The 72,089-nt window shown below is 33.1% G+C and overlaps 3 protein-coding genes across 4 annotated transcripts in view; all 3 read right to left on the reverse strand.

Annotated features, from left to right (window-relative positions):
• The window catches only part of LOC124363641, an 11,881-nt gene extending 4,988 nt beyond the window's left edge, over positions 1 to 6,893 (reverse strand). Inside the window, exons 1-3 of the mRNA XM_046818901.1 lie at positions 6,823 to 6,893; positions 3,248 to 3,389; positions 1,772 to 1,874 (exon numbers count right to left, since the gene is read on the reverse strand). Coding sequence (XP_046674857.1) covers positions 1,772 to 1,874; positions 3,248 to 3,389; positions 6,823 to 6,893 — 316 coding nt within the window. The remainder of the gene's footprint in view (positions 1 to 1,771; positions 1,875 to 3,247; positions 3,390 to 6,822) is intronic.
• Positions 6,894 to 8,999: 2,106 nt separating this feature from the next.
• On the reverse strand, positions 9,000 to 38,356 carry LOC124362937 (telomere-associated protein RIF1). Its single transcript, XM_046817835.1, has 15 exons — positions 38,125 to 38,356; positions 35,610 to 35,653; positions 31,915 to 32,190; positions 29,864 to 30,011; positions 27,720 to 27,890; positions 26,367 to 26,646; positions 25,650 to 25,884; positions 23,841 to 23,954; positions 18,789 to 18,954; positions 16,565 to 16,760; positions 15,233 to 15,462; positions 14,772 to 14,896; positions 13,183 to 13,318; positions 11,386 to 11,525; positions 9,000 to 11,224 (listed from the first exon to the last, which is right to left on the reverse strand). Exons 2-15 carry the CDS (start codon positions 35,612 to 35,614, stop codon positions 9,211 to 9,213), a joined length of 4,236 nt encoding a protein of 1,411 aa, XP_046673791.1. The 5' UTR covers positions 35,615 to 35,653; positions 38,125 to 38,356; the 3' UTR covers positions 9,000 to 9,210.
• An 11,542-nt stretch (positions 38,357 to 49,898) lies between these two features.
• LOC124362938 (receptor-binding cancer antigen expressed on SiSo cells) lies at positions 49,899 to 59,156 on the reverse strand. 2 transcript variants are annotated; one of them, XM_046817836.1, is made up of 6 exons: positions 58,799 to 59,156; positions 58,176 to 58,255; positions 56,836 to 57,009; positions 53,870 to 54,010; positions 51,679 to 51,789; positions 49,899 to 50,270 (listed from the first exon to the last, which is right to left on the reverse strand). In XM_046817836.1, the coding sequence occupies exons 2-6, from the start codon at positions 58,215 to 58,217 to the stop codon at positions 50,100 to 50,102; spliced, it is 639 nt and encodes a 212-aa protein (XP_046673792.1). In that variant the 5' UTR covers positions 58,218 to 58,255; positions 58,799 to 59,156; the 3' UTR covers positions 49,899 to 50,099. The 2 variants fall into 2 exon arrangements, with proteins under 2 accessions (XP_046673792.1, XP_046673793.1); XM_046817837.1 differs by lacking the exon at positions 58,176 to 58,255 and having other exon boundaries at positions 58,799 to 59,155.
• Positions 59,157 to 72,089: the final 12,933 nt, after the last annotated feature.

Below are 72,089 nucleotides of genomic sequence, written 5' to 3' on the forward strand. Positions count from 1 at the left end.
ACTACAAAAATATGACTATCAAGAAAATTCTCAGTTAGGAATATTACACATTTATATACATTTTCTGCAAAATCCTAAATACCACATTTTCCAACAATGGATGGATAAAATTGGACTCATGTGAACTAAGCCAAATATTTTTCAGATAGGCCTACTCTAGTTCAGTGCACTGATAAAAAGCTAATTATTTACAAAATAAATACAATGAATTTGCGTTAACTTTAGTACACATTATATGGATAACATAAATTCCATGCAATCTTCTTTCACACTTCTTGCAAGCTGTTCTAGATTTTTTCATCTTCCACCACTTTGTAGGCTCTTTATGCTGCTAACAGCACATCTTTCCTTATGTTGAAAACCAAAGCCACGTGGAGTATTGTAAATAAAACCATAAAACCAAATAGCAAATCTATAGAGAATGAACTGAACCAAGATTTGAATGCAAAACAGTTCAACGAATATTTTATTATTTAATTTTTTATTTATCATTTTATTCGTGTTGATGAATTGATTTGCAATATTCCTGCAGGAAACAATAATAGTAACTTTTATTTAACAAAACATGTCTCTTGTAGAACTGACATGTTAAATAATTGTAATTTTAAGGAATTCTCTGTTTATGGTGTTTACAAATCTATCGCCAGTTTAAAAAATAGTACATGCTTAGATCTGTATGGACTGAATGCTCCTATAATTAAGTTAGCCTCTAATGATATTGCTGCAGTACTTGCATATTTGTTTAACTTATGCATCTTCAATAACTACTTCCCAAAAATCTTGAAAGTTAACAAAGTAGTACCTGTACATAATAAAGGTGCTTTGAATCTTAAAGTAAATTATAGGCCTATATCTAATGCCTGTGATAACAAAATTTTTTTGAAATTCTCATACATAAACAAGTTGTTACTTTTTTGGAGGACAATAATGTATTCTCAGAAGGCAGTTTGGCTTTAGAAAAAACTTTTGTTCTATCAATGCTGTGCAAGAGTTTGTAAATAATTAATTAAATAATATTAAAATTAAAAATAGTGTTATGTTTCGATCCTTTGATTTATCAAAAGCTTTTGACCACAACATACTAGTCTCTAAGCTATCTCAGTATGGTTAAGATAATGTTCTACCTTTTTTTTATATCCTGTATTGCTGATCACCACCAGTCTGTCTTCCTAAACGGATGTTTTTCAGAAACTCTTCCAATGTCACATGGTGTACCTCAAGGCTCTATCCTGGGGCCTACTCTTTTCATACTGTACTTTAATAACCTACCAGTGAACCTCATTGGCCAGGAGGTTAGCAGTTATGTTTGCCGACGATCTAGGTCTAAATGTTTGTAGTGACGGAAACTGATAATCAGAGATTACTGAATGAAAAAACTGGTGAGATTGTTGATTGGTGTGCTACCAACAAACTTTGTCTAAATCAAGATACAGTTATTAATCTTAAACTTAATATTTGTAATAACGTACATAATTTTAAATCCACCAAGTTTCTGGGCATCAATATTCAAGATAATTTAAGATGGGTTACTCATACTGATCAAGTTGCAACTTGAGTGGCCAAGGGTTTGTTTTTGTTGAGAGTGTTGAACAATAACATATATGTTGATGTTTTGTTAAGTGTGTACTATGCTCATATTTTTAGTCATTTAAGTTGGGAAATTTCTTTATGGGGAAATTTTCCATCTGCCAAAAGACTCATTATTTTACAAAAGCTCTCAATTTTCTTAGCTAAGATTAAGTACGGAAGATAAGTATTGCAGATTAAATACCTTGCTTTGGTTCAGGCCTTTGAATTTGTCCTTTGCCAGGAGTTCTTTTACAAAACAGAAGACTCTCAGAGACAGGTGGATCCAGAAAACTCACTCGTTTCTTCTATAAACAGCAGAAAACTTTAAACTTAAGAACAACTTTTTTAAACTAGTTCAAGAGTAGTATATATATATATATATATATATATATATATATATATATATATATATATATATATATATATATTTTTATTAATGATTTTATATAGATATATATATATATATATATATATATATATATATCAATGTTATATATAATTTTTTTTATTAATGATTTCAAACGAAAACTTATTTTATTGTGATAAGTTTTTAAGAAGCTGTGTACACCCATACAAATCAGAGTACACAAAACTGATTGGAACAATTGGACAAAACTAAAATGTCTAAAAAACCATATGAACACAGTTTAATTGCAAAATAAATAGTAGTAAATTTAAAAAAATGTTTCTTCAGTTCCTTGGTAAGCACAACTCCTGTCAACTAAAACACCTGTCTCCACATGATAACATTTGGCTTATTAGCATGAATGTTTATAATAGTGATCTACATTTTTCTACTGTCTCATCATTATCAATTTATTATTTTTATAAATAAATTGATACAACAGGATAACATAGGATAACATGAGATAACATGGGATAACATAGGACACGGCAGAACATTATGAAAGTCTTAACAACCAATCCAACAAATTAACTTCATAAAATATGTTTCTATGTCTCATGATAAACATCAAATAATTGTACTTAATTTTGTTTAAAAATTTGTTTATTTTGTCATTTTCTCATTGCCATCATGGTTACCCAAAAACCTTTTCTAACATGAAAATGTTACGAGTTTTATTTTTACCTTAATTTTAATTTTTTTCACATAATTTTAACCAAAATTAATTGAGTTGTTCTTTCGACCAAGAGGAACCTACATGCAAAGATGCAAATTTCTGTGACCTTTCTATTTCGAGTTATCACACAGACAACCCAATTCTAAGAAAGCCCTCTAGGTCCTCAAGAGCCGGCTTTAGTGGTGGTCATTTTGATTTTAGCCCCATTAGGACAATATTAAACCGTGTGCACTATTACACCTTACTTTTTATGGAAGATGTCTCATTTAAAGATACAATTATATAAACCCAAACATATTTTTAATTTTATTCATATGTTTATTGGTCATTCAGAAAAAATCTTAACTTTTTGTACTACATCATTCAAATAATGAGAGTATAAGCTTTACTCGAAAAACTAAAAAAAACACTTGGATTTCCCATAACACTATGATAAGAAATACGGGTTTTAAGAGTTCATTAAGTTTAACTCTCTTCTTATGGGGAAAAACTTAAGATTGCATCTATGCAGGCCGGCTCGTAATAATAAAAAAACAGTTTTTCTAACATCTATTCAATGCAACAGGAACTGTAATTTGGTTCTGTGCCTTATATACCTTGTTCGAGGGAGGTGAGCAGTCTGGGCTGAGGGGTTGAGGGTCAGCCCGCCTCTTGAGAATACTGCTGTTGGGGCTGGCAGTGGGAGAGTAGGTTCGTCGCACCCAGTCTTCACTTGGTCCATTGAGAGCGCGTGTTACACTGCACATATCACAGCATTCATTGTCAGTTAATACACACTCTAAATAAAGCTTCAATTTTACTTACTTTTGATCAGATACAACTTTTAAAGATAAAACATACATTTTGATCAAACTGTTGATCATATTAAATAATTAGAAAGCAATTATTCAACATATTTAATTCTTATAGTTGACTTTATATTTGTTTGAATGATAATAATATTGATTAATCAATAATGATTTACGTATATATAGACACATCACTCTTTTGTTTTACATACTAGCATTTTCGGTTATTTTTTTTAAATGTCTTGCAAATAATATCTTTCTTCAACATTTTTATTTTTAAAATGTTATCATCTGCATCTGAGGTCCATCGACAATGGTTATTAACTGCTGATTCTTGATTACCAAACATAACATAGCCTACACAGTAAAATTTATACTCAATTAAAGATCAAAACTTTTTTATAGAATATACTTCCTTTCATTCTGTATATAAACATAATTTTAACCACGGATACTGAGTTCTGAACCAAGTCATTCCAGAAATGTAAAAACGATAAAATACAGGACGCGGAAACACAATTTCCTGTTTTCAAAACACAATAATACCATATTATGACTCAACAATTTGTAATTTGTTTTTACAATGCAGGTACGTACATGCCTAAGTTTTGTTTCACACAATTTCGAAAACTGTATCAGAGAGTTATATTTTCCATTGCCCATACATTGAATAAACTGATTTCTAAACTGTTGTTCTCTTGTTGGAACCAAATGTCCCCCCAACTCCAATTCATCAAATCATTGGAAAAATTCCTCCAATACATTGAAATCACAGACTAAATTCACTGTCATTGTGACCTTATAATTTTAAATGATATCAGGAACCAAGAATTGCAGCAGATGAGACTGTACATCAGCACTACGTGGGACTTGAGTCCAAAGACATAATAAAACAAACTCTCAGGATTGATAGTCAGCACAAAAGCACACGTTCTATTTGTTAATGCTTTCAATTATTGAAAATGAGCTACAACACTGAGGAAAACAGCTGTCCTCAGAAACATTTTCAAGAGTGCCTTAGGCATATGTCTTTCCAAGACCTGAAGTCACATCACGTACAAAAAGTCCCTTCAAAATCGAAAACTTGTATTGTGTAATGAATGCCATGGTAATGATTGCAACTATTAAAAAATCTAAGGGCAGATGAATGTTTACATGCAGAAGCTGAGGGAATTTCAAAATTGGAGATATTACTGCTCCAATGTTCTCAAGATAAGATTTATGAAAGGACTCCTGTCCTTCATCCTACCACACTCACAGTTTGTCTGAAGGTATTGGCCCATATAACAATTTATTTCCAGTCTAGTATAGGGTCTAAGCAATCACAAAACATTCATTCCTAAAATAGAAAACTTTGACGCTAAATACATGCTTCTCACTGTTAACTCAAGTTGTCAACAGACCGGTAGAGGTAACAAAACCTAAGAGCCACGCATTGAATGAAACCATTCATCACCCACTAAGACCTTTTGCAGCCTGAATTGTGCACATTTCAGAATTTTCTCCACCCTGTACAGAAATATCTAATACATAAAAGTAAGAAATGCTACATTTTAACTTTAATTGTTTCAAATTTATTAGGACAGTTAATTAAAATTGAAACAATTCTAACATGAGGATTTTATAGATACTAAATACATAACTTATTTTAAATTGTTTCTTTAAAGTTTGTTTTTGACGACGGATGATTTGAAAGGGTAATCAAATTTTAGACATTTGCCATCATTATATGTTACAAAAATATAACATGATCATTATATTTCGAGGATTGAAATCCACTCTTTTCAGTTAACGAAAAACTGTCAGGTGTATTGCAGTACAATAAAAATGTAAGTATTACTATTATCACAATATTATTTCTTAGCAGTTGTTAATTCAATGACAGTATTTAAAAGTTTTTATTGCTTGGATACAAAATCGTAGACAAACAAAGACTAATTTTTTTCTCCATATTTACAAATGGCATTGTGCTGAATTTCAATGGTTTTGTTAAAATGTTAAAACCAATAAATGGTACCGCACTGTATAGACATTGACCGTTTTGGTGAAAATGTCAATACAGTAGAGTCCCGATAGTTCGAGTCTCGATAGTCCGAGGTTCCGTTAAATCCGAGCCAACACATGTAAAAAAATAAAATGTGATATTGATATATTTGTACAACACACTCGAGCGCATGTCTGTAAACTGAGTGCTAGGCTACTTGGAGAAGCCGGAAGGCCTGACTCATCAGTGCCACTTCATTTGCACCGCCCCACCCCCACCCTATTGTCAAGGCCACGGGAACATCGCGCCCCCGTATTGTCTAAAAAATAATTCAGTCCGTTGCTCATCACGTTCGACTGCGGTACGGTTGTTCTAGATTACGATCGCAGTGCGCTTACCCGTCTGTTATTTACAACGTACAGTACTTGTCTAAATATTAAGTTTTAGTAAAAAAGTATTTTCTGAAGTGTTTATGTGTTCATTGTACAGTGAACTATGAGTTTCAAAAAGTAAAAGAAAGTTTGTACCGATAAAAACAAAACTAGAAACTCTTAAAAGACTCGATAAAGGTGAAACGTTAAAAAAATTAGCTGCCGAGTACGGATTTGGTGAAGTGACCAGTTGGTGACTGGCGAAGGAGAATCGCGATAAAATTGAAAAGTTTGCATTAGAAAAGTGCTCGGAAAAGTGTACTAATGAGCGGAAGTCTATGAAGAAAGCAGAGTATAAAAAAACTAGCGAGGCCCTATTTTTATGGTTTTGTCAACAAAGAAACAAAGGTTGTCCTATTTCCGGACCTATTTTACAGGAAAAGGCATTGTACTTTCGCCATGAAATCAATGAAAGGTGAGGAAGATTTTACGGCAAGTGTAGGATGGCTTGAACCGTTGGAAAAAACGTTATGGCGTGAGGCAGTTAGAAATTTGTGGGGAGAAATTCTCGGCGGATTCCGAGGCAGTTGTTCAGTTTCTGTGAAAAGTTAAAAAAATCTTATAAAAAGTGAAAATTTAACACCTGATCAGATTTACAACTGTGATGAAACTGGTTTGAATTTTAAAACTTTGCCATCAAAATCTCTAGCTTCACGGGACGAAAAAGCTGCTCCGGGTCACAAAAAATAGTAAAGAGAGACTGACTGTGCTAGCCGCTTCAAACGCGTCGGGGAAGCCATAAATTAAAACTAACTGTCATTGGCAAGTCTGCTAAGCCTCGTGCGTTTTAAAAAACATGTCTATTTCAACGCTTCCAGCAACTTATAAAAACCAAAAAAACGCATGGATGGACAAACAAATTTTTAAAAACTGGTTTTTTAGTGAATTTGTTCCTGAAACAAAAAAAGTTTTTGACGAAAAGCAACCTACACCCTCTAAAGCCCATCTTAACACTTGCAGGATCACACCCAGATGAAGGGGAACTGCAATGCGATGGCATACGCACGATGTTTTTGCCACCAAACGTGACCAGCCTCATTCAGCCTATGGACCAAGGCGTACTTGAAACTTTGAAAAAAAAGTACAGACGCCGTTTGTTGCAATCAATGTTTCAAACAATTGAAGGAGAGGCAACCATAAAAGATTTCCTGAAAAGAGTCACAATCAAGGATGTAATTTATTGGATCGCTGAAGCTTGGAGCAAAATTAAACCAGAAACAATCCAGAAATCATGGAAGAAAATCGGAGTGTGTAAAAATTGAAAATGATGATGAGATGACGATCTACCGTTAATAAATTTAATAAACAGACTTCCTGGTTGCAATGGGACAAATCAAACTGATATTGAAGAGTGAATGAGTAGGGACGAACAGTTTAAAGACAACAGACGACACCATAGTTGAGATGGTCACATACATGACAGCTGACGGGAGTGAGGAAGAAGAAAGTGTGCAGGAGACAGACCCGGCAATGACTCCTCAGCGACGGGCTACGCGGCACTGGATGCGGCCCCTGCGCTACGTAGAGCAGCAAGCAGAGACGACAGCGGCAGACACGTTATTGCTTCGGCGGTGGAGAGAGACATGGCTGCCCGCAAACGCTGCAGTGTGGTGAAACAAAAAAAAACTCTAGACAGTTTTTTACAGTAAACATTGCACCTTTAGACCTCTGTAAGTAATTTCTTAATGCTGGTATTTGTAATAAAAGCATATTTCTTTTGTTTGCGTTCAGTTCTAATTATAACCCAATTTTTCTCAAAGTGTTCCGTGTAATTCGAGTTCTTCACAATTCGAGGTACATTCGGTCCCATTCACCTCGGATTACCGGGACTCTACTGTATTCATATTTGTCAGATAAGACATAGAAAGGTTAAGTATTATTAACTACAGCGTACCTCTGGTTTAGTGGTGTCTTCAAAACAGGTCCTAGTCTTAGAGGATTTATTTTTCGTTTTTTTCAGTGAACTGACAGGTGAAGATATGGTCTTTTCTTTGTCCTGCATTGCCAGTTCCATCATTTGATTAGTTCTTGAACTGGGTGACTTGGGGCTGCCAGTGACGTTGTTCTCAAGTCTCAGAGATCCTAGCGTAGTTCTTGACGATTCTACAGTACTCGATGTGGGTTCCAGAAGGAAACGTTTCAAAGTTTTGTGTGAGCTTGGAGAAGTAATTGTAGAGATACCGTTTGGTTGATACTTCTCAAACAGTTTTAGTTTGTCTATATCATCATTTTTGTCACTTCCACTGTCATAAATCTCATCAGGCTTTTTACGATCACCATTCAAAAGTTTTATATCGTTTAAGAACTCTTCAGAATAATCAGCACGACTGAGTGTAACTTGAGGTTGATTTATTGTTTGATCCTCAGTATGAGAGCTTGATATTTTCAACTTGGCTATTCCTCCATTTGCTGCTTCAGTACTTTCAACTTCTGACTGGTTTTCACTTATTTCTACATCAAGCCTTCGACATACTGATTTTTTAATTGGAGTGCCAGAAAATCTAGAATTTTCTACCTTTAATGGAGAAGATCTCAGAACCCTTTCAGAACTCAAATGAATCTGACTAAAAGAAGCATTTTCATGTTTCTTTGGGCTTTTGCTCGGTAGTTTTAAAGGGCTGCTAGAAGTAATAGGTCCGTTCAAAACTGAAAAAGAACGAGTATTAAATTCATCCTCTTGGGAGCTAGCAATGACATCTTCCGAGTCTTTACATTCAACTAAGGAGTCATCTGTTGTCTTTAAATTCTCTAAACCACTTGATTCTTCCACTGGCTTATTTTTTTCAGGAGTTCTTGGTGCTTCTTGATTAATCCTAGTGCCTTCAACTTCACAGCCCAACTGAGTTTCTTCTTTTTTCGCCTTAAATGTTTCTCTGTCTTTATCAGTTTCCACTCCGCATGTAATGCTGTCTAAATTATTTTCTTCTTTGGTTTCAGATGCACTTGTCATTTGAGATGTCACATTTTTTAAATTAGTTGTATCACAGATGGTGTTGCCATTTTCATTTAAATTGATCGGTTTATCCACGTTAGCCTCCAATGATGGTCTGACTGGTACGAATGGAAGTTGAGTTTGTTTCAAACCTTTCTGCCCAGATTTAATAGGAGTGTTAGAAGATGAAATATGCTTACACACAACTGACATACTACTAGAATTCTCATCTTTTTCAATTTCAATTGTCTGTTGTTCATCAACAATGATTTTACTCTTTGATAGGTTGTTTTTATTCTGCAGGGATGTTGGCAATTTATTAATCTCCTTTACTGGGGTCACTTCTTCAATTATTTCCTCTGATTCAACAATTCCAGTGTTAATCTTATTCGTGTTATCTTTTGCATCGTAGATCACTTCAATATCACTGTCGGAGTAATCTGCACTTTGTTTTTTTCACTGATGATCTTGTGTTTTGAGATGGAGAGCTTTCTACAACACACAATGACTCAGACTCTTTACTAGAATTCTTCATGTCATTGTTGCCACCTGCAGTTGAATTCGTTTTCAGTTCTACTACACTTTTTTGTGGAGTTGATATGCTTTCTTTATCCAATAAACTCTTACCATCTTTATTCGCAGAATCATATAATTTATTACAATCATTTGAATTCTCAGCTTCAGATTTTACAGTTGTTACAGCTGCACTACATTCCACAGGAACTTTTATACTTGTATCACCACTACTTACATTTTTAGTAGTAGTGTAATTTTTACCAGAAGTGTGACTTGTGTCTATTGATTTATTGTTAGTCTCCATTGATCTTGTAATAATTAGAGGTGAGTACCTTCTTTTCACTGGAGGAGTTTGTTCTATTTCTGCACTTTGTTTTGATTCTGAATTTGTACAAATATCTTCATGGGTTTTTTGTTCTGATGTATTACTTTTTGTTGCAACAGTACACTTGACAGATATTTCCTCATCCCCCTTCCGTACCTCTTTTAAATTGGTAGTTACTTCTTTGACACTGCCTTCTGTTTCTGTATTATTTCCTATAACAGAATGAGAATTTTTCTTTGAATGATCAACACCTGTATCAGCATTTATAAGTCCTTCGGTACTGTCGTCCACTTGATTCTTACGATCTGATAACTTTATAGGATCCTTAATACGTCCGCTTACAGGCTCACCGCATGATTTATTCGGCTTTTCACTGCTTGGACCACATAACCTATTATTGATGTTACTGCAACTACTTGAATCATTCAAAGGTATCCGTGCAAGCACAACTTTAACAGGAGAAAATTTTATATCTACATTTATATTATCTTTCTTCATAATCAATTTTTCTGAAATTTTGTCAGTTTTTTCACATTCTTCACCCACTACCGATTTTGTTCCAGTAGAACTTTCTTCTGAAGTAACCATGCATGGTTTTTCTGAATTTATTCCATTCGTTGAACCTATACACTTATTTCTATTACAATTGTTTACATCTTCACTATCTTCATTAAAAGCCTTTTTAATCTCAGTACACTCTGCAATCTTCACAACGGGAGTAGTTTTGCTACTTAAAGGACTTTGAACAGATTTTTTCTTCTTAGAAAGTTCTCCGGCACTCAGTATAGGAGTAACACCTGATTTCCGTTTTCTGAGCCGTCTAGGAGAAACTTTTGGTGTATTATTGCTATTTCTAGGGGACTTTCTTTCTTTATTGTCAGGTGTTAAAGAAATTTCTTCCTCAGAAATTTTTGGACTTTTAGTATTATCTTTTTTTTGACTTTTCTTAACAGATAAAATTATTTTACTCCTTTTAAAGTTCCTTTTTGGTGTTTTGTGGTCAATTACACTATTTACAGTGGTTTCAGTGGCCAAACTTTCACTGACTGTTTTATTTGCCTTACTACAAGGTTCAATTTCACTTGTTTTTTTACACTCACTCTTCTCCTCAACACTAGTCTTCAAATCTTCATTTTCCTTTTTATCCCTTTTAGAAACTTCTTTTAATGTGCTTTCACAAGTTTTAATGTTGGAAGATTTCTTGTTATCACTTAATTTGCTTTCCACGTTCTTCATCTCTTGCAGTGGTTTGTTACCATCCACTACAACTGCAAGAGAATTGTCTTCACATTTCTTGCTGTCATCATTTGGCAAAACTGTATTAAAAGAACTCATATCTTTACTGACCAGTTTGTCTTGTTTGCCTACAGAGGAAAATGGAGAATTAGTGTTGTTATTAAAACAATCATTCTCTTTATTGCTTAACAATTTGCTTTCTTCAGGCTCTCTAACTTCAATACCTGATGTCGAATTTTTTACTTCTTTAGGCGTCAAAACTTTAAGTCCTAGTTCAATTGATCCATTTTGTTTCTTGGGTGTATGTACAAAGTGTAGTTTGTCTACATCTTCTTCCACAACTTGTACTGAAGTTACAATGCTGAAACAAAAATATGCGTTAATATGTTTACATCAAACTTAATAGTAACTTAATTATTTTGAACAGAACAGAATAATAATTATATTTACTAATATAGTTACAGAAATGTGCACTTCTAGAGATAAACTACAAAAGTCAAGTATTTTGTGACTATTGTATACCTTTCAAAAGCTGACTGAGAGTTATCTTGAGACAAATCTTGATACAGTGCTGGTATATCGTGCTTTCTTGAGTTTAAACTTTCCTTCTGATGGTCAGTTAAAATTGTCTTCCGGTTCTTGGGTGGTACAAATACAAAATCCTACAAAAATAATAAATAAATATATTAGAATATCAAATAAATTATTAGTACACACTGCAGTAATTCTGTCAGAAGAGTGGTCTCCAAGCTACAACCTGCGAGCCAAATGTGATCTGCACGAAGGTTTCAATAGATCCCTTAATAGCAAAACAACAATGGACGTTAACAGAGTCACAGATTTACATCAGCTAAGTTGACAACTATTAGTTACAGCTTATCTTGTAAATAATATTATTTGTAATTATAATAATACTTCTTATATACATTATATCATTAGACTAGTCAAGTACAGTTTACTTAAATATTTGCTATGGCTAAATGCTCAAATTTAGCAAATGTATACCTTCTTATAACTTAGTTTCTCACGCTATTTTTACCAAGTAATTGGTTCATCGAAATATGTAAGAAATTAGGTTTACAACCGTAGAAAAGGAATGAAAGTAGTGCATTGATTGTGTACTATTGTCTATCAGAGCACTAATTTAGGCAACATTCCTACTCCCACACAAATCCAATGTTCCTTGTGCGAATCAAGCAGTGTGAAACCTGGAGAGGGAAGGTTAACTGTCTGGAACAAAGTTTCTCACCTCCTACGAATAGCCTACCCCTTTCACGGCCTGAGTAGAGACTGCTCCATAGTGTAAACATCTCTGAACAATATAATGCACTTCATTTGAAGAAGACTAACTCAAAATATGGTGTGGACTATACTGTGTGCTCTTAAGTGGAGTGGAGCACTAGGCACGGCCAAGTAAATTATTAGTACCGAACAAACTCTTCCTCAACTTTTGTTAAATTATGGCTCAACAGTGTTAAAAATGGCCAAAGTCGGATTCGAAGTAATCCATACTCGGCCTTCATCAACATGAAAACATTAAACGTATGACGTTAGCGATCAAAGCATACAATCGCTTGAACAAGTTGAAGGGAGATTTGGACATCCTAAAAACCATTGCTGCTGAAATTCTGTACGAGGATTTGGATTTGAAACAAGTGGTTGATAATTTCATCCCAAAATTGCTTACCAGAGATAAAAAAGAGTGGCATATTGAAGTCGCACTAGACATATACAAAACCATAACCACTGACCCTGAATTCTGGTTGTTCCTAAAATTTAAATCCCCGCTCAAAGGAATAAAATTTCCAATCCCTCGGGTGGACTTTACATCTTGTTTCTTGATGTGCGAGGATTGTTTGAACAAGTGCATCATGTCCAATGGAGAGTACTCTGAAGGAGACTAAAGTTTGGTTGCGAATGTTACACTAGTTTTTCAGTAATATGAAAATATTGTAAACTTTCTGAATTATTTCAAATGTTCCTGTCAGATATCTTTTAATTAAAGATTTATGTCTATTAATTTATTTTATTTCTTTAAATGTCTTCTCATGGTTTCATAGTTTATTCTGCAAGGATTATGATTAGTAATTAAAAAAGAAATAATATAAATGATTCGAACCTGTAAACCAGTTTTATTTTAAAATCTCTTAAAGAGTGCTTTGTTTAATTTTACCATTTGCTGTACTGTAGACCTGTACAGGAAGATTCAAACCTAACAGCCCATTCAGATAAATTTGCCAGAACTAGAACTCCAGATTTTTATTTAAATTTACTCAGTTACAATTACAGACAAAAGACAATATTTTCTTGTTATCTTACCTCAGATTTTAAATCAGCAAAGGGCGAGTTAGTCTTTTTAGATGTAGGAGTAACAGCTGGTGAAGGAGACTTCTCCAATGACTGTGAAGGAGATGTGGAACTCAACTTGGCTTTTGATTCTTTTGACTTTGCTAACCTAGAATATGAACACAATCGGTCACAGTTTGGTAACATGTGAACACTTTAATGAAACCCAAAACTCCAATATCCAAGGTTAACTCTTTGCAAATCCAATTTTACTATTTCTGCTAAATATCAAATTATTTTACTGCAATGGAACATAGTTAAAATCTTGAGACATTTCAGTTGCACTGTAGGCAACTGTAGGTGTTTTGTTTTAACATTTGTTCACTGCAGATGGCTTTCTATAGTGAGAGACTTAAACATCTCAAGATTTCAACTGTGTTCCGATGCAGTATGAATCAGCAAGTTTATTGATCAGCAACACATACCATGGGCTTCCAAATACATTTGGTTTGACTGTGTAGAAGGTATAAGTGAGCCAGGAGCAGTGTGACAAGAAGCAAAGGCTCCACATCCCACCCAACTACAAAATAAAGATAAGCTAAAAATGCTTCCTAGCCATTAGCAATTATTAAGGAAGATGCCTCTGCACTCTGAAATTTTATGAACTACAAAATTCAAAACAGAGTTTGATGTTCTGAATGGAGGATATTAATTTTTTGCATTTTGAACAAAGTTTACAATACCAATAAATCCATTTACAATGTATCCGCTCAGTGATAATGGAGCATTATCTGAACACGCAAAGTCTAAACGATGTTTCCAAACAATGTGACTACCAGTTAACAACTTCACTACGACACAAGACATGTACCAGCTTGAGGAAACATGCATTAACTTGTGGTTTCCACCACAGTCAATGTGTTGAACATTATACTTCTGTAGCTGTTAGAATATGTTGCTAAAGGGTTAAAGTGTTCACTGCAGCATAAGACATACATGTACTGGCCTTAAAACAGTGGAAATAATAGATAAATAACAGATAGTTGTGTCTACCGCAGTCAATGTGGTAATCATGAACATTTTTTGACACAAAATTACTATTGAAATATTCTATACTTATAGTGACTGTAGTAATTACAATCTCACTTAAGAAAACAGTCATAAATTGAACACATTGGATGCGTAAACACACATTTTGACACAAAACAGTTAAGTTTAAATGAAATTAATAATAACAATAATTCGCAATATTTTATAACAGCTGATGAGTCTTAATGAATTGAGGTCTGAGAGAAGCCTCAAAAGAAGTGAAGACGGGGATAGAGTTTAAGAGAAGAATACAAAAATACTTAAGGTAATTTTCTTATAGTAAATTAATGAAGAAATATGAAAGAAATACAAAGCTAGTAATGAAAGCTGGATTGATCAGTTTGAACAGCCTTTAGAATTCAAAAAGAATAATTATATTTAGACAATGATAAAAAATGTAAAAAGAGAAAAATAAGCTAATACAAGATTAGCTATTTCTAACAAACACACTTACAGTTCTTCCCTTCAGACAATAAGAATTAGAATAATATTAAATCATTATTTAATTTTTTAATCTGCAGTTTAGGGAATACCTGCGCAAGAAACTGGTCATAGTAGGCGATGAAGAGGTTGGCGTTGTGGAGGTATTTGGTGAATCAGATTTCTCTTGAATTCTGGTTGATTTCAATCCATGCAGTTGATGTTGTGCTTTGAAAACCTGCACAAACATAGAAATAGATTAATATACTGAAAAATAAAACATAATTTTCATCTAAAATCAGAATTGTATAAAAATATTTCCAGTTACTTTGTTTAATCTAAGTATTTCATCATAGCTCCAGGATCTACATAAATACAAATAATCTACAAAGAAAACCATCTCACAGGGCATGTGGGCATAAGCCAGTCTAAACTTAGCCAAATAGGTCACCCCCATCCGCTTATTTGGTCACTCCCTCCGGCCAAACCCTTAGTTGCACTCCAACCAAAGTAGGAAGAGCTCCAAGTAACAGTATTAATTAGATTTTTGAGAGTTGAAGTTTGACATAATTACCATGTTGCGTATTTTATCGTGTGATCCTCCAGACAGTGTTTCCTTAGAGTTAGTAGACATCTTATCAATGACAGCTGAGACATCGTTGACAAGGGCTGATTCACTCCTTGCAGCAGACACAATAATCTTGATGTAAGTACCAAGTAATATTGAGGAGCTGGGATCAATTTGTAGCAAGTTCATTCCCTTCTCTGCCAACTCCATCATCAAGGGACGAATACTGGATGCATCTGGAAACGACATTTTTACCTTTAAACTCCTTACAACTTCTAAATATTAACACTGTTAATAAATACATAATGTACTGCCCACAGATAGTAAAAATTATAGCAATGTTTTGAAAGTGTATTATTTTACCTACTAACCCTTTTTTGCCTTTAGCCTAGGATGATATATCGCTATTAAAGAACTACAAGAAAATACCTTACTTGATAATAATCAGGAGTAGGTCGATTCCAATACTCAATACCTGACTATCTCAAGACATAGCACTTTGTTTATTCATGGACAGTGACTGTTGGGCATTACACTAATTGCTGATCAGTAAAACATGTTTATAGTGAACTTTGTATATGAAAAGACATAGCTAGATAACCAAATTAACAAATTATTGTTGTTTTATAAATAATACTTTGATTTCAGTTAATATTTTATATTCTCATGTTTGCACATTGCCATGGATCTGTTGCAGCTATTTACGGATGACATCCGATCGATAGTACACAAATTTAACGATTGATAAAAAACGTGTTTTTATCATATTTTCGTATGACAAAACGTAGATAGATATGTGATTAGTTTTGTAGAAATTTATTAGCTCGCAGTAACTTTTTCCTGTGTCTATATTTGTGCTACTACTGTGCACCAACATTCATTGTTCAGCAGAAAACTGATGATCTCCAGTTTGTATACATCACAATTTGTTTAGTTGTATAAATATGTCCTCTAATAGAATATATGTATGGTCATATCTTAAAATGTTGTATATGGCTAAGAGTGGTTTGAAGGATTGACCAATACTACTGGTTAGATTTAGTTTTTTAATAGGATTAAACAAAACCATTTACCATGTACATAGTTCAGAATGTAGAATCAAAACCCAAATGTTTGTACATATAGATACTCCAATCAGCAATTAGAGCTGCTGGATCGCAACATTCACCAGTCCAGTTTGTATATCTATTCCAAAACACCTGACACATATCTATTCCAAACTATTAGTAACCACAACTTCCCTACAACACTAAGATCAGTTTTATTTTTACAATTGTACTAGGGCCAGTTCAATTTTTAAAAACATATGAAGAAATGAATTTATGGTATTAAAATTACCTTTTGACAGGTGAAATTCCAGTAAAATGGAAACTACATCAACTGCAACATGAAAGGGGAGTTTTCCATTCCGTACACCATCGACCAGCAGCTGTACAAGCCCACTGACAAACTTATCAGCTTCTGGCAGGAGCGAAAAATGTTTCACACCTTCGCTATATAATGATTTCCAAGACTTTATCTGGAACTTATTCCACTGAAACAGTAATGAGTATGTATTAGACAACCAGTAAAAATAGATAGGTTCAATAAAGTTGATCCCCAAACATCTCTTTCATCATTTCTGCTAAACAGTGTTTAAATTATTTACTTTAAAACTTTGTTAGATTACCAGACCAGATTTGTTAGATAACTGTACAATTATACAGTATCATTGATCATATCATATCATATTTATAATATTGTTTCTTTCTTTGCATCAAAATCATCTGTACCACTGAAAGTAGTACATAAATAAATACTGATGTAGACTAGGTAAACAGAAAAAGGAGTGAAAAGAGATATTAATGTTTTCCTGAATATTTTATGCTTGTATTAATTGTTTTAATTTTATGCTTGTTTGCTTATAAATAATCTAAACTTTATAAATTTACTACATATACATACATTATAATATATACGCCCTCTACTACAATTATTATATGAAATCTGTTTTCCCTGACAGAATCAAGAATCAAGAATCATTTATTGTCGTCCCACATATGTTGTATGCATTGACAAAGTCAGATAAGGTTTACAATAATGTACTATTAAATCAACAGTCAAGAACACCATCTCTATAGAGAAATGCAAATAAATATACAATTAAAATATTGTCAAAATATAGTATTAATTAAAACTTAATGCTAAAATAAATAATAATAAATTAATAATAGAATTAACAAACAACAGATAACAATAAAAACAATAAATAATGATTGTTAAAAATTAAAACATAGCATTATTAAAATTTAAGGTCACTTAAATCATGTAAAAGTATTTCTTCTACTGAATAGAAAGCCTTCTGCTTCAGCCATTTCACAAGACAACTTCTGAAATTCCTTAAAGTAGTGGTAACTGCATCTGGTGGTAGGAGGTTAAAAAGTTTTACACTAATGTACATGTAGCTGTTCTGAGTTTTACTTAATCTAAAGTATTTGAGGTCTATCAAATTCTGAGATCTAGTACTATAGTTATGGACATAACTTCTAAATTTATATAAATTAAGATTAAGAGGTTCTTTTAATTTGGAAGCAAAATTGCCTATTACACCTTTTTTACCTCAAAAAAAGGATTTATTTTACATTTATAAATTCAAATGAAAAAGATTGATGTTGAATAAATAACCACCCCTTGTTCTAATATAAAATATATGCTACATAAAGAGGCTTATGGATGTGATAACTGACCCAAGGAAACCAGCAAGTTATTAAAACTTAGTAAAATCCAGAAAAATTGCCTATTCCTAACTAATCATTTGGAAAACCAGTTATGAGCAGCATTACTCTTACTAACAATGACATTGGAAGGTGCCTTACAAATTTTGTTTCATGTATTAAATGGCCCAAGTTCAGAACCTGATCCATAATGTTGTCATAGAAATTTTAGACTATCAAATTGATAGCTCTCAAGACTCAGGACTTGAGTGCGTAGGCTGATAAGAGAGATGATATGAATGTTAGAAATTATGAGATAGAGAATTTAGATAAGCTCTAGATCAATCATTACAACAAGAACCAAATTATCTTTAGGCAGCAAAAAGGTACGAAAGAATCGTTTTGAATGAAGAAACACTCCAGTTAATGTTCGAATTGGAAGGCATAATATACTAGTTAAACTTCATTGACTAAGTAAAGCGGTTATTTAAGACCAATACATCTGTTGAAAATGTAGTCTTGTTTGCTCAGACTTTTGGAAGAAATGCTTTTGTGGAAAAAAAAATATTCAATGATATTGTTGAAGACGTACAGAGTCTTTTGTTTGCTCATGACTTATTGACATAAATATGTTTGTGGTGAAACAAAACACAAACATAGACACTTAATTAAAATCCTATGGTGGTTGCTAAAACCCCTGATGTGTTCTGTTGATTTTTACTGCAATATTTAAGTTCATCAGTGAGATAGTTGACAGTCTATTTGGAATCGATGGAACTGGGATAAAATACGAAATATTGATTGTAATTAGTCATAGATTCATATTTTACAAGTTAAATCCCCAGCCAATATATTGCACTGAAACTCACGGTAGAAGAAAGATCGGTGGCACCATACAGCAGCAGCTGGTAAATGTTGTGCAAGTCAGATTGTGTACTACCGTTCTTGTCTCGCAGGCCTTCGCTGAATGTCCACTTGCAGTAGATGTTTATTACAGTCATCCAAATACCACGCAGAAGCTTCACTTTCTCATCCCTGTCAACAATATTTAATCCCTTGAAGTAATTATTAAATCATCAGAACTCTTAACCCTGGAATGGTAAAACATTGTCCCTCACACTACGCTCCATACAAAAACAGTTTTTGTAGTGGTTGGGGAGGGTTTTTATCTAATAGTTTTAGTCTAAGAATCAGATATTGAATTTTATAATATCAGTAAGGTGCTGTTGACACTTTTGATCAAATGTTATGTTCTAAAAAAACCATAAGATGGCCATTATGTTTTCTATGGGATGGTGAACAGCAATTGCCAGATTTATTAGCCACTTTCAGAGCTGCTTCAAAGTCAGTGCAAATGTAGTGTATTTTCCACCCACCTTGATCGACTTGAGCAACCATTAAAAAGTATCAGCCTGTTGGTTTTGTTAAACCAGGAGGCCGTACCAAGCAGGTTTAAATGAGAAGAATGTAAAACAAGAATTAATGGATAAAGAAGAGGACCTGTCACAGGGAGAATCAATGTCACCTTGATCTGGGCCTACCAAACCCAACCAGACTAATGTGGATTGTATGTCAGCGGGAAAATTCATGTCAATAGAAGAGCTGTTGAAGACATAGGAATTCACAATAACATACACCAATTTTCCAATAGCATTACAATATTTCATATAAATATTCAGTGTCAGAAATAACTTTGATGAATTGGATATATTTTTAAATGAACGTAAACATTAAATAATTTGCCTTAAAGAAGATTTGCTTGTTCCTCTTGAGGTGGGTTTCTACTTGCCTAGTGGGCATAATTTGGCAGCCAATTATTGTAGGAAAAACTTAAGACATGGGGGTATCTATGTTAGTAACAGTTTTGTTTATGATTATGAACCAATAAATGTAGAGCAATTCAGTCTTAAAAAGGTGTTCGAAGTAGCACCAGTTGTTTTGCCTGCTACAAAACCAATTGTTATCACAATGTATAGAACACCAGATTCAATTATTGGTTATAATTGGTGATATTAATTTGGACATTTTTACTTGAGATAAAAAAAATAATTAATTTTCATAACATGTTAAGATCTCATAACCTGTGTTGTTTAAACAAAAACCCAACTTGATAAAGTGCTTGTCTTAATAACATTTTTACAAACAATCATAATGATGAATATTCATGTGAAATTATTCAGCCACATCTCTCTGATCATCTAGCATAAAAACTTAATATTAAATTGAAAATCGACACCGGAAATTTTTTAAAATTAGTGCAGAGACCAAAGGACAGTAACTACTTTCAGTCTATGAAATACTTGTTCTGTAAATAGTTTTATAAGTAGGTTAAGCAAATTAGATTGGCTAAATGAACTGTCAAAGTTCTATTCTGTTGAAAAAAACTTTTCAATTTTTCATGGAAACTGTCCTAATAATAATTCGCCTGTGTAATTAATTCTGTTCTAAAAAAAATAAATAAAAACCTAGTGTTTCGGTCTGTTAAAAGCTGGTACACTCCTAAATTAAAGAATATAACAAATTCTCATTTACTTTATTTTGACAATTCCAAATCCAGTGTACAAAGGAACTTCGCTAAGTTTACTATAGATATGAAATTTATATATATAGGGTGGAGAAATAGGGATGGAGAGTAACAAATAATCATAGTTTTCCTTTCTCACCTGAAAATTTTAATGATTACATTGTAAATATGTGTAACGATATTATACCAAATGTAAAACCAGCCAATGTTGTTAATATAGACAAAATGCTAGAAACAACACATGTTAATATTGTAAATCATTTAAAATGGAATGATGTAACTGTACTTGATGTTGAAAGATGTATTAAAAAACTTAGTAGTTCAAGTCAGAAGATTTTTTAAGGTTTATCAAATTATGTTTTAAAACAATATCACAGTGTCTTGCAATGTCCTTTGGCGTATTTTACAAACTGGATGGATGTTTTTGAGGGTATCTATCCTAAGTGTCTAAAAGTTACCATTACAATACCTGTTTTTAAGAAAGGAAATATTTACTCTCAAATAATTATTGTCCAATATCACTAGTCCCAGTTATGTCAAAAGTTGTAGAAACTGTAATTAAGCAACAACTCGATAGTTACTTTGAAATAAATATATTTCTGTCATCAAGTCAGTATGGGTTCAGGAAAGGTTTTTGTAGAAAATATAGTCTCCTATGTACATCCAAGGAATTGAAGAAAACATTATACCCGTGCAACCTTGTTAGACCTAAGTAAAGCATTTGACATTGTGTCTCTAGATATTCTAATCACAAAGCTTGAATTTTATGGTATTGTGCAAAATGAGCTAAATCTATTAAGGTCATACTTGTTGGATGGATATCAAATGGTTAAAACTGGTGAACAACAATCAAGCCTATTCTGAAGAAAATTATATCTCAAAATGTTACATCAAGAGCATTAGTTTCGCTTTGCATAGTTTTGAAAAAGATACTTGCCGGAAGGTCTAAAACACCACACAAAAACAAAAGATTTAAGACGCCAATTCATGGTTTAAAATAATCAATAGAAAGGCTGACTATTTTTGGGGTAGTAAATTATACCTTTCTGTGTCATTAGTTGTTTGTAAGTTTGTTGAATCTGGTCATGTAAATATTAACTAAGTTATTAAGGTGTCACAAGTATAGAGCATTTCATTGCTGAAAGAATAGGATCAAAATACTTGTTATTTGCAAAATTCCATTAAATAAAACACTTTTTGTAATAGAAATATAATAAAATTGATTATTTCAGACAACCCATTTTGAAATGTGTATTACAAAACATGTACCTTTACAAGATGATTATACAGGGTGCGGCAGCATAACTTCCTTTTTTAAAATTCGCGCCATTCAGTTAGTTGATGTCATAGCGGAGCGCTAGTGGTCTCATTCAAGAGGGGGTACTGTAAAGTTTGGTCCCGACACGGTTCAGTCGCCATCATGCGTTGGAATAGTGAGCGTGCCTTTGCCGTTGAGGCCTACTTTTCAAGCGGATGTTCGGTTATTGCAACACAGTGTGCATTTCGGAATCGCTTTAATTTAGCCCCGTTGGCTCCCGTCCCAGACCGCAAATCAATTTTTACATGGGTCACTACATTCAGACAAACCGCAAGTGCGACAAAACGAAGAACTGGAGTCCCTCGGCCCGTTAGATCACCTGAGAACATTGAAGCAGTGAGAGTTCAATGTTGCGATCACCACGGCGTTCTGCGCGCAAACACGCATCTGCCCTAGGACTATCCGATCGTTCTGTGAGAAGAATTCTTCGTGATGATCTTCATTTTCATCCCTATAAGATGGCGATAGTGCAGGAACTTTCAGAACATGACTTCAATTCTCGGATGAACGCGTGTGAGCTTCTTCTTGATGTCGTTCCCGAGGGTGCTATTGTTTTTTTTAGCGATGAAGCCCATTTTCATTTGAGTGGGTCGGTTAACAAACAAAACATGCGCTACTGGGCTGACACCAACCCTCGAGAATTGCATCAAAGGCCTTTGCATTCACCGAAAGTCACAGTGTGGTGTGCAATTTCCTCAGCTGGAATTATTGGTCCCTGGTTTTTTGAGGAAAATGAGGTTACAGTGACAGTGACTTCGGACCGGTATGTAAACATGCTACAGAATTTTTTTTTTCCCACAGCTAGAAGATTTGGATTTGGGGGACACTTGGTTCCAACAAGACGGTGCAACAGCACACACTTAGAGAGCATCGATGGCTGTTTTGAGGGAAAACTTTCCAGAGCGCCTTATTTCAATTAGAGGCGATTTGGAATGACCGGCACGCTCTCCCGATCTGTCACCTTGTGATATTTTTACTATGGGCTTTTTTGAAATCCCGTGTTTATGTGAACCGTCCAAGAACCCTACAAGATTTGAAGACCAACATCCGAGAAGAAATTGCCAACATAACACCTGCTACGCTAACAACAGTCATGACAAACGCCAGAAATCAGCTTACGCAATGTATGGAGAATGGGGGACGTCACCTAACAGATTTGATGTTCAAAACAATGTAAATAAAAACTTTAGACATGTACCTACATTATAAAAAATAAATAAATATTTTCTGATGCATAAAATAGTTTTTATTGAGTTTTGAAAAAAGGAAGTTATGCTGCCGCACCCTGTAATTCAGGCTCAGAAAAATATAATAGATACCATTTCATTTTGTTTAGTTGATTAATTTATTTTATTCTCATTAAGTACAATTACAGATTATGCAGTAGACAAAGTGAAAATATGTTACCATATAGTTATATTATTCACAGTAAATAAGAACATCTTTCCAAACCTATTCACTTGTGTAATACAACAAAACGATCTTATAATGTACTAAAATAAATACATGCAGTAACTATAGCAGAGAAATAAATACCATCTTTTTATTCATAAAAATCCTATAACTATGTTAAAAGAGGTTTAAAACAATAATGAACTAATATCATAGGTCAGGTAATCATAGACAGAGTAAAATGGGCCTTGCTTTTCAGCCATTTTTTTACAATACATATGTTTATATAACTAAGTGAGCAATGTGCAATATTTATATTACTTAACTGGTGAAACTCGAATTTCAATTATTCAATTACTTGATAGGAGAAATATAGCAGTTTTTTAAAATGTCCAATGGATCAGGCAATTGCCTCTTTATGCCACAAAATGCAACAATGTGGTGTTTAAAGATTGGGAACAATAATGATCTAAATCATGCAGTACTCTTCAAGGTGAAACGATTAAATTATACTTAGATTAACGTCTACAATAAAAAATTATTAAAACATAAATTTTTTGTTAACAAAACAATTTCAGTATACTTTTCTTGTTTGTCAAATTTGTTCTATAAGAAAGAGTGTTTAGGAGTCCTAATGCAACAAAACCAGTTCAACACAGAACACAACTTCCTGCATGCAACTATTACCTGAAAACCTCGCCAGTGGACAAAGCAATCAACTTGGGTACAATAATTCCCATCACATCTTGAGGTAGTGTGATTGGATCAGTTTGGTCAACTATCTCCAACAGATCGTTGCACCTAAAAGTCAATCAAAATTATATAAGACACAAGGCATTTTTTTACACTATTTTACTTTTACAAGTTCAGCATAAAAGTGAGTAAAGTGCCATTTATCTTAATATTTAATAAATTCCTTAATAAACTTCTATTTCAAAAAAAATTTCACTTAAATAACTAGAAAAATGTAATTTTGTTGTTCCTTATTCATTGCACGGAAGTGAAATACGTAAATCCTAACATAACTAGTTAATATATATTATTTTAACACAATCCCAAAACAGATTTAGACAAAATAGTATCCCAAAATTCTGCACGAAATGAATTTCAAAACGAGAGAAAAAATTATATTTATAAACAACAATGAATAAAATTCCATTACCAACAAAAGAAATCAAATAATATTGCTGGTTGTATACAAAGTAAGTTGTAATTTCTTGACAACGGTAGTCAATCGCCTTATTAACCCTCCAACTGATGATCGATGGCACAGACATTCATCAATACTGTTGTGAACTGATAAAGACGCACAGCGGTTGGTCACCTTTCCGCTACTATTACACAGAAACTGTTTAAATAATAAAGGCATAACTTGCACCATTCAAATCCTCTACTCATAAATACCAATTTATTTTATGTAGTTTATATTCATAAATATTATTCGTTGAATGCTGATATCGATCCAAAGGCCACACACACACAACATATAGCTGACGGACTATGCAGTTGATGATGTGCTACACGGCCTTGACGTTCTTTGTTGCTAATGTTGCTAAGTTACTATGTAGGCTAGTTACTTATGATTGATTGTTATGTTGAGAAATGGGCAATCCTTGATGGTCAAATGATATACGTGAACTATTAGATGATGAAAATATTAGTTCCAATGATGAAAGTGTCATTTTGGCAAATGAAGTGAATGATGATATTTCTTTATCAGATTTGTAGTCAGGTAGTTTGGATGATTATAAACCAGTGGAAGGTGAGTTGTGTTATGAACAAAATGATAGTGACAGTAGCAACAATTCATCATTATCTGATATTCCTCTTGCTCAAAGAATTCATCAAACACCAATATTGATACGCGAACTGCCATAAAAAGTAGTACATAATTTACATTTTTATCAAAACTCCTTTTTGTGTTATAAACAAGTCATATCATATAATCTTTTTTTAATATAAAATTGTGCATATTTTGTACATTTACAGTATCTTACTATCTCAAGTCATGTGAAAGTTGTATGGAGTGAAACTTAGAAAAAAAACCATTTACAACACACATTTTTAAAATTTATGTACAAATAAAACAACAATACTCTATTAAGTGCATGTTTTTATTATTTTATATTTCTCTCTGGTTTCTAAAAAAAAGTTATATAGAACACTTATTACTTAGCATTTAGCATATATTTTTTAAAATATCTGAAAATCTACTACGCAAAGACAACAACCAGTTTATCATTCTGGGAGTTTCTTATTATCAGTCGGAGGGTTAAAAATACAAGATTGGAAGCAGTAAATTAAAATGTAAAACATATGCATATAAAATATAAATTAGCACGGACGATGCTATGATGCATCAAAACAGTACTAGCTCACTCTGTGTCTGCAGTCACAAATAGTTTTAAGGTTGTGATTCGTCTTGAATTAATGGCTAAAACTAAGTTTGAAGAAGGTTTATTAGAAATCATATGTTATAAAAAAAATTTAACTTACCAAGATTCTGTGAAGTTCAGGAGTACATCGGGTTCAAACGCAACGGTTATGATTTTGTCAATGTTTTTCACTAACAATCCAACTGGAATGGACTGATTACCTGTATACAAGTTACGCACCAACTGGGCATATGTTTCACTCTTCTTAAACACTGCATTCTTTTCTCCACTGTTTACAATTTCAGTCACTAATGTAGCGACCAGATTATCTGGCCACTGAAGTAGTTTCATATTGTCTGTAAAATAACAATTTGTCATTTTTAGCTGTATTTCGAAAAATGTTCTCACAATTGATTTTAAATTATATTTTAAGGTTTTACTTTAAAATATGAATCCACTCATATTAAACTATCATAATAAACCATTTATTACTTTATTAGGGAAAACAAAAAAAAAAACAAAAATATTAAGTTATTAAATACGGACAAACGGAAATAAATTGTTTCCAACATTCAGGTTTTGGTAAAACTTTGCCATTGTGGTTAAAAAACAAAATATTTTACAATTATCTCCTGTTTTCTTTTTTTCTTAACATTTTCTTCAAACTTTTTAAGAATTACTATGATACAACAGTTACTTTTTTTCCACAACCTTGCTATGAAAAGAAAGTTTAAAAAACAATAAAACTACTCAGAGCCTTTGTTTCTTCACACCAATACATTATCACTATCTAAAATGGTATTGAGAAGTGTATATTTATTTATATGGTATCACTTACTTAAAAGGCACTTCCAGATGTCTAAAGCTAGATCAACATTCTCAATTATGTGCTCAATGCAGAGTATTGCATATTTTATAAATATGTCTGGCAAGCTACGGAACACAAAAAGTGTTTTGAGCAACTGCCAGAACGCTTTTCCACATTCTGTGTTCAACATCTTGCACGCAGGAGCTAGAGATCCCACTCCACCAAACATGAATTCGAGGAAATGCACAATCACCAACTGAACTGTCATCTCACTTTCCTGGTCCAAGTTGTAGAGTAGGTATTTCCAGGTCTGTAAACAGTAACATAAATACACTGGACTGAAAGTAAAACATTATTTACTAGGATAAAATATAACACTACTGATAAGTATGTATTCAAACAACTTTGTTTTAAATATTATTATAGATTAAAACTTTTATTTTATGAAGTGATCTTCTATTCTGGACTACATTAAGACGAAAACTGGAGTGATTGGTGAAATAGTATGACCCTTAATTTGTATTTAGGAACAAAGTACCTATCCTGGAGCCATAAAAATTAAAATCTTATTCTGACTTAAAAGAAAGAATTCTTCCTCATCTAGTTCTTCAACATTTTCAGTTCCAATATTTACTGGTTTTTTTTATCATATCTTCAACAGTTATTACATTATGGTATTTTACAAAAACAACAACTCAACCAAACAAAAACTGTCGAGTTAGTTTTTGCAAATATTGAGAGAGCTATGAATCAACAACGGTAATTGAAAGGACTTGGATTGTTATTTAATTTGAATTGCTTGTTACAGAATTTGAACGATATTGAGTGAAAATAGTACTGGGATAGGCGGAGAATAGCATAGGTGCAACAAAAGTCACTTAACAGAAGAAGGCTTTTTATATAGTCACAGGTTCCAACAAGACCAAGTTGTTAACATTTTTTACAACAGTAATGCAGGTTCGTAGATGAACAGTACTGTTTGAAACTCTATTCTTACATATTTAGGCTAAACTAAATGTGTGGCTAGACAATGGCGTATATAGAAATTATTTCGGAGGAGGTTGACACACTCGGTGGTTTAGGATATATAAAATACCTTCCAAAAACAAGTGCTCGGGAATCTCCTTCTGAGAAATTGTTTAGTTTTAAGACCTCATAAGTGTATTCTAGCTTAAAACTAACAACTGAATGCAATTTTAATGATTGTCTCTCAACATTTAGGGGATGGGGGGGGGCACTCAAACCACCTGAGCCCCTCCCTTATATATGGCGTTGGTGTTTACATGCCCTCTGATGTTCCTTCCATTGCCATAAAAAAAATGTCTCTACACTGATAAGATATTATGCACCTTTTAATACAAATAATTTTAATAACGGACTTACCTCCATTTTGGAGACACAGAGTCTGTGAGTAGCATGGTTACCGGCCTTAAGTGGGATGACTAGCAAAGTCAATCGTCGCTTGTTGTTCAACTCCTGTTTGTTTATAGCAAAGTTACTGATCAGTTTGCGCCAACACTTAAAACCTTGGTCTTTCACGTCTTCTTTGCTCATCTTCCACACAAACAAAACACATTGGTTAAGGAAATACATACATCAAATTTCAATAAAAACTAAAAGTAAGTTGGTAAAAGTCCTTTGTTTATACATTCATTATTATTAAGAACAAATGAACCAGTATAATTTTGTTGATTAGGACAAATGTGTCATCTTACTATAATTTAATGACATAAATTAATTAAGTTAATAGAAAATAATAGACATTAAGCAGGAACCGAATAATAGTATTTATAACTCAAAAGTTATTAGGTGAAAAGAACATTTGAATTATGAACACAGCTTTTACCCTTATCTCTTTCTATATCTATTCGGCATGGAAGATAAAAGCATACTGCTTGGTTCTGAGGCACTCCTATATATAAATTTACAATTTGAAGTATTACAACATATCTTAAGCATAAGAACTTATAACGAAGTCTGAGACATACCACTTACAAAAGAAAATCTCCTTTATGAAAGATCATCTTATTTAGAATACTTCATATCAAAGATAATCAATTTTTTTATCACAATTTTAACTAAATGTTTATGCCACTTTAATGTTTTTTATATGAAAGTGTTCCTGCTCAATTAACCCAGATGCATACAACAAGAGAAATCTTCTTTTAACGTAAAGTGACAGAAAAAACATAACTTAAAGACATAAGAATTTTGAAAAAAAATATTTTTAACATACACAATTTCTAATGTTTTAATTTTTATTAATTCATTAATAAATCATGGTTCCAGAAAAACTTTATAATGAATAAACTGTGCTTATCTGACATGTATTATGTTCAAAATGTGTTAAATTAAAGAACTCCACTGCAGGTGACAGATGACCATTTTGTATTACAGATGGTGTGATTTTTTGTGTAAAATCAGAAATTACATTCTGGAATCTTTTCTACATTATTCATGCTAGAGTTAGGCCGAGATGGTTATGTGTTAATATATGAAAATTCTATTCCCACACCAAGATATAAATTGTGAAAATTAAGTATTGAATATTAAAGAAAATTAATACACCCATCCAAACAGTAAGCACTAATGTGTATATTTATTTTTAAGAAAATATGAGCAAATAGTAAAACTATATCGCATTTAGTTTTCTCTGTAGCTGTGTTTACTATTTTCCATTAGAATATTTGAGATATGTTTCATTCATAAAGAACCTGACTTAAGTAGATAGCCAGTGTATCAAACATTTTGTATGGTACTAATAAAAGTAATCATTCAATACATAGGCATATCAAGGACTTTAGTTTGAGGACATAAACCCATCTTATATTTCATTCGGAGAAGGGGAGATATAAACAGTTATTTTATGTTTCTATTTTGATAAAGATGTTATGTTTATCTACCATGTTCTTCTAATCGTCTTGGGGGATTAGACTAATTTATTTCTTTTTATCTACTACCAAGTTCTCCTAGTCATCTAGATGGATTAGATTCATTTGTTCTTTTAATCTTCTACCATGTTCTACCAGCCATCTACTTAGTGAACACAAAGATTTGTTCCATCTGATGTGTTGCAATGAATAAAATGAATTAAATGTCAGATTGATAGTGTTAAGATAATTGGAATTATAATTGTTAAAATCATAATTGTAATAATACTGCACATGCAATTAAGTGTATTATTCTAATTATTTGTATAATTAAGAACTCACAAAACAATGTTATTTACTACTGAAGGCAATATAATAACGAAACCCTTGTGAGAGAATTTTATTTTTTCAGATGATTAGATAGAGAACCAAGCCTCCTTGAATCCTTCCCCTGAACATGCTTATGATTTACTAAATGTGTATGTAGTCAGACTTTTTTAGATGTTTGACAATTTCAACTCTATAGTTGAAATTAAAAAAGTAAAGTCTAAAAAAAAGTCAAAGTAAAGTAAAGTATAGTATAGTAAAGTCTATACTTTCTCCACAGAGAAAGTTTCACCTTAACTATAACAAATGTAAGGATTTTGCAATGCCTACCTTGAACGCTTTCTCAACCACCTTCAACAGCTTGTTGAGCAATACCAGCTCACCTTTCAAGTCAGACCCAAGCATTGTGATAGTTGTACACCACAAATTTGACCAGTTCTCATCTCCTGATGTAATCAATTCCATCAGAATATCCACTCTAGAAAAGTCAGTTACTGTAATAATCTGGTGATAAACGTAAAAACACATATCATTACAATACATACATAAATAAAAATTTACGAGATTTATTTAAAAAAATTATCATATCGTAACTTTCAAACACCTAATAGCATGTTTTCATATTTGATCAGAAATAATTTGACACAGTACAACTGGTTTAACTCTTTCAAAAACATGAAAGATGGAAAACTGCTAAAACATATGAACCATCCAATCAAACGCTTAACATGATCAGAAATGTATTGCAGCACATTTTCTGATCCTGAGATATGCACATGCATTAATACAGACTAACAAAGGCTAATTGTTATTTCCGGATAAAGGGTGGATTTGATAGCTCAAACCAACCAATTAACTTTTTATAAACAAAAATTAAAAAGAGGTTGATTAGTCAAGTATTAAATAGCGTAATTGAATTTAAAATGGGAATTTCTCTTCTATAAATTTTTAATTCAAGATCATAATATAAAACAGTGTTTCTTACTTGAATGTTTATATTTACTTGTGTGTTTAATGTTTTTAAGTTTTTAACTTATTACATGTGTTGTTTATAGTTTAAATGTAGACAAAGTAGTTATTTACTTTAGTTAACAAAAAATTATTTTATTTTAATTTTACTTTTGTTTCATTGTGCCCATTTAATTTTACATGTAACTTTTAATATACCCAAGATTAAGGCCAAGTGTCTGTTTGGCTATGTACATTGCAACAACTGAGGATTAATAACAATAAACGTATCTCATTTCATTTCATATCTTTTATACAATGGTGGTTTGGAAAGTAATCTGTTTTCAAGTAGTGCAAGAAGTAATGGAGGAAACCACTGCTTGATTGCTAATTTAGATCAAATAATCAAAATTATCAATAGAATTCAGAATTAAAATTTGTTCCAGTATCAAAAAATAACAGAGTAAAGTATCAAAACCCCAAAAGTTACTAACATTCATCTGGAAATATCATGTACAAACCAAAGTATGAGTAATAAATTGTGTTGTGCATCAATGGTGTCATTCTCTTGAGCATGATCTAGAAAATCTACATAATGCTGAAAGAACTTATAGACTGGTAAACAATAAACTAATATGGAAAATGTATAAAAATTTGTAAAAACCACCATATTATAAAATTTAACTTATTAACTTAACTTATTATAAGATTTACCAGGTTCTAGAACTCTGTCGGATGAAGTTGTGATTAAAATGTGAGCCACCCACTCATTTGTGCTCATTGGGTGCCAAAAGTGCATACTGAGAATGCAATATTAACTCTTTTTAACTTTCTTCTTCATTTTAATGAGGAGGAGGCCTTCTAAACAGAATCATGACTAACGAGACTTGAGTTACAATCATGAGTCAAATAAGCAATCATAATGTGTAGTCATACCACAAAATATCAAAGAAGGTGAAAAATACTTTCAAATTCTGTTAACTAAAATGGATCAGGCTATTAGTGTTTTGTATGGGACTGAACAAATTTAGACAAGCCATTATCTGTGTTGTTATCTAGCACAATCAATGTTTTATAGTCCAATGGCACTTGGCACACTCTGACCAGTGAACACAAACGTACTTTGTGAGTTTACATAAAACATTCTCCACCACACACAAAGCTCAGATGTGGACAAGTGGTTTACATCTGTTCCTGCATTTTAAAATAAGACATTACCATTGGTTGACTAAATTAGATGTTAAAAATATTTAAATCACTTTTTTTCTAGTCTAAAAGAGGTTACGATATACTGCCCTTATTTAAATGAAAGAAGAAAATTCAGAAAATACAGCCAGTTATGTGAGACTTTAAATACACACATTGCTATAAAACATACAATGTATAGGCCTAATGAAATATAAATAGATTTTGAAACGTAAAACTAAACTTACTTCTGTATCATCTGCTCCTTCAATTGAGACCACCATTGTTGTTCTTTGAGGTGCTTGTTTAAGTCTAGGAGGTTTGTCAGCTTGATGAATGCAGGTAAAGCCGACTGACGAAAAGATGTATCTTTATGAAAAGCATAATTAAAAATCGCTGGTAGAATATTAGGAAGATCATCAACTGAAGATTTAATGGGTTTTTCTTCAAGCCTCTCAGCAAACTGCTTTAGATTTTCAACAGTAGCTTTGTTGCTGCAAATCAATTTCCTCAACTTTCCACACCTAAAAAATATTTTGTTTGTCAAATCAAATCTGTCAATCAATCAATTGCTTTTGAACAATATTGTATCTCAACAGTCATTAGCCTATCTACTCATTCACACATACATTCATACCATACAAAAAGTTTCTCATTCAGACAAACATGCAATTCTTATATATCCATTCCCCAGGCGGCTCTACATGAACTCACCCAACGTGTAAAAAGCACCTGACACTAATAGGCATTTAAGACGAGATTTAAATTATTTGGTATCGGCCAATGTTTTAAGATCCTCAGGGAGCCTATTGATCACCCTAAAACCAACCTGCGATGGCAAATGATGAGATGCCACCGTTCAATGAATTGACTGCAATAGTTGTCCATACGACTTGTCTCATACGTGTGAATGTTCCTTTCCTGAGCCAATGTACCCTTTGATTTACAGAACACAGCCACCTCCAAGATGTAGAGAAAGGGCAAAGTAAGTAAATCAAGCTCCCTGAAGGCATCTCTGCATGACTCTCTCCTCTTTAATTTTGAAATGATTCACACAGCTTTCTTTTGAAAGCGACACACTCTTTCCAGTTTGTTGTTTGCACAGCTACCCCAGAGTCTTACTCCATATGCAAGGTGTGGATAAACAAGGCCACAATAAGCCATTCTCAGAGTGTCATGAGAACAGTGTTTTGCCAGATTTCACAAAGCATACAAGCCTGAAGATACTCTGGAACAAACACTTTCAACATGATAGTCCCAGATCAGACCTTGATCTAGGTACATCCCTAGGAATTTGATGGAGTCAGATTCCTTTAAGAGGTAGTCATCCACCAGGACAGCAGGTTGTACACTATCTTCATGCTGCCTCAAACAAAAATCAATTGCGTTTGATTTTGAACTTTTTGTTTCCAGATTGATTTCAAAGAAAAATTGAATGCTTGGATTTACTGTGACAAATGAATTGATTTTAAGCTCCTGCACAGAATTTATTAGCAGTAATGCAGAGTCGTATAGTCAGTATATTAAATATATACTGATTAATTAAACCAACACAATACACAAGAATGCTTAAAACTAATAAAGAAACATGTCTGACACAGGTACATTTAAAAATTTGTGTATGCTGTAAAAAGGATTTAAAACCAATCACTTATAAATTTTACTCTTAAACCTCAAAGTTGAGTTCTTTTATTCTCACAGACAATCTATTGTACAAACTTAAGCCCATTATGGTGTAGCTGAATTTTAATAATTTTTCCAGCCTAGTGAAAGGAATGTCCAGTAAATTACAATTAAAAGTATTCAATGAATGCATTACAGTTCTACAATAACAAATATATATATATATATATATATATATATATATATATATATATGTATAAATTAATAACTGAACAAATAAAGGTTTACAATGTGAGAGGTTAATGTAAATAGTAAAAAGCACTGGTGCAAGGATTGATCCCTGAGGGACACCATCTGCCATTTTCAGTTTTCCTGACATGACATTTGAGATCTATACACATCAAGTCTCAACCCTTCAAGTAGATCTACCTGTGCAGCAGTCCACATATTCCAAATGTCTCTAACTGTATCAGTGTTCTACGACGCACACAGTCAAAAACCTTAGAGATCGAGGAATATGCTGAGGACTTTATCTCGTCTCTGAAAACCATCGACAACATCTAAAAGACTTGAAACCGCATCAATTGTTGATTTTTTATCCGGAATTCATTGCCATACTTTTGACAAAGAAAGAAAAACATCCTCAAGATAGTATCAAAATTCAAAGATCACGTGAGTGGCTCATAGAGGTTATCTTTTAATTTGGTACTACTAGTAACTTATTTATGATGCCTAACCCAAACTTACTTATATAACATAATTTTAAAAAATAGATAGGGACAGAATGGCATCCTTGTCAACATCACTTCCTTTTGGTAGGCAGATACTTACTTACTTGATACTTGATGTCTTCGTCTTTGACTGATAAAACCAGATAGACTGTGTCAATTTTGTTTAAAAAACTGTTTGCAATTTGTTCAGAACAATTTTGTCAAGTATTTAAAACTATATACACTATTTACAAAGGTTTATGGTGGCAGGACTAGAACAGTGGGTCATCTTCAAGTTCCTTGAGTGCATAGATAGGCCTACTTGTAAGTCTGGACCATATGGCTTCCTTGAACTTAATAGTGTTCATATTTCTGATGCTTTCCGGTAGGCTGTTGTATAGTTTGACCGCTGCTATTGGAAAACTGTTCAAACGATTTTGAAAGTCTACATTTTAGGGTGTTTAGGTCTTTTGCATGGCGGGTGTTGTAGCCATGGACATCTTGTCTTCTCCCAAACAGAGATTCATTCTCCTTTACGTATATAAGCGAGTTCATTACATATTGGCCTTGAACCGTTAATACCCTGAGGCGTTTGAAAATAGGCCTACAATGCTCCAGATGGTCTGAAGATGTAATGATGCGTAGCGCCTTCTTTTGGAGAACAAGTATTCTGCTGCATGCTGATGCATGGCCCCAGAGCAGAATACCATAGGCTAGGTGGCTGTGAAAAAGTGCGTGGTACACCGTTACCAGGCACCGCTCTGGTACCACGTTTCTCAGAAAACTAGAACCGATCGTTATAATCATATGTAATTTTCACAGTAATAAAGTCTGCTCTTCTAATAGTGTAGTTTTTTTTTAGGTTCCTCCGGATAATACCAAAGGATCAAATTTTGTTTTCATAAAAAGATTTCATATCGATAAAAAAACGGGTCTGCTTATCGTACTCTACCTTAATGCTTTATAGCATATTATGAATCAATGTTTGATAGTAACCCATATTGGCCAGGGCTACTTACATTATTTAATAAATTTCATTTTCTTTTTGTTTCACTTCAGAATAGGCTAATTTTAAAAAATTGCCTTTAACACATCACAAGCAGCGTGGTTACTGGCGACCACCAAAGACCACAACTGGGGAGCGCGGCGGTCACTGGCAACCATGGGCTTCATTGTTTGTTTTAAGAATTCAGTGTGGTTCAGCAATTCTCATATTCAGTAAAATATTTTGTAGTATATAAGTTGTATATCACTAAATGATCAAAGATACAAAGAAGCAATGTTACAAGATATAAAAAAGAAACTCAACTGGGACAGAACAAGAAATGGGTTATGTACATTGAGCATGTGCTGGCAGCAGCTGTGAGGAGTGCAGTTATTTATATCACTTGTGTAACTTAACTGACAATACATTTGTTATATTTGGGTGCAATGGTTAATAAATAACACATACTTTACTAACAAAATTTATTTTACTGATTTTTTAATTTCAATTAAATCTGCCTGACAGATTAGACATTATTCTCCAATATTTTTTAAATGGAATAAAATTCAGACTGTCTTACCATCTAATATGTACTGCTTAAAAATAATAAATCAATTATACTTACTCCATTATAACATTTGGTTTGTCTGTCAAAATATTTTAGAGCATCTGAAATCAAAACAAATGTTATTTACCATTAAAAATGCATTATAAAATCTTATGACCAATACATTAATACTACACACATTAACTAATGTTATCAAAATTATTCTTAAAAATTTTTAAATCTGAATATATTAGCTGGATTAAACACTTTCAACCTCAGCAGTCCAATAATCTGCCAAAAAGTATTTTTTTGAGCCACAATATTCACGTGAGGCTGAGTGTTGACATTGTGTACTTTAGCTGGTCAGGTATTGCTATAAAAATTTTAAGTTTTATTCAATTTAACAGAGCCTAAGTACAAAAACATTATTTTAATAAAATGCTTATTTTAATGCTGTATATGTTTTAAAATATTATGATACACTATATTCAAAAAATTTTCACGTGCAGTGAATCTAATAATCTTCATGAAAAATAAAATAAGTTAATGCCGTTTTGAAGTTAACATTCTTATATGGATAAATTTTCATGGCTTCTAGAACAAAACTTAATTTTATAACTAAAGAAATGTAGGACATCAAGGTGATTCTACCCTGTGGAGATGAATATGAGGAAATTGTGTAAAAGAACAATTCAAAGTTCTTGGGGAACAGTCTAGAGAAGTTTGAGAAGTAAAATACTGGCAGACTGCCTTTGTGATTTTTTTAATACTGTAAATTATTGTAACGTTTCTCTGACAATGTATGATCAGGCAATAGTTTATATCGTTATTTGTAATGTTATTGTTAAATTTACTTTGTTAAAAATTGTGATGTATTATAATAGTAATTGTACTATGATTCTTGTTGCGTACGATTATTATATAATTTTGAAGTTAGATAATATTTTGAATTGTTAGATAATAACCATCGACTAATGAGTGTACGCTAGTTATGGTTACAGTATAATAAGTGGTCACGAACACAATCGGATTGTAATTATCAATTTAAAATATAGATACTATCGAATACGACATTTGATGTATAGATATTCAGAGATAATCATTGCCAACTTTCTTTATTTAGGCTCGTGACATCATTACCAGCTGTTGTTATTTCGTTTAAGTAGGAGAAGGCTAGTGACAACGACAGGCATAATGGCAATGAATATCTCTACGCCAATATCGCAATATATTACTCTTCATATTGCAGATATGAAGAGAATTTTATAAACACTGAGCAATGTTTTAAGTCGTTACCTTACTCCTTTAAATCCAAATTGTCCAGTTTGTATTGATGAGATGAAAACTAGAATTAAAATTGAAAATAACAACAAAAGTAAGATCAAACATGGAGTATCTAAAAACGATCTTGAGAAGATTTTTTTTAACATTCTAAATTTGGTATTATGAATATAATGAAAAATCATGTACTAGATTAGTTGAAATCAAACAAACTATGACGTTTATATTATTAATGTATGTACTTTTGACAGTATCACTATCTGCAGAAATGCCTTCAGATTGACCAAAGTAATCGTAAGTACTACGCTGCTCAAACGTCGTTTAAATATAGTTTAGTTATTTTATACAATTCGATAATCATCATCCGATTGTGTTGGTGGCCGCTTAAGATAATGCAATCTTCCTGAATTTACAAACAGAAATGCTTAAATGAATAGGAAAGCAAGAAGAAACAATTAAATCTAAAAGACCTGCCCTAAATATAAAATTACATCTTTTAAAAAGGAAATAAGTTCTTGAACAAGCTGAAACTAAGTGCCTTTGGTTATTATTGATGGTAAGTAAATATGGTGTTCTGTAAAAGTGTCAATAAAGAAAATCGCCCTCACCCTACACTCAGTTGACCTTACTTTGAACATAGGCTATTGAAATGCATTAGAAATTGATGTTGGTAGGTACAGTAATTGTAAAGAATTACCAATAATCTACAGTTTGGTTTAGAATTTAATTTTGATTTGGTAGCCAGATATAGAACTGCAGCCATTTTATTTCATCCTTTTAGTAACCCAAAACAGTACTGCAGCCTTCCGTTTCAAAAATATTTTGTGAAAGTCCTTAGCCTTAAGGTAGAACGTTGGGATCTAATAGTCTATCATGAACTAAACATAGATCATTAGAATAATCTGGACATGCACATCACAACCTAAAACAGGACATTAGTTGAAAACAATGCTTTAGAGCCTATTATGAAACAATTTCTTTTTATAATAACCCATATTGACTAGGGCTACTTAAATTATTTAATAAATTTCATTTTCTTTTGCTAGGCTATTAGCAAGAAAACAGGTTCCTGAATTTCATGGATGATGCATTCTATCCATAAGATATATTGTGATTTGCAAACCACCACCAGCTGAACAAAATTACAAGATAATAAGCCACTCACATAATAAGCCAAATGGGCTAACTCACTCAAAGTAATTCTTGTCTTACATTTAGCAGCATTAACACATCTCCACTCGAACTACACGTTCACTACACCTTATTTTAAGCTTAAATTAAAACTATAGAGAAAATGATTAATGATAGGCACCTGTATGTCTGAAGACTAACTGCAGACCAATCAACATGTAAACAATGGAAAATCATAAATCAACATCTACATATTCCAGTTTAAATTATACCAGTGAATAAAATGGACAATATTGCTGTCTATAATAAGAAACAATAGAATCCCGCAGTTCACAAGAAAATAACGGGCAAATTCTCGTCTCAATACGTACACAAAACAAAGATATGCCCTGTAAGCAATGCACAAGAATGGAGGGAACATGAGAGACAAGAAAAAAAAACTTTCACAAATCTTTTGGCGCTAAAGAGGGAAACTACAGCTGTCAAGGAAATGTGAAAAATATTAGATGGTTGGCAGGGATAGCAAACTTATTTAGCCAGTATATAAAGTTATACTCCATACACAGAAAACGCTACGCAGTAATCTTATCGTCAATATTTAGCCAATGTAGGTTTACGCATATTCTTACCTTATTAAGAAATAAAATTATTCAACTTAATACCAACTATTGATATACTTTCTTACCAGTAAATATTCCAAATTATATTGTTTATTATCTGTGATTTTCGATACCACACGTAAATATGTGATGTTAAATTAAAAATTAATTATCTTGTAATTCTTTAATTTAAGAATTATATATTCCATAGAGTAAAGAATTAACTTATTTATATAATATTAATTTGTGTTACTATTTAAAGGGGTTGAACATTGTTTAAAAATGTTAAAAGTGTCTTATTATTGCCCCAAAAATTATTTCCAATGCAATTTTACGGATTATTAACCGAGTGTTATGGCAGTATATCACATAAGGGATTAAAATATTCTCATTTCTGTGTTTGTCCACACAATATCTTGAAGCTTATTTTCTAAATAGCATCTAACTCGATAATGGTGTTTGTCACTGCAAAGGATTTGGTTGAGCGTTAGTATAAAATTTTACTTTCTTTTTACGGGTAACCATGATTGATAACAATATATTTGTACAATAGATAAATTTGTAAAACAAAACTGAGTACTTTCATATGCCGTTATAACATACCTGTATGACATATTAACACGTTTAATGTTTTTTGATTGGTCGTTAAGACTTTCGTTAGGATTTTTAAATCCTTCGATTCCTCATTGTATCGTTTTATTAACGATATCAATTGTATTGCTGATGACGAAATCTGATATAAATTTGTACATACGATAACTGTCGGAAAGAGTTTTTTTTATTTGGGGTTAAACTCTACCTCTACATCGGCATTAAAAAAATTTTCTTTGACTTTCCCGAGCATGATACATACTAAAAAAATCTATTAATCCATTTGCAGAAAAAACAAGATGTTCAAGTCTAATCAAATACAACAGATTCGTTATTTAACGAAAAAGCAATAAAGGTAATAGAATTGAACTTTTACTTCCAAACACTCCAGCAGAATAGTCATAACATTTTTTTAAGGGGAGTCCAACACTAAAAAATTTAAAAATTTTCAAATTTAGTTTTTTTGTTTTATTAACAAATTTAGTATTTTCTGAACATTTTAATACCAAAAACATGGTGTCAACTTGATTTTAAATATTTTTAAATAATTTTTGAAAACATGCCGTCGCACATTTTTGATTGCTAGAACTTCAGCACCAATTGCCTCACATCAGTGGGTTTTCATACAATAGCTATAGTACATGTATTATTTGAGTGGTTTTAGTTTGTAGTTTTTGTTTATGAGATTGGCAATAGTTATTGTTTCAATTACCCAGAAATCTGTGTTGAATCAGCTGACGACTTTCAGTTTCAACAACGTTGTGTGGAGCAGGTTGCCACACAAATGTTTTTGTTGGCCGTAAAACACTCGAACTAGGGGTGTACGATGCCATAATAACTTTCAATAATGGAAACCTGGGTAGATTAGAAGTTTTTAAGCATTTGGGAATCTCAGATATCGGCAGTAACACAATAGATGCTTTGAAGGTTGCTGACAAAGCTCGAATCAGAAAATCGGAGTACGCAGCGGGGTTGGCATCCAAGGTGTCCAGGGTCAAGAGAAGAAGGGAAAAATTGAGAGAAGAAGAAGTGGATGATACTGAGTACTGCCCTGGAGGATTTTAAAAAGTGAATGATCAAAGATTATCAGTAAATTGTCAAATTAAAGTACAATATTCAAAGAATTTTTTGTTTATCGTTGATTTCCGAAAATAAGTTTTTTTTCATACTTAGGTACACATATCTTAAGTACCGTTGGAGATATTTTGATGAATTTTTTTCTGCACTTCCTTTATTCTATAAGTAAGCTTTGGACCTAAAAGATTTTAAATTGGTAGAAAACTGAACAAGGAAGTAATATTTTTATAAATAAATTAATTGTAAAAAAACATGTTTTTTTAATAAAAATTTTTAAAACTTTTTTATGTATTTTTGAACATAGATTTTTTGTCCAATGCCTCAGCAACCATACATAAGTAACTGTAAAAAATTTCAAAAGTGTACTATTAGTAGAACAGGAGATAATGGTACCGAAAATATGTCAATTTAACATGGGCGGTATAGGGACGTTGGACTCCCCTTAAATATACCATACAAACCTAGCTTTCAATAATTTAAACACATGACACAGTAAAAATGAAAAACTTTTAGAACCTTGGACAAAGAACTTAATTTTGGACTCATGCCAAGAACATTGCTAAGCAAGATTTGAAGAATTAGTTTGTCATTAAGACTCTTACTTGTAATAGAAAAATCACATCTTCAGAATTGTTAACTAAAGCCCTACACGAGCCACATCATTCATTTATAATCAGTAAGAAACAACAATGTATTTTGATAAACTCTCTTGGGTACTGGAAAAGGAAGCCCCTGCCTTTCAATATACGTGATGCAAATAACATTTAAAATTTGTTGATAAAACGATCAAGATAGAAATGAAACCATGTTGGAATTTACCAAGACCTATTTACTCATCACTTTCAATCCCCTCTTGAATAACAAACAATTTAGCAAAAGGAAATCCACCATTATTAGAGGACGTGAGTAACGAGCTGAGCCCTGAGTAGGGGAAGAGGCGGGTAATGGTGGGATAGCTCGCCAGTGGAGGGGAAGTGTATGATAGCGGCCCAGTGATGTACTACTCTAGGAAGAAAAGTTAGCCCAGTAGGAGCGTTTGTATTGATACGCTAGGGGTTTTTCTTCGAAATCATAATATTCGATAACGGCTTAATAGATATTAACGTTTGAGGTGTCAAATTAAAGGCATCTTTACCTAGATTTGCTAATACTTCTTAGAACTTTAACAACAGTACGGGTATCACAGTATCACTTTAATACAGTAAAGGTCTACAGAGACGCTATCCTTCGACATTGGATCAAACTAAATTCAATTTTTTATATCGATGTCTACTAACTACAATTTAACAGCTGTTTACTAAATGTTTGGTTTTTTAGTATTTAACTACACATTTCACTTTTGTTCGATTTTGAGCAACACGTTAGCTAGTAGCATAAATATATAATATTGTCTGTCTGACTGTATGTTATTAGTTTATATTGTCATGAAAAGTTAATGTACATTATTTTTTATATCATAAAAAATATGAAAGAGACTTGCTGTATTTTTCTATATATTTATTATTATCAATACTTACTATTGACGTTTCATTATCTTAGAATTGCAAAATAAAATATTCTTTATTAAACCTAATAAGCAAAATAAATTAATTGCGTCACTTAACTTGTCATTTATGTTTATTCAAGCACTTCCACTCCACTCATTTCACCGCCACTGTCTTCTCTATGGCTAGAGTGTTCACTGTCACTTCCACTGTCGTCATCATCACTACTGCCGGCTTCTAGATTTATGATGAAAGATTCTGTGATGTCATCAATAGATACTTCATGTTCCATATACTTTTTTTTCAATATTTATAACGTGCTGGCATCTCTTCGCCCATTCCTCTTTTGTAATATCTTGGACTTTTTCTCTCACTAGCTTGATGCAGTCATTTAATTTGAAGGTCGTGTTTTTTTTCAGGGCAACGTGGTTTTTTATCAGTGACCATATCATTTCTATCGGGTTAAGATCGGGATGATAAGGAGGGAGGCGCAAAGCGGAGTGACCGTGTTCTGCAAGTATGGAATCAATCTCAAACATTTTGTGCGGGTTCTTATTAAGCTTCACAATCTGATAGAGTTCTGTTTTAAAAGCATTTTGTCAAGGAACGGGATGTTATGGTTTAACTAGCCACTGAATTATCTCTGCTTTCTTGGAATTGCTGGTAGGTGCGGGGTTTAGTTGTTTTATTGTGGTATATGATGTGTTGTCTATCACAAGGACGGTTTTTGGTGGTAAATTTGGAATAAGTTTTTCTTTGCAGATATTTTTTTGTAATTTTTAAAATTCATACAATCATGATAGTCACCTGACTTTTGGCCTGATTTGAACACCAACAATGCATTGTCGATAAATCCGTTCTCATTACCTGCGTGAACAATTATTCCATATTCGCCCTTAGAAATAGGTGTTAAGAGGCCTTTGTTGCTGCCATCTGACCATGAGTGGGGCTTTGTGTGCGAAGCGTGGACATAAGTCTCATCCGTATAAACAATTGGTCGACCCTCTTCTCTGTAACGTTTTATAGCTCTAATAAAACGAACTCTGTGTTCTCTTATTTCGTGTTTTTCTATTAAAGGTTTTCTGTTATCTGTAGATTTTCTCCATTTAAACTGAAGTTCCTTGAGAACTTGTCTCAGAGTCCATATTCCTCCTCTAAACCCGATTTTTTCTTTTAATTACCGGAAGAAGAGTTTTTAGGGTAGGTCGCTGACCGTCCTATTCTGTGGAATTCATGAACAGGTCCGCCGTATAACAGTCTTGTCAAAGTCGTCAACAGCTGTTTTTTTAATTTTTTTTTCGACCATGTTTTTCTGGGAGTTGAGAAAACGTGGACCATTTCTCGGCGCGGTTCTTTCTTCACTCACAATTATTCTTTTTACACTAGTTTTAGAAATTCCTGTGGCCCTCTGCTACACGCTGTTTGAACTTGTTTTAATAATATTGGCCCTTGTTCTGCTTCCCTTTTCATAAAAGTGTACAAGTTAAAAATTATTTCTCTAGCTTGGCTGTGTAAAAATTTTACCACCGACCTTACTTTTTCTGTTGTCACCCATCTCGACACTATTCACAAATTTATAACAAAAATATTTACTAAGTATATATAAATTGTAAAATACACACTGTTTATAACGGTACGTAACACGTTTTACTAAACTTACGGTACTTAAATACTATGAAATTGGCACTTCACGTATATATCACGAGAAATAATGTTTTTTAGTAAGGCGCGTATGGCACGATGTTTACTGCGAAAGAGATAGCAGCGAACTAAGCGTCTGCCGTCCCCACCACTGAAAATCCGGTTCTAACTGCTTTCTCTGCTCAAGGTCAGGGACCGCCTCGTTTCTCACGGCCTCTATGAATGTTGGGTTTAGCTCCAGTTCACCTACCTCTTAGTGCAGCATCAGAAATCTGACGCTGTCACAGATTTGACTACTAGAATCTGGAGTCATGTTCGTGTGAAGAGATCTAAAGAAGAGCCGGCACCAAAGAAGCTCAAAATTAACTCTTAGCATTACTTTGACATCAGACACAGACTATATATATATATATATATATATATATATATATATATATATATATATATATATATATATATATATATATATTGTGTCTATTGTGTTCGTAAAAAAGTTGCAATAATAACAGGGTCTATGATGGAAAGGGTTGATTTAATGTGAATGTTGAGTTTAGTTCCAGTTCACGCTCCTTTTATTGCAGTGTGTAGATTACACTATAAACATGCGTTAAAAGTGAAAACAAGTAAGCTAGAAATTAAAAAAATTGTTTATTCTTTAACAGAGACGGATTTGAAGATTTGTCTCCCCTGGTCTATCCACAATTAGCCACCCTCCACCCCCAACAGCCATGTAGGCTCACCTTGGTACCGCGGTGGTTCGACGCGACGTCGGCGGCAGCGAGGCGGCCACGCTAAGCATGTAATAAAACTCAAATAAAATAGTTTGAATTGTCAACATTGAAGTTACGCTTCTTTTACCTGCAGGTATTGTTTTTACCATAAAATATGAGATGTCGGCAACTTCAAACGATACCTTCAAGTCCCAGAGCTATCGGTTGACAACTTGCGGGCGAATACTGTCGCGTCCCGGAACATACCATATTTCATTAATGATAGGACTATGAAATAAATGGAATATGTTAAGCGAATTATTGTTTAAAAAATTCCAATTTACAAATCGTTATGTTTACAAATTTATTACAAGTAATTTTTTTCACATAGGTATTTTTAACTTTTGGAATCATTTATTTTTTACTTTTTTTTAACAAAATTGCCGTATAAAATATAAAATAAAATTATTTTAATATTGTATAAAATAAAACATTATATCAAAACAAATGTTTAAAGTGTATTATGAATATCACTGAGGAATCCCAACATTTCATTTGGAATGTCCAACATACGAGAGTTTTAGAAGAAAATTTATCCAGGGCTCAAAACTGGAAACCTCCTTTCATAATTCAGGATATGTTCAAGAAAAAAAAAAACAATTTAGAGGTCTTGCTTACAACTGTGAAATATTTGAAAACAGTTATAAAGAAGTATTTTATATGATGTATTGCATGCAGGCACACTGTAACCACGTCTGTTTACCTATGCATGCATACTAGTATAGTTTTGATATCTCATCTTAACCCCTTCCACAACTGAACCTATCAAGATCTATATCCTACCTTTAAGTTCTTTTCGAACCCTAACTTTATAGTGATGAACACTTTACTCACACAGATAGTAAAAAAATCTCCAGTAACAGTCACAAAATATAAAAACTTTGCACTTAAATGCTGCTTCACATGCAATTTCCTACTAAATGTAAAGGACGTTATAGGCATTTTTTAATGGTATACAAAACACTCCAGATAAATAATGATGACACAAAAATATTCCAATCTCTTGATCTATTTCAGAGTAGTTGGATTTTAAATTTGCAAAACAGTGTTTAGGAACCCTGAAGTCAGGGAATTAAATATATTTTGTAAATACCAACTAAATACAACGGATAATCTTAACCAAACCGCCACTGAGGGAGCCAGCCAAAACCCTGTCTAAAAAACTGAATCAAACCGACACTGAGGGAGCCAGCCAAACCCTGTCCAAAAAACTGAATCAAACTGCCACTGAGGGAGCCAGCCAAACCCTGTCCAAAAAACTGAATCAAACTGCCACTGAGGGAGCCAGCCAAACCCTGTCCCAAAAAACTGAATCAAACTGCCACTGAGGGAGCCAGCCAAACCCTGTCCAAAAAACTGAATCAAACCGCCACTGAGGAGCCAGCCAAACCCTGTCCAAAAAACTGAATCAACTGCCACTGAGGGAGCCAGCCAAACCCTGTCAAAAAAACTGAATGTCACGGTGGATCCAAAATTATGCTGTCAACCCGTACTAACAATTAAATCACCACTCCAAAATTCAAACTCTTCAGAAACCCAGACTTTTTTAGACCCAACTCAAAGAAGCAAAACTCGATGCAGAATCTTCCTGAATTCAAATTTAAAGACAAGATTCAAATCTTCCATCAGAACATAGATTGGCTGTGCAATAAAATCGATAGATTAAATCCACTTTTTAACACATCCACAAGCCCGATTTAGTTGTCCTCACAGAAACATGGACTAAGTGAATTAACTTTGAAAAATGTATGCTTGGTGGACTACTGTCTGGTAACTTGCATTTTGCAGAGAGAGTCACAGGAAAGGTGGTGTTGCCATCTACAAGCACACTGACATGGCTAATGAGGTGGAGAGTGTTAATATTGCTGACCATTCAGAAGAAACTCGTATGTGAAATGTCTTCAATCAGGATAACATTTCGATAGGAAATCATGTTTATACATTCTTGGGATATATCGACCACCCAGTGCTCCTCTTGACAATGCCTTGGGCCCTGTTAACTGATACCCTCAGCTTGCTTCCTTGTGACAACAGTGGAATTTGTATTGTTGGTGATATCAATGTAAATTGCTTGCTTCCATCAAGAGAAAATGTAGCATTATGCGAAGCACTCACCACCTTCGATGTAACCAGAATACCGTTGCCTCCTACAAGAGTCACTAATACCTCTGCTACTTCCATTGACATTGTCTGCACCAATCTTAACACTGACAGAGTAAAAGTCATAGTGGAAAATACGGGCCTTTCAGATCATATGGACAGCTTTGCTACGTTGACGCCCCAATAAAGAAAAATGAAGCTTTTTAGAACTACTCACAGACAATTAATCCTGACAACCTCCAGCACTTCAAGGACATCCTGTCACTTCAATTCATGGGACAGAGTCTATCAGGCAGCCACAGCAGACGAGGCGTACATGAACTTTATTGATACCCTGACAATAGCCCTTGACATCACATGTCCACGTAAAATTTGCATACGGAAAAAAAATAGAGGAAAAATTCTAGCCCTACACAACCCAGAAGCTAACAAGCCTTAGAAAAGAGTTCATCCTGGCGCTTGACAAATATAAAAAAAACTGGAAGTGAGCAAGACAAAGTGGATGCGTTTAACAAGAAAAAAATGTATGATATAAAACTAAAAACTCTAAGACGGGAAGAAAATGAAAGCCTTATTGCTGAGTCAAGTAATAAATCTAAAGCATCTGGAATGTCATCAATAGTGAGAGAAATTTTAAGAAAAGACAGTGCAGGGGCAAGATGGCAGATTGATGTTGGAGGAAAGGTAGAAGAAGACCCAGACAAATTGTGTGAACACTTTAATATCTTTTTTTCCAATATAGCCGAGCAAACTCTACTGCAAAACAATCAATCAAGAGCCATTGTTATGAGTGATACTTCTTTTCTTGGAACTTCACTTATGGAAATGGAGACTCACTTCCTTCAGTGAAGTTTTTTAACACTATAATGTCACTGAAGTCAACATCTTCTTCAGGTATCGATGACGTGAGCTCTAAGCTGCTAAAGTTTTGCATTGGTGAAGTATTTTTACCCATTACAGATATAATCAACAAGTCTTTGTCTCAAGGGATTTTTCCTAGCAAACTCAAAATATCTAAAGTTTATCCCCTTCATAAGCAGGGAAGCAAAAAGGAGCTACAAAATTTCAGGCCGATATCCCTAATCCCAACTATTTCAAAAATCATAGAAAAAAATAATTTTAACCAGAATTCAAAAACCACCTTAAACTCAACAATCTCCTGCCTGATAGACAACATGGGTTTATCCCTGGAAGATCAACCACAAGTGCTTTTACCGATGTTTAATAGAACACATCATTGACAACTTGGAGGAAGGAAACACAGTTACAAGTGTTTTCCTTGATTTAAGTAAGGCGTTTGACTGTTTTGGGCCATAGTTTTAATTATCAACAAAATTAAATCTCTTGGTTTTGGAGGGACTACAGTCAAGTGGTTTGAGAGTTACTTAACGGGAAGAGAAACAGGTCGTTGAAATAAAACAAAACCTGGATGGAACAGAGAGGACTACAAGATCTGGGCCCTTGGCTGTTACAAGAGGTGTTCCCCAGGGTTCAGTGTTGGGCCCGGTTCTGTTTGTTCTTTTTACTGCAGACCTACCTAAGTATTTGGGTAATATAAGCTACCCAGTCATGTTTGCTGATGACACCGTTCTTGTAACGAGTGGCAATGCCATTGAAGAAGACCTGGACATTCGTTACCTTCATATCAGTCAGTATGGCACAACAATATTGCTCAAATAACGACCTAGGTTTTTTAACGCTGCAAAGACAAAATATCTCGCTTCTGGACGATTAAAAGAATGCTTGACTGAGCCCCCAGATCTTCAGAGAGTTGACAACACAAAACACTTAGGCCTAACTCTGGATCAAGGCCTTTCCTGGAGCAATCACACCGACCAACTGTGTTCAAGGCTTAGCTCTGGAATCTTTGCAATGAAGAGGGATTAAATCCATTGGTTTACCTCTATCGCTTTGAAAGCCGCATATCACGCTCTGTTCGAATCACATGTTCGATATGGAATAACTCTGTGGGGAAGTTCATCTGCCGGCAACCTTCATCGTGTCCCTGGTATTACAGAAGCGGGTTATGCGGATCAATGGCAGGACTACAGCCACAAGAATCTTGTAGAGAGGCTTTTAAATCTTTTGAGATACTCACGGTAGTGTCCATATACATCATCGAGGTAATCACACCCACGCCTCAAGAGAAAGATTTAACAAGGGTTGGTGACGTCAACAGCTACACAAACAAGACGGGCAAATGATATATCCCTTCCAGCGCATAGAACAACCCTTTACACCAAGAAGCCTTCCTATAGCGGTGCAAGACTCTTTAACATGCTTCCAGAAAACTTCAAAACATGTGACTCTAAAACTCTGAAGAAAAGACTGCACAGCCTGTTGATAAACTCTACAATTTATAGTTTGAAATGAGTTTTTTAATTCTGTTAATGCTATTATTTAAGACATGTATGTGTATGTATATGCATTCATATATTTTCTCTCACTCATATATATTTTATTTTACAGAAATGTTAGTTTGATATCAAATTTTAAAGATATTTTCCTCTTTGCATTTATAATAGTTTTAAACTAGTTTACCTACTTCTTGATGACATCAATTTTTTACGGCATGTGTTGACTCTGTAACCATTCTTGATGAATGTGTGAATAAAGATATTATTGAATTGAATTGAATTGAATACATCAAACTTCTCTGTAACATTCCATGTATTTGATTGAATAGCTCCAAAGATTACAGCAACACTATTGTAGACTTGTTTGGAGGAACCCTTTAGTCAAAGTCCTTAGCTTTCTTAAGGAAAGCACTTATGATGTAAGACGATGGAGTCCTAAGATATTTTTTAAAGGGAAGTGGATATTTGTCACATTTATCAGAGCTCATTAAGAGGTAAAGTGAAATTGAGAGTGGCTCTTATTTCAGGTTTTGTGCTTGTGAGAGCACTTCTTGTCTAAATGAATTGTATGTTCAAATGAATAAAATTAAACATAACTCAAACTAAACAAATTAGTTCAACAGTAATAACAAACAAATGAATATTATAAACAACAAATTTGGCACCAACTGTAGAATATTTGTACATTTCAACAAATAAATAAAATTCAAAAAGAAGGAATAGAGTCATTTTATATCTAGACCATATGATTGCCTAAATTTTAAAATTAGCTGAAGTGCAATTTCATAAAAAAAGGCATGAACACTGGCTCAACTTTTATTAGATTGCTTTATTTCTGGCCAATTATAGTGTATTATTTTAATTATGTCAAATCTTCAAAATTAAAACGCTAATACTGCTAGTGCCTAAGATATATTGAACATCTCTCAAACAGTATAAGACTAATTTTATTTAAATAGGCATATAACGGTTTCGAAAGAAGAAAACTTTAATAATGTTAAGAATTCTTACTTTAGCTTGCCTTGCACCCTTTGTTTAACACATTGACTGTGACAGATGCTTTACAACAGTCAATATACATGATAAATTGAGTGAAGCTGCCTCACTCAGTATTGAGCCACCAAAAAAAAATGCTAACTACATGTTTATAGCGAGACAGTTATCGTAAAATAATTTTACGACAATGCTTTTTTTAAGGACAAGCTGACAGCAGCAGAGTCCTTAAGGCACATACTGAAATTGAGAGTAGCCGGTCCTCACCCAGGGTACAGCCAAAGTAAAGGTGATAAAATACCCCATACTCTTTGGAAAAGGTGGAAAATAAATTTCTAAATCATTTATATAGGTATCACGTTTTAATGAAAAATGGAACAAAACAGATACACAATTTAGTATATTTACAATAGTTGTTAAATATATACATAAACAATAATTTTACATGTGTAAAATTAGGATAAAACTGAGTGTACAAAAACTTAATGTGTACAATACCTATCACTACAAAAATAAAATGTTAACTCTCTTAAGGTTAGTCAGATCAACTGACTTTAGATCCTAAAGTACTTCGTCCTTGGTCCCGTTTCATTGCAGCCCGTTCCGCTTTCCTCTTTTCTCGAACCAGACTTGAGACATCCCAGGACTCTGCATCTTCCCAACTACCTCTCTGTCCTTCACTTTCCTCCCAAGATCCGAGCTCAGGTCCCACCATCTGTAAGTCAGAATATATTGTATCCTTTAGGAGAAATGAAACTAATAAAACCTCATAAATTGTAGGTAGCATTAAAAGTAATTAATCTTTACGTCAACATTTCTTAACATCATAACTAACGTTGATAAGTGGGAGTTTTCAATTTCAATCAAATGAAATTACTGTTCAGGCCAACTTTTTGTTTTCTGTAAGTACTTCAATAAAAGTTGGTACCTAACTACTGTCAAGAGAATGGGGAAACATTACCATGTACACTTCATCCAACGTGCCTAACTGAAGTTACTTCAACCTTATGTTTTGCAGCTATCAACTTGTGATAATTACATAAACTACTATTACGATTTACAGATTTAATAACTTTAACATAAAAAAATAACAAAATTGAAATGATAAGTACAGTGGATAAAATTTTGTTATAATTTAAATGGCTGCCATTTTGAAAATGTCAGATTATCAGATGTGTTAATATAGAGTTTACTAAAATTTGTTAAGTTGGTTGATCAGTTTTGAAATATTATTTTTTAAATAAAAACACTTATAGGCAGTAAATAAAAAGAGATACACCATTGTTTGTATGTAGCGTTTTGCTTTTCTTAGTCCATGGAATAATAAAGTTTGAAGTGAGAGTTTTAAACACTTTGTATAGTCTGGGTTTTAATATCTAGGATTTCCTGTATAGCAGACCAGTAAATCCTTTAACAACTTAGTGTTATGTCTTTTGGAAAAGAATAGACAAATTTGTTTGATTCAAGATTGTAGTGTTGACATGATTTGGTTCTCCTGTGATCACCTAATATCATCCTTGATCATTCTTATATCATAGTGGTCTGCCAAATGGTGACGTCTGGAAGGAGATGTAATAAAGCCCTGGTCCCATCTTGATAGATGGAAACCATTGATAACTGAAGTCTGTTTCACTACATGTGCTCAAAAAGGATGTCACCAAGTTCTTCAGGGCTGGATAGAGCGTAATTGAGAGTATTCCTGATCTCTGGGCCTGCTGAGACTATGGAGGTAATATTGCCTGCAATACATTTCACAGAGCTACATCAGGTATGTATGCAGAAACAAACCCAAAATATGTTTAACCCGCAGAGGTTTTGGCCTCCTTGAGCTATCCAATAACTAATCAAAATTGGATGTGACTCTTAAAATTTAAAAGCTGGAAGTTGTGAAGTAATGACAAAGTTATTAAATACAATACTTCATATGGCTTATCAATAGTAATGAATTAGAATTTCAATACTGACAAAACCAGTATCAGTAATGTTTTTCCAGTTCTTCTGTCGTCTAACAGTCTACACCAGTGGTTGGTAATGTCTGATTAATTGGTAGCTCATGTTCCTGAATATTTTTACCTACGGATATTACAAAACAAACACACAAAACCTAAATAATATCTACTTACTGTTGGCAATGCCTCCGGAGCAAAATTTAAGCGTGATGATGCATTTGAATCTTCATAATTTTGAGGTCTCAAATGCAGTTTAGTCTGTTTTGTGATTTTAGGAACCATGTCCTGAAAAGTATATTCATAGATTAGTACATTTAAATAATGTTCAAACTAGAACTAGACAAGTTCAATTTTTTATATTCGTACAATATCTATTGGATGACCAATATGTCCCCAACTGTAGGTAAATGTTTCAACCTTTAGGTTATTAATTCCTAAAAACAAACTAGAGGGCTTAATGATTCACACCAGTATATACGTTTTCAGCGACTGACTTGTTGTCATTCAGATGAAATGTTTAGAATTTTCATAATTAGATATTTTAACCATTTTATATATTTACCAGAAATTACATCTGGCTGGTTTCTACCTTCCAGCTGAACCTACCACTGGGCACAGCAAAAACCGATGTGTCACTTAAATCTGGGCAACCTTATGGATGTCCAGGAGTGGCACACCACTAAACACAAATGTCGAGATTCTGGGGTGCAAGGGCAATTCAATAGGTCTCGTCTACTGCAGGAGATGACTGTTGAAGTTGGTGGGGTTTGTTCTCTAGCCTCAGATGTTCATGCTAGTTTCAACATAAGTTTGTGCCACCCCTGCATGCTTTGAATGGAGAGGCTGGTATCCCCTTCTTTTGAGGGGACATAACTTGAGATTAGTGCCCTAAATTATTCCTCATGGATCTCGATATGAGGCAGCCCCTACCTCCAACCTTACCCATCCATAATATCCTGTCATTCTGGAAGCAGTGCAAAGGTCCTTATAGGACTAGGCACAATTTATAAGCTTCTTGTCCTAAGAGAAGAAATAAAAAATAATTTTATATATTCCGCATAATTTTAATTTTCTTCCAGCTTTCATCTTGTTTTGACTTACATAGATGACATTTAATAATTTATTTAGGAGTCTCATTTCTTCATGTTTGATTCACATTGTTTTATAAAGTAATTCTTTTTTTATCATGTAAGTAAAACATTTATTCAAAAATCCAAATCTTAGTAGTGTTTCTTCAATTAAAAATTCACATAAAAAGATTGTGTGTTTCTTAAAACACAATATGTTTTATTATGTAATATTGCTTACTGTTACCATAATGATGATATGATGAAGTTACAAATAAAGATCAGTTATTAAATTTAACATGGCAGACAATAATTGAATTTATTTAATTCAGATAGTTTTTACCACAAATTCCAGACGAATAAATTTAAAGTAATAAGTTCCTACATGTCATTACAAAGATATGGTATTTAAAAAATAATTACGTAATTTTCAACCTAAAACACCAACAGGAGACATGAATATATCAATTTCAAGCAACAATTGAACAAATTTATGTACTTGAACTTTCCTAAATCACCTTCCATGATATCCATTTCTTCTACTGAGTGTCCCGAAATTTTATGAGTCCAGTGCAGTGAGTGGATTTTTTTAAATGTTTTACGAAATAAGTTCACTGTACCTTTAATGTCCACATTTGTTATAATGAATTCTTTTCTTTCTGGAATCTTTTAATGATCTTATATATTCTACTTCACACAGCAAAAGGAAATAGCGAAGGGAAAAGGGTAGGTTAAGAATTCATATTGTTCTGAATATTGACATAGCTGAGTACATAGATGCATTATTATACTGGATAAATAGCTGGATACTATAGCTTGATAAACAGGTGCCTTATTATGTTAGATACACTGAGATAGTCGCATGGATACCTACATCGTCATGCTGGATAAATTGAAATAGTTGTGTGAACAAGTGTATTGTCATGTTGGACAGACTAAAACTCGTTGGGAACAGGTGCATTATCAGATTGACTACAATGAGATAATTGTGTGAACAGAGCTGAGGTAAACAATTATGGAAACAATTCTCAAGTGACAAGCTCTTGTTCTGTAAATCATCACTTAATAAAATAAATAGCACATTTATCTGTACATTTGTTTAGTTGTGCGTAAATATAAACAAAAATTTAAAAAGCATTCTCTAAAAATAAAATCTGATTGGAAAAACTTGGATATTTGCTCTTGTTGCATATTTTAATGACAAAAAACTGGATGTTTTGATTGGAAAGGTTAGTGTAACTAATTTTCAGAAAAACTGCACCAACTTAACCCAGATACGAAGAACTTACTGAAATTACCTCAAAGAAATCAGGTTGAGGCTCTTCTACTTTTTCAGGATATCCACGTAAGTTTTGTTGGCGGTACATCTCTATATGATGTTGTATAGAGTTGGGCTCTGATACAACCCCCACAGGTTCCTCCCATGTCCATTCAACATCCTAAAACAAGTTACATAAAAAAGTAACAACTATATGATGAATGAACATTGTAAATATACAGTGGGAGGAGTAAATAATTTCATTTTAACCTTCTTACTACCACATTCAAAGTTTTATCAAATTTCAGCTTGAGAGTTTAAATTTCCTGAGAAACACTAAAATACAAATTATTGACTGATTTCAAATACCGAAGATCAAATTAGCAACTGATAAGAACTGATCGAAACGTAGTGTTACTGATTTCTTGTTTCACTAAAGATGGCAAATGTCCGGAAAAATCCTGTTTCCTTCACAACTGATAAGTATTTAACATATCAAGTAATTGTCTGGAGAATGTTACAAATTTGAATGATCAAGTTACTGTATTTTAAAAACACCAAGGTTCAAATTATTGAGTTATGCCACCAGCAACTCTTGATTTATGAAGTTTGGCGACCAAAAGTTCAACAGCAATGTAGGCATGGAATACTATATATACTTACTTACTTACTGCCGGGGCGTGACAAATCTCAGTCGATTCTTTGCCTCGTCTATGAGCCTCTTCCACGCCACCCTGTCTTCCGCCAGATCCACAGACCCTCCACACCGGGTCACATCTTCAACCACTTGATCGCACCATCTTATCTTTGGCCTACCCAAAGGGCGCCTTCCTGCCGGTACCGCCTGGTAGACCTCTTTTAACCTTGTGCCCTCCTGTCTCCGATGTACATGTCCTAGCCAGCTAATTCTCTTTGCCTTCACCAAAGCCACAATATCAGGATCTTGGTATACACTGCGTAATTCTCTATTTTTTCTTATTCGCCACACCCCTTCATCACATATTGGTCCAAATATTTTTCGGAGAACTTTATTCTCAAAAACAATCAACCGCCCCTCATTTTTCTTCGTTAATGTCCATGTTTCACTTCCATACATTAGAACTGGTTGAATGATTGTTTTATAAATTCTTATTTTGGAGCATTGTGACAACAATCTTGACGTAAAGAGTTTTGTACACGCCCCAAGACACCTATTTGCATTAGCTAATTTGCTTTGTATCTCTATATCCTCCACGTTTTTGCTGTTTATTGTTACACCCAAATATTTAAAACTTTCTACACAGCCAATCGAGTAGTTGTCAATGCTTAAGTTTGTTCTCACATTTCCAGCATGTCTTCCAAAATGAATAATTTTAGTTCTATCTTCATTTAGCTCTAAGCCTACTGTTTGACAGTCTTTAATAAAACTTTTTGTTAGTGTGGAGAGGTCATCCAAACTTTCTGACAAGATCACTACATCATCCGCAAATGCCATTACGTTAAGGTCCACTCCTAATTTAACCCCTCTTTGTAGTCTTTTAACTTTTTGTAATGCCTCTTCCACAGCCAGGTTGAAGAGAGTGGGAGAAATCCCATCTCCCTGTCTTACTCCAGTGTTGATAAGGAAGTTTTCCGACATTTCTCCATCTATTCTTATTTTGGCCTTTGAGTCACTTATACACATTTTTGACAGTCTTATCAGTTTTTGCGGGATTCCATGTTTTTTCCATCTTCTTGAATAGAACATTCCTGATACATTCTTGAAAATATCATTCCACTATACTATATATGGAAAACCTATACATCTATAAAATAGCTATTTTAAGACAGTTAGTATTTCATATATATATATATATATATATATATATATATATATATATATATATATATGAAATACTAACTGTCTTAAAATAGCTATTTTATAGATGTATAGGTTTTCCATTACCATAGTAAATTACAGTTTTTAACTAAAGTAAAATTACCTGAATGAAATTTGTGATTGTCAGACTGTGACATGTTTTCCTCAATTATGAACTAATTTATTAGGATCTGGAGAGTATAAAACACAATTAAACACCAATATAAGAGCATTCGAAATTTAAATTCACTCAAATAACTATGAAAATAACTTAAAAATCAAACAAATAGCCTATAAGAGAATCAGGGTAGGTCTCATCCTGAGTTCAGTTAAAAGTTGCTGGAGGTACAATGGTCCTCGTCCCTACTAATATACAATCTTGAACATACAGTGGAACAAACAAAAAACTGTACTTTGGTATTATCTGGAGACCACTACTTTTGTAAGCCTTTTTTCTACCAGAAATCTATAAAAAACTATATTATTAGAAATAACAGACACAGTATTTTAACTTGCCAGATCGTCCAACATGATCTGAAGTCGGAAAAAATGGAAGATCTAGGACATGATCTGAGGTCAGGAAAGTACCAATTGGAAATGCCTCTGGCCATCAGTGCGGCCTTCTGTTGGGCCTTTGGAGAAAAAAAAACATCCCTCGAGATAGTACCTAAATCAAATCCCAAATAATGTGAACGCTCATTAACCTTTTTATATTTATAATACTTACATATGTACCTACTTATGGAATCTAATAACGAACAATAGATATAAATGAAGTCTATTCTTTCTAATAATCTAGTTTTTTAAGTTTCTAGTAAAAAAACCTCTTTCAAAAAATAGTGGCCCCTAAATAATACTAAACAAACACAGGCTACAAAAAAAAAAAAAAAATAATAAATCTAACTAGTGGTATGTGAAGGAGGGGGATGAAGAGAATAACACACCCGAAAGGCCCTAAAAAAAAATTATGTATAACAACAATCTAACTTGTTTGAAATACAACCATGCAATGGTTTACTTTGAATTAGGCCTGCCTAATTTATTTAAATTTAGATTTACTCCATACTCCCCTGCTGTGACGTGCAATCACATTAACCTCCCCTAAGCTAAGACCTAGGTACACCACTAGATCTAGTTGTGTAAAGGTGTAAACCTGTTAGAAATCTTACATTATTCTGCACTTCATAGTGTGTTGGAGTTCCAATTCCCACACCAGTGAGAGGGATGGAGTCACATGATGATCTCCGTCTTCTCTTGAAACAACATAATGATCTCTTGATCAAACCAAAGATGACGAGGATCAGCTTCTTTAACTTGCTAACCACCAATTCCAAAGCCATGATCTGTAAACAAATCATTACTTAAACAAGAACACAAATCATATCATAAAAACATAATTTAAACCTAAAAGCCAGGTAATATATACATATATCAGAGAATAATGATTTGTTTTTCCTTGTAGTACAGTATGAGTTTTTAATAATTTATTAATTATTTAAATTTCATTTCATTGTAGAATTAATTTTTGCTTATATCTTATAAAAATATTAGTTTAACCACTATAAACAACTCCCATTTGAATACTGAATGTTTATGATCAGCGTGATGTGAGCCTAAAGAATTTCTCAGCGCATAAAACCAGAGTCATTATATGGTATTATTTATTGTATATTGTTCACGTGGTATACATGTCACTCTGGAATTGTTTTATACTTTTGAGGAAATAGTAAAGTTTGGACAGGACTATAATCTATAATTCTTTGTTCTGGTTTTCAAATAGCCTATACTATGATGTTGTGAATTGTGTTTTTTTCCCAGCCGCTGAAAGTGCAATTATAAACGTTATATTTAAATTTAGTTATGTAATATATCAACCTGTAATTATTTTATTTAGGAAACAGATTACATTTTAAAGTTTAAAGGTTAAGTTTCAATGACTGATATCTGTCATTTTCTTCAGTAAGTAGGTAGTAGATAACTACGAAGTATAGTGGGGGGTTAGGGTACGATAAGCGGACCCGGTTTTTTATATTGAAATTGGTACCTAAATGACATTACTTAATCATAGCCATCAATATAATCAATCGATACTGACTAATTATTCTGAATTATTAACTTAAATAGTCTGTATCAACAGCTGTAAACACTTTAAAATAATACATGTAGGGTAATATTTCAATTTTACATAAGTAATTTTAATTATTAAAAATGGCAGTCAATTTTAGAAAACTACAAGATGTTGCTTTGAAAGATGATAAGACATAAATAAAATATATTGTTTTTGTGGCTTCAACATGTTGGACTCGTACCGAAAAACCCCATTATGTGAAATGTGGGAAAGAAACAACTGTAACTGTGAGAGGAGCAAATATGGTCGTCTTCAGTTTTCCTAGTTTTTGTTATATTAATTTGTTTGATCACTGTAAATATTACATTCATATTTTAATTTAAAACTAATTAAGACTACATTCTTCGATATAAAAAACCGGGTCCGCTTATCGTACCCTACCTTAGTGGGGGAAGTGAGGTGAAACTCCTTGGAGGAATCCATTATTAGCAGTTTTTCACTGGTTGATTTAATCAATATAGCTGTCAAAACATTATGAAGAAAAATTAGTTAAAAATCATTTATATGGCATTGTAGGCTACTCGCCATGGAACTGTTCCATGATAAAACTTTTGAATCCAGACTAGCAGTCACTGAACCATTGCGTGATAAAAGGCTAATGGGTTAAAACTGGTTTAAGATTATTGAAAAAGAACCAGCAGATTTCTCAAATATCATGAAGTGTATGTAGGTTATAAAAGAAAAATTTATCTTTAAAAATAACAAGAGCATTACAAAGAAATAAAACGAATATACCAATTTAGAATATGCATCTTTTAGCTCAAAAATTAAGAATAAATGTTAATGAATTTAGCCTTGAATTAAGTGTTAATTTAATATTAACTTCATAATCTAATAATTACTAAGTCACTGATTTTACTCCCTTGGTTTTAATCATAGCATGCTAGCGGATCTAAGTATTCATTGAAAACCTGCTAGATTGGCTACGTAGCTATATCATAGGCTTTTATGTAACTTGTAGATTAGTTTTTAAATATTTGAATAAGATATGTATTGGCACTTACTTGGAAAAATCTATTTAATTTCTTATGCAAAACAATTAAATCTACAACACATAACACAATTACATTGCCTTCTGTTTACACTTTAGAAACCACTTTGTACACAATACATTGAGGTTATCTACAGTATAATCAACAGTCATCGGTGATAATTGTAAAGAATCATGTTCTTTTCAGAATTTACTCTTAGATGAAGTAAAATCAAAAACAAAACCAGAGATAAATAAAAATTGTTAATTCTTATGCATTTAATATAAAATAAAACGATTTTTACAAAGTCGACACCCCAAATTTTCCTTTCGCATATTATAAACGACACTATCAACTCTACTCAATCAACATCATCGTAAGAGTTGACAGAGACAGCAACCGGCAAGCGAGCATCGGCTACCAGTTTGACCAATGGTCAAAATATTGTACATATTAAAAACTTAAGAATTACTATAACAAATTCCAACTACACATGAATGAGCAGGGCGCATTACGGAAACAGCCAACAAATAAGCGCACCAAGTTCTGATATTAGTTTATTCAACTACTACAAATTTTACTACTAATTTAAATAATGAGATTGTGTTCAGCCATTTATAAAGTTGCCATATTACTGGATTTTCTCAAAGATTGTTGAATTTTGGAATAAAGGTTTAGTTCCAGGAAGTTTCCATTAAACTAAAACCTCCTCTTTCTTAATTTTCCTAAAAAATGCGTAATGTGGTGGAAATTTTGTGTTCAAATCCTATTTCATAAACGAAACTATGTGTGTACCTTTTTGCATGATATAATAATTTCCAAAGCTAAATCTTAGAGTATGGGTATTCAAAGGCTAAACCTTCGTCCCTGAGCACTTTCAGGTCTATTATTATTATTATTACTCGTTCGCATTGTTTATGAGGAAAACTAAATTATACGTTGGTTTTCACAATATGTAACGTTGTTGAACGCTGAAGTTACGAAGATTTACTAGAGATGTGGCGAGCATCTAGTTGTTTAAGACTATAATTCAGCATACGTCGTAAGAAGCTTTGTAGCTTTTAATTTTTAATTTGAATTTGACAGAGGTGGGAGAGTAAACAGTTCACAGTAACGAATACAGCTATATTTTTAGTAAGTTCTTAAGGAAAGGATTTCCATGTTTGTATGTATAGAGAAGATTGTCTGCTAAACGTACAAAAGAAAGAAATGAACAACAGACAAATGAAAAGATTTTATGTGTACAATATAGCTTTACATTATATCTTGTCAATTATTAATCACATATATTTTGCCAAATACAGATTTATATAAAATAAGACAGCGTGCACAAAACAAGTAAAGTAGATAGTAAGTGGTACTATCATGAATCTAGTATTAGCTTGATGCCTAAAAATGATTGATGTGTCCTTAAAGTAACCAATGCCGAGTTATTTAACCACAAGGTCAAAAATAAAAGTTTACATCATAATTTAATGACAACCTTCTTCATATAATTCCAAAACTACATAATTAAAACTATACACTTGTATCTATTTCGTAGAAACAAATTTTAAATGTCTTATGCTCGTAATCAGACCATAGAATCATTTCTTCATGTGTTAAAACGAAAAAATAAACAAACTCAATTTTTATGCAATTCGTTAGTTAATTTAAGTTAAGTAGTTAACTTTCAAACTAAAGTAGCTAAATATTTTGGCCCGAGAGTAGTCATTCAAATTCATTAAAATATGTAATTCATTACCGAGAGTAATTGGCTGTATACTAGGCATTTGGTGGATCATCAACCCAATTAAAAGTTTTTGAACAGAATTATGTTACCTCTATGCGCAAAATCATATAATATTTTGAGTTATAAGCTGTAAGTAATACATAAACACAACTAAAAAGTCATATATTAACCAACTTTTATTAACCGAATTATCGTGCATTGTGTTTGAAATTTGTATGATTTTTGTGTTATTTAAATATTCAAAGAGAAATGTGTCTGATGGCTATAGTGAGGCAAAGTATATGCCATTTAAAAATGGTAACAAAGATGGCGTAATCAGCGAGGGACAACTGCTCCTCCCCCTAGAAGCAAAATATAATTAAATGGTAATTACGTGATTACATGTATTTGTCTTTTATTCAATCTTATAATTTATTGAAGTGAAAACTTCTTTAGGCGCGTTGAGCGTTTTGGTAGAGGGTAAAATCCTCGGTTCGTGTCACCGACATGCTAATGATACTAACCTGCATGAAAAAGTCAGTCTCGCTGTGTTTTGTAACCGTAGACTTGGCCACGGACTACTAACCTGCATGAAAAAGTCAGTCTCGCTGTGTTAAAACTGTCCCGGCGGAGTATGAAAACAGACTGCGAAAATCGGTGACCGTTACGGCTTCCTCTCGCGATTTAAAAGTGAAGCCAATGTCGTACAATTCTGTAAGATGCGTCAAATTAAAGCTCTTAATATTGGCAATCTATTGGTTACATTTTTAAATATTAAAAAAATTTCGAAATAATTTTGATTATTGTTTACATTTTACAAAGCGTTTACAATGACAAGAAAAAAGTAGTAAGCGAGGATTTTTTTTATTTTTTGGTCAGACAAAATTTGTCAGCGAAAAAGTTGTGTGTGAAAATAGATGAATATTTTTTTTTGTAATTTATCATTTTTTTTATTGGAAGTTTAGTTTAGCCTGTAGTAGCGTATGAAGTGATGAGTGAACGTTTCTGCCGGAACTGTAGTTGGCGCATTGGCTCACTGATACCGTATTAACTCAATAAATTAGTTTATTGTGCAATAAAAATACCTTTACGAAAGAACCAAGTTAATTTAACTAATTTATTAGTTTTAAAAATATTGTGGGTTTAATTGTTATTGCAATTATATACTTTATCCGTAGCAATAACTGTATTATTTACAACGGTGTTCAACTCACTGTTGTTCACTCGGTGTTTACTCACTTGTAAATGAATAATGAAAACAACGAATATATTTTTTAAACATTTTTAATATTTGCACGAATATTTGTATTTAAAATTTAGCATTATTCATTTTAATTATGTTTTTAATATTTAACCTCTTCATCATGAAATGAGTATTATTAGACCTACTATAAGATTTATCTTACTAGCGTGGTAAAATAGATTTCTAGTTATTTGATAATATTTTTTTCGTGGATTTTAAAATTGGAAAATTAAAAACGCGTCACATTTACAATACAGATGTACTGCTACTATAACGTATTGTTAATTACTCTCAACTTAATAGTTCCGTTTTCACTTCTATCGGCAGTCCCACGACTGCTATTTTTTTAATAGATATAGATATTGTTGTATATGACTTCATGACGACATTGAGGTTGTTTTACCTCACTGTGCGACGTGTCAAAAGTTTCCCTGAACGTTCATGCGAAATTTCAAATCGACAGTACATTTCGATCTCAAGGTATTCTACAATGTTTGATAGACAGATAAACACATAGAACAGAAGTATTTCCATTTCGATTCGATTACGCCCAGCCAATTCTGTATTGTAATATGCTAAATCACCAATCCCCATGTTGCATTCGTAGGAATGAAGTTTAATTTAAAATTTTAAGTCTATGGCTCAATTGTTCCTCAGATATTCTGTTGAAGACAAACAAACATACAGGCATACAAAAAGACAAACACTGAGCTAAAACCTTTCCAGCACCACAGAATGATGGCAAAATATGCTACATTTTAAGTTCAAAGCTCAGTGCGTCCACGAGATATCCAGCGGTAAATTAAACTTCAGTTACGCTGACGCTAAACTATATCACATGCTCCATCATTCAACCCTATAGATAATTCCATTCTCGATATGTCCTGCAGAAACAACAAATATAAAAACAAACAAAATAAGAATTTTACCATCCGAGTGGAAGAAAAATATGCTACATTTAAACTCTAAGGCTTCGTTCTAGAGATATCTTGCGAAAAGTAATGTATCACTAACACTCAGGCAAATCACATAAGGAGACATGCACCATCATTGAATTTGATGTTACTTAATAGAAATGAAGCTTTATGCAAAATTCCTAGTCTATACCTCAAGTTTTGAGTACATGGATAGAAAATACAAAAAATTGTCATTCGTGTATACAGTATAAGGGCACTAGCAAAATAGTAAAACATATACTCTTGTACATATACGAGATACTGGAGGAAAATACCGCTGCCGTGAATGCACAAACCTCAAGGATGGAGGAAGTGTTAAAAAATATGAAGAACTAGCAAATGAAAACAGAATGCTAAAAAAGAAGGTGTCTACACTCGAAGTGAGGCTCGAAGAGGTGGAACAGTATTCCCGAAGAAACACCATTGAAATTCAAGCGTCCCTGAGGAATCGAGGTGGTAAACTCAAGAGCAAACAATCGAGCTAATTAAAAAAGTCAGACCAGGGCTGCGCAAATCGATAGTTCTATGATTGATGTCTGCCACAGACTTAAATGTAAAATCGATTCCATTAAACCAGCTGCCGTTGTAGAAAAGTTTGAACGTCGTATAGACAAAGAAGCCTTGATGCAGGGTAATTTGAAAAATAAAAGTAGAAAAATGGCTTTAGGCATGTAAATAGGCTATTAGTTAATGAACGTTTAGCTGGTCTTAATATATTTTTTTTTATATTATGAGAATTCTGTCACGAGGTTAAATTAGACTTTTTTATAATTTTTCACTTCAAAGTTCCTAGTATTATAAAGTGCCTAGATTCATAATTGAAATTATTAGAGAGTATAACTTCACAGCAACGTAGATCTGGATATTTCCATGATTTAGTACAACTTCTTAAAACAATTTTTGTTACTATTTCTTCGAAGAAAAGCTGTATACTGTTTTTAAATTAAGTGAAAATAAAAAAAAAAAATAAAGTTTAACCTCATGAAAGACTTGTCACAAATTTTTTATTTTGTTTTGAGACCAGCTAAAAATTCTTTAGCTATTAGATTATTCATATACCGTTGTGGAGTTATATATTTTCGTATGGTTTTTGTTTTATAAGTCGCTTTTACAAACAGAAAAATTCTGTGGAATCTGCCGTATTGAAGACAGAGAGGTCCAATTTGTTTAAAAAAATTTGTTTTTCATGAGCGATATGATAATAGAAAGCATAACACAATTAAATTTAGCAAATTTTTAAGTATTATAGTATGTTTCTTTGACTTAAACTTTAAATTTGTAGCATTTCTCTTGTTTTAAATAGTTTAAAATTCAATTTGATCACATGTCCAAGTGTAATGTTTTCTGAAATCAGACTTTTAGCCGCACTTTTATAAATTCCACCTATTACATTCCTAGACGTCCCATCTTCGAATCTGCAGCCAAGTAATATTGCAATTCCCGAATAAATTATGCGGTTTGCAACACAAAGTTCACAGTCAAGATTCCTCAATTACAGGAGGAATGCACAAGACGTTGCTGCCACTGCGGTTGTGGTTTGCTGAGCAGTTGTGTGGTGAAGGCGCACGGGACAACATTGTGGTTCACGGTAGGTCCACTTTATGTATTGTTTAATACATTAGCATAGGTTTTAGACATTTGCTTAAAGAAAATTCTTAAAGCAGCTCATTCGTCATATAAAGTGCTGACGTGATGTCAATCACATACTAAGATACTTTAGAGTTTAATGTTTGCACACATTTCAAGTAGTCGTTCAAGCTTCCACCAAATATAAAAATTTAATTGCTAAGGAAATAACTGAATACATAATACTAAAATATACTGGACAGTAATATTTCTATAATTTTACAATGAGTTCTTCTCACAGTAGGATTGAAGGATATTTTTCAGTAAAGCGAGAAACTCAACTACTCATACTTCAATGACCCTCAACTTCCTGTTTCTTTCAGTCTTTCAAAGTCTACTTATAGAATTCAAAAACACAGAATGCCAGATAAAATATTTAAAATGAAATATTGACCAGTCACGAATGGACAAAAATTGTCATCACCAGATTGGTCTATCTGGGTAACCTATGTGGTGATATCTAGAGACAACCAAGGAATACCATAGACAGGTAATCCCTATACGTAACACATTGTGAGGTGTAGCCGATCCACTTCCACTCATAGGTACCAACGACGGAACCTATGTCCGCTGCTGGTACAAATTTTAATTCAAATTATTAACACGGCGATAGTACGAAACAAAAGTGGATAGTGTTTTAACAGTGTGGTAGACATATTTTAATACCAAGTAAAAGAGGGTTACATTTACATTTTGTACATGAAAAAGTAAGTCATATTTTTTTATTGGTTGGATGAGGTTTGCTAGCGAGAAAGTTTAAGATAATAAATAATAATTTATTAATATAATTTTTATGATGTTTTCTAGTGATCGGTATGTTCAGAATCTAAGTGGAAAAGAACAGCAATTTAAGGGACGGCGCTCGAGGCACAATGCGGGGTTACTTTCAAAGCCGGCCGGACCTATTGCATGCAATCCAATACATTTAAAGATTTTCCACTCTATAAAATAATAATATTTATAATTAAACAATAATAATTATGGTAATCTAATATCAGCGATGAGATGCTCGACATTGGTCGCATGCGTTGTTACCCCCACCACCGGCTTCAAAACCAGCGCGCAGTTGCTAGTTTATGTATGGTATTCCTTGGTCGCTGATCTAGGAATACATTCATTCGATGCAGCCGGCCCCGACAGTCATGCAACGCTAAACACAATGGTTCATAAATGTCCAGCGTCCGCTAATCCTCATTATGCTTTTTTGCCGTAACGAATGTGTAGATTTAGTCTGAAAGATAGCCTATGCAATACCATGGATAGACACTATTTCATGAGCTAATGTTTCATCTTGCTTCCCAATAGCTCAATACTGTGTTAAAGTTTAGATTTGAATAGAATTGTTAACACTTTGCGACATCTAAGAGATACGATTATCCATTCATAGGTGCGGGAACTGTAACTTCTTGTGTTAGCCTTTCAACTATCTTATACATGCTAAGTTGAGTCAGCCGAGGGTCTAATGAACTGGTGCACAGCACGGATCTAATAAAACCTACATCCAGCAGCGTCACGGCGTCGCGGTCTTGAACAAAAAAGTACACGACTGCTTGCATTCGCTTGTTCAAAGGTAACATTTTTTCAAATTACCACTAAAACTAAATATTAATGTTAACCAAAACCATAAAAGTTAGTTAAAGCTTTGTCAAACTGATTGGACAATTATGTTGCCTGTGAAAATTTGTGGTACTTAAAAGAAAAAATAATAGGTATCAAATTATGTGTTTATTCAGGTCCGATACTGACTAAAGCCACATAAAAGTGTTCTTTTTATGTTATCATTGTATTCTTGTAATTTTTAAATATATACTAAAGACATTATAGACATTTTTACACATAAAATAACTATTTACCACAATACCTGAATTAAATTTAGTATATATACAGGGTGGTCCGAGAGAAAAAGAAAAAAACACGTTAACAAGTGATTGTAAATCTAAAAACAAGACAAACAGTTGATATAAATATATATCTCTGGAATGATTCGTTAATGAGATAAGGCTAGCGAAAGATTTCACCCCGATTTTCTACTCCAAGGATTAAATGAACCTGGACTGAAACCATTAGAACGGTAGTAATTAAGTCGAACATTTGATAATATCATATGAATTTTGGCCTGAAAAGTTGATTAACTAGGTGCCAGAACTGTAAGTTTCTCAGATTGTAAATTAAACTTGCATTAAAAACGAAATATTGATTGTCAAAAAACATGTTTTTTTACGTTTGAGACGCTATAATTTCATTAAACGGTTCACAAATACGTAAACATCTAAGAGAATTTAAGTCAATAGCAAACAAATTACAAATTAACCAATTACAATTTAATTGAAAGAAAACAAGAACACTGACATTGACGTGCTGTGAAAAGGAAGTTGAAAAGTCTAAACGACAGCTGTTACTATAGCATGTCAGCGGATCAATTTCAATTAAATGTGATTTATTATTTTACTAGCTGTTACCCACGGCTTCGCACGCAAATCTTAAGAAGCGAAGTCCTTATATTACTCAGTAAAAGTAATTATGCGCGATTGGCTGCGGGTAACAGCTAGTTCGTCAATAAATTCGTAGTATTTTATAACGAAAACTCTTGATTTTCAATAAAATACCAATTAAAACCAAATACCCAGATACCCACGGCTTCGCACACGATTTCCGACAGAAAAATTGGGACATAGGAGGCATATTTCTTTTGAACGTCGTTATTACCCTTCTGAGATAAATGATAGTCACTGAAAGATACTCCAAGCTCATGATGTATTTAAGAGTTAAATGTTAAAACAGTCTCAATATGCACCTGTGAAATAACTGGAATTTTTCTCCAATATTCTATGATTTTTTTATACAACTGAACTATATTAGACCATCGTGGACAGGAGTCAACAAGTTGGAATTCATTAGCGCACATACAATGTAATAAATGATGGCGCTCAATGTAATTTTGAAACGAAAATAGGCATATTTAAGGTACATATTATTACAGTCTAATGATTATGAGCTTCAGATGTTAAGCGAAATTGCGTATGGTTTTTATTTTAGGCTTTGCGCGTGAATCACTTCTGGATCAAATTAGTTATATCTCCGATGCCATGATTGAGCTTGCTTTGTTGTCTCGATCGAGAGAATATGTACACACGGAGTTTCGAGAACCATACTTCTGTCAAAAAAAACAACTAAGGTTGGTTTTATAACATTCTTTATATTTGTAGCCAACGTAAGGTAGTAATTTTGATATCTGCATTGCTCTTCTGATCAAGCAGGAGCATGGTTTATATTAGATAAATATTGCAGTTAAGGGTGAATTTTTTACGTCAAATTTGAATTGTATTATCTGGATAGTAAAGTCTATGTTTAACAGTGATTGCAGAAACAGTTGAAACAAAATTTGCTGTTTCTCTTAAGCTTACTCTATGCTTTCAAACTATAAGTTTAAAGAAATTTAAAATAATAATTAAATTAAACATATATTTCTTTTGTCGCATTATATATGTTTACAAAGAACAGCTGATTACATTTGAAAAGGCTCTTTCACTTAATAACATATGTTTGCTGCAATGCATTTCTTACGGGTATTTCTGTAACATTTAGAGACCAGTGGGGCGGAATCCTGAATCGGGAACGGGATACAAAGTATCCTATGTCCTTCTCCCAGTTCGTAGCTACCTCCCTACCAATTTTCAGCCAAATCGGATCAGCCGTTCTTGACTTATAAATAGTGTAACTAACACGACTTTCTTTTATATATATAGATTACTTTATTATTAAGTTGGTAGCACTGATCATTGTTACTGTTGTTGACTGTTTAAACACAGTATGACTTTATTCGTATGGGCTTGGTTACCTTAGTTGTGATTAGTGTTATTGTATTTTTATCTCTGAGAAAAATTAACTTCAAATTCCATTTACCATTTATTGTGTTTATTAATAATTACAATTCAATTCATATTTAAAAATATGTCGGTTTTCCTCTTTTTTTAATAATGCCTCGCGTATTTTCTCATGCCGAGTACGCAGATATGGTGTTTGTGTACGGCTTTTGTAATGGCCATACTACAGCTTCAGTTGCAGAATATCAACGTCGGTTTCCTCAACGTAGAGTACCAAATCACAAGGTATTTACCAGGATTTTTATTAATCTTCGTGAGATTGGTTGTTTCGAATTTCATCATGGGTGTATGTCTTAATTGCCATTCTAATGGTTTCAGTCCGGGTCATTTAACCCTTGGAGTGGATCTTGACGAAATCTTTCGCTAGCCCTATCTCGCTAATGAAGCATTTCCAGAGATATATTTATATGAACTTTTTGTCTTGTTTTATGTCTACAGTCACATGTAAAATGTTTTTCCTTTCCTTTTTGATATATCCACGAAGTGTCCCACGAAGAGGTTTAAACGTTTGATTTTATATTACTTGCCCATTTATGCACCGAAAATTTTCAACTACGATATTGGACTACGATAGTTTCATTGTAAAATCAGAGTTTTAAACAAAACTATTTAACTAATTATTTAACTTTAGCTAATGACTCCATTAAAAAGAGAATAACACTCTTTCAATAATCCAATCAAAATAAACTATTGCAAAACTTTGCGACTTTACTTTTTGATCTAATATTGAAAGGTAATGTATTAAAGAATTTTTGCCTACGTACTAAGAATAGAGTCTAAATGATTAATTTTTTTACTATTGCTACTCTAAACATTTTTCTATTTACGTTCCATATACAAGGAAGCTTGTACCTTCATTTATACAAAATAATTTAAGTGCTCTTTGTTATACACACGTGGGATAGGCAGGACTCTAATATGATTGAATAGAAGAAAGGAGCTAACTCGTAGGTTTTTATTCAGTATTATGTGAACTATATATTATTCACGTTTGATTTTATATTACTTGCCCATTTATGCACCGAACATTTTCAAACTCTACACAATTCAATAAATAGGTTTTAAAAATATTCTGTGAAAATTTCAGCTCTCTAGCAATTTTTGAAACAAAATGGTGACATTTTGAAAAACTATACTTTAAATACAGTAAAAAACAGTATTTTTGGTTTCGTTATCACGGATGACGATCAATTTGTTTCTCAGGAGAAACCTCTCTATAGATTTCAAGAAAAGCAAGCTGTACGCTTACACAATGAAAATTGGTTTACGGCTTCTGGACTAAAATCTCGACCTAGATGTATCACTGATTCTAATTATATTACTGGAACCAGTCAACAGAATTCGCTAGCGATGCGGTATATCTTGCCGATTGTAGTTCCTAGATCTGGCCGTTGGATCGCACTGTGATCAGGGTTCCAGTAAAACTTGTGTATGTTTAATATAACTTGTGTTATGAATAGTGGAATAAATCTGCCAGGACAATCTAAGAACGAGGTTTGGTCAATTCATCTCATTGTCTTCAATCGAGTCGAAGTTGGAATCATAGTTGACACAGTTGGCTTCTATCAGACGCTTAGGTCTACTGTAAGAAACGTTTATATGTATTGCATTTATTGTCTAAAATCAATCCGGTGGATATGAGAAATAAGGGTATAGTACCTAATTCATTGTGCCAACAATTAGTGAAAGAACTATTTTTTTATTTTGAATGATCTCGAATACACTTTGAACGGCATACCAGGAAATCAGTTATTTTTAGAGAAAGTTCTATTTCATTTACAACCTTCATAAATGTGAGGCGTGCGGATAAATACGCATGGAAGACTTCCTATATAAAATCGGCTCGTCTTGTTTTGTTGGAATTTTTTCAGAAATAACTATTGTCTTAGTCTTAAACACTTATAACCAACCACACAACACGTAAATAAAATGTTAAACCAGCGTCAGATTCAGGCAAGAACGTAGCCAGCAAAAAATCTTGGAGGAGTCCAGACAACTCGTTTACTAAAAAAAGTAATTGAAAAAATTGGGGGGCCGGACCCCTTGGGCGCCCTCGTTGGTTACATCCTTGGATTCAGGGTTCCTTACAGTATAGCGATTTACAACATTTATCTAGTTGTCTGATGGTGATATAATATTATTGTTTATATTCAATCGCTACATTGAAAGCACACAAACCAATACTTATAACTTTTATTTGTGAGGCCCTTCAATACGTAGCCTATCTTAGTCAGACACATCGCAAAAGTAAATACGAATAATTTATGTGTCTGTTGGTTGGTTTTAGGTGTATCAAACTAGAAAAATCACAACCTGAAAAAAATAGTATTTCATATTTTTATCACTTTCCATACTTTCCTTTTGAACTTCCACCAAAACTAGCGCGGCGTAGATAAGTTTTTTTCTTAGGGAAAATTTCTATCGATTGCAAGATAAAACAAGGTTGTGTGCAAATTAGTTCTCCTAGACTAATTTGATTAATTTTCTGTTTATTTAGTCATTTATTTATATATTCTACACTTTTTCCGTTGCCAGTATGGTAATCATGATCAATGTAAAAATTAAAAAAATGTAAGGTAACCATATATATATATATATATATATATATATATATATATTTCACACACACACACACAACTAAAGCACATTTTTATGTATTCTCAATGTTTACTAAATAAATTTTTATTTCATGTTGGTATAGTGTACAATTACATCGTGATTTTTATTTCCGTTATAAAATTATTTGGCTTTATATGTGGGTGGCAACACTTTTTCAATCATTTCCTGACATAAAATACTCCTACTAATGTACAGTTTAAATTTCAACACTGTTCTCCTGGATGATATTAAACTTAAAAGAACCATGGAGTAAACAATCCTTTCTACTAACTACTAGAACTAGCCAAACCTTGAATTTAGAGATGGCTTTATCCCCCTTTCTACGATCCTAGTCGTAGTATACTCCCTTTTGGTGTGATAATCCATCGAACTATAAACTAAAAAGAAATAAACCTACTCCTAACATGCTATCCAACACGATTAAAAACTAAGTTGTTTGAGAAAAACGGAGTTTGTTCATTTCCCCTCTGCACTCTATTCAATTTTATCTAAGCAATAGTAACACAAGTAGCAAAACCTGTAGAATTATAAAAGATTACTGAAAATTGTCTGGCAATAATCGTGGTTTTATTATTTTAATAATATATTGTTCAAACTTATTATATCTCAATTTTGGCACACTATTACTAGACAACGTGGCATTCCTTAAAGAGACAATTGACTAGACATAAATTACTTTTCAAAAATTCAAACTTTTTTATTGAATATCAAACGATTATTTGTTGTAGATAAACGTTTGTCAAACCAAAAGAAGTTAAAAGAAAATGTACTCCGGCAAAGTAATTGACGGAGAATAAAATAACATGTGGTGCTGTTCGTATAATAATTACGTTTGTACTTGTATTGGTTTAAATTGAACAAATGTTTGATTGCTTTGATAGAACTTAGTGATTGAGCTAAGTTTTACGCCCAGATCGAGTAACCTACCAGTTTCTGGATACCAAGTTTTAGAAGACTCAATCCCAATATGTCAAGTCTAAAAAATTGGGTTGTACTTAATGTAGGTTTATCGGATGTGAATTTATGATTCATGCAATTATTTCAATCCGCCTACAACCCCGAGAGTTTCACTGATCATAGTGGACTATTATAATTCATGATAATCACGGGATTGTTAGCTTTAATGTCTGCAATTATGATAGGTGTAATGATGATAACAGCGTAAACACACGGTTAATGTTCACTAATCACGCAATGGATAGGTGAAATTGCTTCAGAAGTAACGGTATACACTTTATTCATGCCGGAAGTAACAATTTATGGGACTGAAAGTAGTAATGCGAAA

Source organism: Homalodisca vitripennis, chromosome 5 (assembly GCF_021130785.1).
Source record: "Homalodisca vitripennis isolate AUS2020 chromosome 5, UT_GWSS_2.1, whole genome shotgun sequence".
NCBI classification, from domain to species: Eukaryota; Metazoa; Arthropoda; class Insecta; order Hemiptera; family Cicadellidae; genus Homalodisca; species Homalodisca vitripennis.

What these genes read in the sequence shown, in the direction of transcription:
- LOC124362937 (XM_046817835.1), bottom strand. An exon ending in CTGAACTTCACAGAATCTTG is followed by an intron (nt 23,955 to 25,649) that starts GTAAGTTAAATT and finishes ATTGACTTTTAG; the next exon opens with GTGCAACGATCTGTTGGAGA. An exon ending in TTGCTGATTTAAAATCTGAG is followed by an intron (nt 11,526 to 13,182) that starts GTAAGATAACAA and finishes TTATTTTTGTAG; the next exon opens with GATTTTGTATTTGTACCACC.
- LOC124362938 (XM_046817836.1), bottom strand. Translation starts at nt 58,217, where the DNA reads ATGGATTCCTCCAAGGAGTTTCACCTCACTTCCCCCACTAAG. An exon ending in ACCTCACTTCCCCCACTAAG is followed by an intron (nt 57,010 to 58,175) that starts GTAGGGTACGAT and finishes ATTTGTTTACAG; the next exon opens with ATCATGGCTTTGGAATTGGT. An exon ending in CTCAACCTGATTTCTTTGAG is followed by an intron (nt 51,790 to 53,869) that starts GTAATTTCAGTA and finishes TATACTTTTCAG; the next exon opens with GACATGGTTCCTAAAATCAC.